This window comes from Lactuca serriola, chromosome 2 (genome assembly GCF_051521515.1).
Source record: "Lactuca serriola cultivar US96UC23 chromosome 2, Lser_US96UC23_V15, whole genome shotgun sequence".
Classification (NCBI taxonomy): Eukaryota; Viridiplantae; Streptophyta; class Magnoliopsida; order Asterales; family Asteraceae; genus Lactuca; species Lactuca serriola.
The window spans coordinates 41,697,989-41,770,077 of record NC_136409.1 but is presented as its reverse complement, the minus strand read 5'-3'; the positions used below and the strand labels follow the sequence as shown (position 1 = coordinate 41,770,077).

Below are 72,089 nucleotides of genomic sequence, written 5' to 3'. Positions count from 1 at the left end.
TCATGGAGGTTTCCTTGCAAGAACGCATTGTTTATGTCTAGTTGCCTTAAGGACCAGTTGTGTGAGAGTGCAAGAGAGAGAACGAGGCGTAGGCTGGCTGGTTTTAGAACGGCACTGAAAGTTTATTTGTAGTTGACACCGAGGCGTTGGTGAAAACCCTTTGCAACTAGGCGTGTTTTTAGGCGCTCAATGGATCCATCGGGTTTATATTTGGTTCGGTATACCCACTTGCATCCGACAAGGTTTTGTGCCTGAGAAAAAGGTACAAGAAACCAAGTTTTGTTGCGTTCCAGGGCATCAAATTCTTCTTGCATGGCTTGGCACCATGTTGGATGTTTAAGGGCTTGAGTGATGGTGGTAGGTTCTGATGGATAGGAGGGAGAAGCGGTGTATAATTTGAAATCAAAGTTGAAATAACGTGTGTTTCGTTTAGGTTTTTGTCTAGTGTTCATTGGTGTAGCTGGAGGAGATGAGTTTGGAGAATGGATATCATGGATGCGAGAAGAATTGGGGTCTGTATTTTTGGTAGGTGAAGGAGAGGATGGGGGATGGAGGTGGGAGTAAAGGATGGCATGTGGTCTATATGTGATGGTGGGGAATGAGTAGATAAGGTGAGAATTGGAAGAGAAAGTGGAACCCAGTCATCAAGATTGACTGGTGAGGGAGAGGGTGGGGTGTTTGTGAGTTTCGTGAAAGGAAATTCATTTTCTATGAAGATCACGTGTCGAGATATGTAGATTTTAGATGAGCTAGAATCATATGTATAGTATGTGCTTCGGGTGGGTGAATAACCAACGAAGATACATGGGGTATATTTAGAATGGAGTTTGTGAGGGGAATAGTGTTCGAGCCATCGGTAGCATAAACATTTGAAGCTTTTTAGTTTTAGGTAGTTTGGTTCTTTTTGAAAGAGACAGCGGAATGGGGAGACGTTATGTAGAGTGGAGGTAGGTAGACGATTTATGAGGTAAGCAGTTGTGGTGAATGCAAAGGGCCAGAAAGTTACTGGTATTTGGGAGTGAGAGAGTAAGGCTAGGCCTGTTTCGACAATGTGTCGATGACGTCGCTTAGCGTAGCCATTATATTGAGGTGTATGGGGTGGAGGGGTGAGATGAAAGATGCCTGATGACGCAAGGTGGGTGGCAAGTTTTATGTATTCACCGCCATTATCAGAGAAGAGTTGTTTTATCTTTGTGTTGAAATAATTTTCAACTAGGAGCTGAAAACGAGTGAATATGGAAAGGCATTCATACTTCTTTTTCATAGGATAAAGCCATATATATTTAGTAAAATGATCAACAAATATGATGTAGTATTTGAAATGATCGAATGATTCAACAGGAGAACACCAAACATCTGAAAATAAAAGTTCTAATGGTGCATTAGATGTAAGAGAGGATTCGTGAAATGGCAAACAATGACTTTTATTAATCCGACATGAGTTACAATTGTCAACAGAACTAGAATCAAAAGAAAGAGAGTAAGACAATTGCTTGAATACTTTATTTTGTGGGTGGCCTAATCGATGGTGCCACATGGAGGGATTGGAACAATGCATTGTGAAGATGGTGGGTGAAGGAGTTGATCGAAGTTCATACATCCCTTTAGTTGTTGTTCCCTGGAGGAGAGGGAGTTTGGATGCCAGATCCTTAATGACAAAAACAAAAGAATAAAATTATATTAGAAAATGGTTATCGAGACATAAGCAAGAGATAAAGATGATGGTTTGAGATAAATAGGGAGCATAAAGGACATTTTTTAAAATCAGTGGTGTGTTGGGTGTGTGAATGACAACATAGCCGATATGGGAGATTTGTAGAAACGAACCGTCACCAATAACTAGTTCTTCAGTTCCATGTACATGGATGGAAAGATTGTTGAGGTCGTTCGTTGCATAAAAACTAGCCCCACTGTCAAACAACAAATTTGTTGTTTTTGTTGTTGATTTGTTGTTGTTGTTGTTGTTGTTGTAGCTACAACAACATTTGACAGGGTAAAAGTACATGTGGGTAAATAAGGTGTAGCTACTATTTATGGCTTAATATGCCCCCGCAAGATGGACGATCCGGAGATTAGACCAATCTTCGATAGTAAGTAGTGAAATCTTGGTCTTGGCAGAGATTTGGTTAGAGCATCAGCGAGTTGATCGTCTCCAGCGATGTGTTGAACTCTGAGGAAACCTTGTTGGACCTTTTCGCATACAAAATGGAAGTCTAAGGAAAGATGCTTCATTCGTGAATGGAAGATTAGGTTTGCTGGGTAGGAGGTGGGGCTTAGATTATCACAATAAATGACTGGTGTAGTTGTAGATTTAATTCTAAGTTCACTGAGTAATGATGTAAGCCACTGAACTTCTGTTATTGTAGACGCAACTGCTCTAAATTCAACTTCGGTGCAACTTCTAGCAAGAGTACTTCGTCGTTTTGAACTGCATGAGATAGGGTTTGAACCGAGGTACAAAATGTACCCGGTTGTACTTCTATAGTTGTCTTTGTCACCCACCCCCCTCCCCAGTCAGCGTGAGTGAACGCATGGAGAGTGAGTTGTGAATTGCATATTAGAAGTATACCATGGTGTAAAGTGTCATGCAGATATCTTAGTAATCAATTGAGAGTTATCCAATGTAGGGAAGTAGGTGCATGCATGAATTAAGACAGGCGATTAACTGTGAAAGATATATCCGGTCTTGTTAAGGATAAGTACTCCAAGGCGCCGACTAAGGCACAATATTCAGTTGGTGATGAATGTGGTGCACCACCTGTCAAGGTTAGAGGTTCAGAACTAGTCATTGGTGTTGAAACGGGCTTACAATCACTCATTTTGGCTCTAGTAATGATGTCAATGATGTATTTCCTTTGAGAGATAAGAATACCAGTGGAGTTAGGAATCACTTCGATCCCTAAAAAATAAGATAAGGGACCCAAATCTTTGAGAGAGAATTTATTAGCAAGATAAGTAATAAACTATGAGAGATGTGTGGGAGAGGGTCCTATGACAATGATGTCATCTACATAAACAAGAACTAGGATGGGTGATGAATAATGGTGAAGAATAAAGAGAGATGGGTCAGAGATTGCAGTTTTAAAGCCATGCGATATGAGGTAAGATTTGAGTTCATCATACCAAGCTCTAGATGCGTGACGGAGGAAATATAGGGCTTTGTTCAGCTTGCAAACATGGTTTGGAAAAGAGGAATGGACGAATCCTGGGGGTTGAGAAATGTAAACATCTTCATGGAGGTTTCCTTGCAAGAACGCATTGTTTATGTCTAGTTGCCTTAAGGACCAGTTGTGTGAGAGTGCAAGAGAGAGAACGAGGCGTAGGCTGGCTGGTTTTAGAACGGCACTGAAAGTTTATTTGTAGTTGACACCGAGGCGTTGGTGAAAACCCTTTGCAACTAGGCGTGTTTTTAGGCGCTCAATGGATCCATCGGGTTTATATTTGGTTCGGTATACCCACTTGCATCCGACAAGGTTTTGTGCCTGAGAAAAAGGTACAAGAAACCAAGTTTTGTTGCGTTCCAGGGCATCAAATTCTTCTTGCATGGCTTGGCACCATGTTGGATGTTTAAGGGCTTGAGTGATGGTGGTAGGTTCTGATGGATAGGAGGGAGAAGCGGTGTATAATTTGAAATCAAAGTTGAAATAACGTGTGTTTCGTTTAGGTTTTTGTCTAGTGTTCATTGGTGTAGCTGGAGGAGATGAGTTTGGAGAATGGATATCATGGATGCGAGAAGAATTGGGGTCTGTATTTTTGGTAGGTGAAGGAGAGGATGGGGGATGGAGGTGGGAGTAAAGGATGGCATGTGGTCTATATGTGATGGTGGGGAATGAGTAGATAAGGTGAGAATTGGAAGAGAAAGTGGAACCCAGTCATCAAGATTGACTGGTGAGGGAGAGGGTGGGGTGTTTGTGAGTTTCGTGAAAGGAAATTCATTTTCTATGAAGATCACGTGTCGAGATATGTAGATTTTAGATGAGCTAGAATCATATGTATAGTATGTGCTTCGGGTGGGTGAATAACCAACGAAGATACATGGGGTATATTTAGAATGGAGTTTGTGAGGGGAATAGTGTTCGAGCCATCGGTAGCATAAACATTTGAAGCTTTTTAGTTTTAGGTAGTTTGGTTCTTTTTGAAAGAGACAGCGGAATGGGGAGACGTTATGTAGAGTGGAGGTAGGTAGACGATTTATGAGGTAAGCAGTTGTGGTGAATGCAAAGGGCCAGAAAGTTACTGGTATTTGGGAGTGAGAGAGTAAGGCTAGGCCTGTTTCGACAATGTGTCGATGACGTCGCTTAGCGTAGCCATTATATTGAGGTGTATGGGGTGGAGGGGTGAGATGAAAGATGCCTGATGACGCAAGGTGGGTGGCAAGTTTTATGTATTCACCGCCATTATCAGAGAAGAGTTGTTTTATCTTTGTGTTGAAATAATTTTCAACTAGGAGCTGAAAACGAGTGAATATGGAAAGGCATTCATACTTCTTTTTCATAGGATAAAGCCATATATATTTAGTAAAATGATCAACAAATATGATGTAGTATTTGAAATGATCGAATGATTCAACAGGAGAACACCAAACATCTGAAAATAAAAGTTCTAATGGTGCATTAGATGTAAGAGAGGATTCGTGAAATGGCAAACAATGACTTTTATTAATCCGACATGAGTTACAATTGTCAACAGAACTAGAATCAAAAGAAAGAGAGTAAGACAATTGCTTGAATACTTTATTTTGTGGGTGGCCTAATCGATGGTGCCACATGGAGGGATTGGAACAATGCATTGTGAAGATGGTGGGTGAAGGAGTTGATCGAAGTTCATACATCCCTTTAGTTGTTGTTCCCTGGAGGAGAGGGAGTTTGGATGCCAGATCCTTAATGACAAAAACAAAAGAATAAAATTATATTAGAAAATGGTTATCGAGACATAAGCAAGAGATAAAGATGATGGTTTGAGATAAATAGGGAGCATAAAGGACATTTTTTAAAATCAGTGGTGTGTTGGGTGTGTGAATGACAACATAGCCGATATGGGAGATTTGTAGAAACGAACCGTCACCAATAACTAGTTCTTCAGTTCCATGTACATGGATGGAAAGATTGTTGAGGTCGTTCGTTGCATAAAAACTAGCCCCACTGTCAAACAACAAATTTGTTGTTTTTGTTGTTGATTTGTTGTTGTTGTTGTTGTTGTTGTAGCTACAACAACATTTGACAGGGTAAAAGTACATGTGGGTAAATAAGGTGTAGCTACTATTTATGGCTTAATATGCCCCCGCAAGATGGACGATCCGGAGATTAGACCAATCTTCGATAGTAAGTAGTGAAATCTTGGTCTTGGCAGAGATTTGGTTAGAGCATCAGCGAGTTGATCGTCTCCAGCGATGTGTTGAACTCTGAGGAAACCTTGTTGGACCTTTTCGCATACAAAATGGAAGTCTAAGGAAAGATGCTTCATTCGTGAATGGAAGATTAGGTTTGCTGGGTAGGAGGTGGGGCTTAGATTATCACAATAAATGACTGGTGTAGTTGTAGATTTAATTCTAAGTTCACTGAGTAATGATGTAAGCCACTGAACTTCTGTTATTGTAGACGCAACTGCTCTAAATTCAACTTCGGTGCAACTTCTAGCAAGAGTACTTCGTCGTTTTGAACTGCATGAGATAGGGTTTGAACCGAGGTACAAAATGTACCCGGTTGTACTTCTATAGTTGTCTTTGTCACCCACCCCCCTCCCCAGTCAGCGTGAGTGAACGCATGGAGAGTGAGTTGTGAATTGCATATTAGAAGTATACCATGGTGTAAAGTGTCATGCAGATATCTTAGTAATCAATTGAGAGTTATCCAATGTAGGGAAGTAGGTGCATGCATGAATTAAGACAGGCGATTAACTGTGAAAGATATATCCGGTCTTGTTAAGGATAAGTACTCCAAGGCGCCGACTAAGGCACAATATTCAGTTGGTGATGAATGTGGTGCACCACCTGTCAAGGTTAGAGGTTCAGAACTAGTCATTGGTGTTGAAACGGGCTTACAATCACTCATTTTGGCTCTAGTAATGATGTCAATGATGTATTTCCTTTGAGAGATAAGAATACCAGTGGAGTTAGGAATCACTTCGATCCCTAAAAAATAAGATAAGGGACCCAAATCTTTGAGAGAGAATTTATTAGCAAGATAAGTAATAAACTATGAGAGATGTGTGGGAGAGGGTCCTATGACAATGATGTCATCTACATAAACAAGAACTAGGATGGGTGATGAATAATGGTGAAGAATAAAGAGAGATGGGTCAGAGATTGCAGTTTTAAAGCCATGCGATATGAGGTAAGATTTGAGTTCATCATACCAAGCTCTAGATGCGTGACGGAGGAAATATAGGGCTTTGTTCAGCTTGCAAACATGGTTTGGAAAAGAGGAATGGACGAATCCTGGGGGTTGAGAAATGTAAACATCTTCATGGAGGTTTCCTTGCAAGAACGCATTGTTTATGTCTAGTTGCCTTAAGGACCAGTTGTGTGAGAGTGCAAGAGAGAGAACGAGGCGTAGGCTGGCTGGTTTTAGAACGGCACTGAAAGTTTATTTGTAGTTGACACCGAGGCGTTGGTGAAAACCCTTTGCAACTAGGCGTGTTTTTAGGCGCTCAATGGATCCATCGGGTTTATATTTGGTTCGGTATACCCACTTGCATCCGACAAGGTTTTGTGCCTGAGAAAAAGGTACAAGAAACCAAGTTTTGTTGCGTTCCAGGGCATCAAATTCTTCTTGCATGGCTTGGCACCATGTTGGATGTTTAAGGGCTTGAGTGATGGTGGTAGGTTCTGATGGATAGGAGGGAGAAGCGGTGTATAATTTGAAATCAAAGTTGAAATAACGTGTGTTTCGTTTAGGTTTTTGTCTAGTGTTCATTGGTGTAGCTGGAGGAGATGAGTTTGGAGAATGGATATCATGGATGCGAGAAGAATTGGGGTCTGTATTTTTGGTAGGTGAAGGAGAGGATGGGGGATGGAGGTGGGAGTAAAGGATGGCATGTGGTCTATATGTGATGGTGGGGAATGAGTAGATAAGGTGAGAATTGGAAGAGAAAGTGGAACCCAGTCATCAAGATTGACTGGTGAGGGAGAGGGTGGGGTGTTTGTGAGTTTCGTGAAAGGAAATTCATTTTCTATGAAGATCACGTGTCGAGATATGTAGATTTTAGATGAGCTAGAATCATATGTATAGTATGTGCTTCGGGTGGGTGAATAACCAACGAAGATACATGGGGTATATTTAGAATGGAGTTTGTGAGGGGAATAGTGTTCGAGCCATCGGTAGCATAAACATTTGAAGCTTTTTAGTTTTAGGTAGTTTGGTTCTTTTTGAAAGAGACAGCGGAATGGGGAGACGTTATGTAGAGTGGAGGTAGGTAGACGATTTATGAGGTAAGCAGTTGTGGTGAATGCAAAGGGCCAGAAAGTTACTGGTATTTGGGAGTGAGAGAGTAAGGCTAGGCCTGTTTCGACAATGTGTCGATGACGTCGCTTAGCGTAGCCATTATATTGAGGTGTATGGGGTGGAGGGGTGAGATGAAAGATGCCTGATGACGCAAGGTGGGTGGCAAGTTTTATGTATTCACCGCCATTATCAGAGAAGAGTTGTTTTATCTTTGTGTTGAAATAATTTTCAACTAGGAGCTGAAAACGAGTGAATATGGAAAGGCATTCATACTTCTTTTTCATAGGATAAAGCCATATATATTTAGTAAAATGATCAACAAATATGATGTAGTATTTGAAATGATCGAATGATTCAACAGGAGAACACCAAACATCTGAAAATAAAAGTTCTAATGGTGCATTAGATGTAAGAGAGGATTCGTGAAATGGCAAACAATGACTTTTATTAATCCGACATGAGTTACAATTGTCAACAGAACTAGAATCAAAAGAAAGAGAGTAAGACAATTGCTTGAATACTTTATTTTGTGGGTGGCCTAATCGATGGTGCCACATGGAGGGATTGGAACAATGCATTGTGAAGATGGTGGGTGAAGGAGTTGATCGAAGTTCATACATCCCTTTAGTTGTTGTTCCCTGGAGGAGAGGGAGTTTGGATGCCAGATCCTTAATGACAAAAACAAAAGAATAAAATTATATTAGAAAATGGTTATCGAGACATAAGCAAGAGATAAAGATGATGGTTTGAGATAAATAGGGAGCATAAAGGACATTTTTTAAAATCAGTGGTGTGTTGGGTGTGTGAATGACAACATAGCCGATATGGGAGATTTGTAGAAACGAACCGTCACCAATAACTAGTTCTTCAGTTCCATGTACATGGATGGAAAGATTGTTGAGGTCGTTCGTTGCATAAAAACTAGCCCCACTGTCAAACAACAAATTTGTTGTTTTTGTTGTTGATTTGTTGTTGTTGTTGTTGTTGTTGTAGCTACAACAACATTTGACAGGGTAAAAGTACATGTGGGTAAATAAGGTGTAGCTACTATTTATGGCTTAATATGCCCCCGCAAGATGGACGATCCGGAGATTAGACCAATCTTCGATAGTAAGTAGTGAAATCTTGGTCTTGGCAGAGATTTGGTTAGAGCATCAGCGAGTTGATCGTCTCCAGCGATGTGTTGAACTCTGAGGAAACCTTGTTGGACCTTTTCGCATACAAAATGGAAGTCTAAGGAAAGATGCTTCATTCGTGAATGGAAGATTAGGTTTGCTGGGTAGGAGGTGGGGCTTAGATTATCACAATAAATGACTGGTGTAGTTGTAGATTTAATTCTAAGTTCACTGAGTAATGATGTAAGCCACTGAACTTCTGTTATTGTAGACGCAACTGCTCTAAATTCAACTTCGGTGCAACTTCTAGCAAGAGTACTTCGTCGTTTTGAACTGCATGAGATAGGGTTTGAACCGAGGTACAAAATGTACCCGGTTGTACTTCTATAGTTGTCTTTGTCACCCACCCCCCTCCCCAGTCAGCGTGAGTGAACGCATGGAGAGTGAGTTGTGAATTGCATATTAGAAGTATACCATGGTGTAAAGTGTCATGCAGATATCTTAGTAATCAATTGAGAGTTATCCAATGTAGGGAAGTAGGTGCATGCATGAATTAAGACAGGCGATTAACTGTGAAAGATATATCCGGTCTTGTTAAGGATAAGTACTCCAAGGCGCCGACTAAGGCACAATATTCAGTTGGTGATGAATGTGGTGCACCACCTGTCAAGGTTAGAGGTTCAGAACTAGTCATTGGTGTTGAAACGGGCTTACAATCACTCATTTTGGCTCTAGTAATGATGTCAATGATGTATTTCCTTTGAGAGATAAGAATACCAGTGGAGTTAGGAATCACTTCGATCCCTAAAAAATAAGATAAGGGACCCAAATCTTTGAGAGAGAATTTATTAGCAAGATAAGTAATAAACTATGAGAGATGTGTGGGAGAGGGTCCTATGACAATGATGTCATCTACATAAACAAGAACTAGGATGGGTGATGAATAATGGTGAAGAATAAAGAGAGATGGGTCAGAGATTGCAGTTTTAAAGCCATGCGATATGAGGTAAGATTTGAGTTCATCATACCAAGCTCTAGATGCGTGACGGAGGAAATATAGGGCTTTGTTCAGCTTGCAAACATGGTTTGGAAAAGAGGAATGGACGAATCCTGGGGGTTGAGAAATGTAAACATCTTCATGGAGGTTTCCTTGCAAGAACGCATTGTTTATGTCTAGTTGCCTTAAGGACCAGTTGTGTGAGAGTGCAAGAGAGAGAACGAGGCGTAGGCTGGCTGGTTTTAGAACGGCACTGAAAGTTTATTTGTAGTTGACACCGAGGCGTTGGTGAAAACCCTTTGCAACTAGGCGTGTTTTTAGGCGCTCAATGGATCCATCGGGTTTATATTTGGTTCGGTATACCCACTTGCATCCGACAAGGTTTTGTGCCTGAGAAAAAGGTACAAGAAACCAAGTTTTGTTGCGTTCCAGGGCATCAAATTCTTCTTGCATGGCTTGGCACCATGTTGGATGTTTAAGGGCTTGAGTGATGGTGGTAGGTTCTGATGGATAGGAGGGAGAAGCGGTGTATAATTTGAAATCAAAGTTGAAATAACGTGTGTTTCGTTTAGGTTTTTGTCTAGTGTTCATTGGTGTAGCTGGAGGAGATGAGTTTGGAGAATGGATATCATGGATGCGAGAAGAATTGGGGTCTGTATTTTTGGTAGGTGAAGGAGAGGATGGGGGATGGAGGTGGGAGTAACGGATGGCATGTGGTCTATATGTGATGGTGGGGAATGAGTAGATAAGGTGAGAATTGGAAGAGAAAGTGGAACCCAGTCATCAAGATTGACTGGTGAGGGAGAGGGTGGGGTGTTTGTGAGTTTCGTGAAAGGAAATTCATTTTCTATGAAGATCACGTGTCGAGATATGTAGATTTTAGATGAGCTAGAATCATATGTATAGTATGTGCTTCGGGTGGGTGAATAACCAACGAAGATACATGGGGTATATTTAGAATGGAGTTTGTGAGGGGAATAGTGTTCGAGCCATCGGTAGCATAAACATTTGAAGCTTTTTAGTTTTAGGTAGTTTGGTTCTTTTTGAAAGAGACAGCGGAATGGGGAGACGTTATGTAGAGTGGAGGTAGGTAGACGATTTATGAGGTAAGCAGTTGTGGTGAATGCAAAGGGCCAGAAAGTTACTGGTATTTGGGAGTGAGAGAGTAAGGCTAGGCCTGTTTCGACAATGTGTCGATGACGTCGCTTAGCGTAGCCATTATATTGAGGTGTATGGGGTGGAGGGGTGAGATGAAAGATGCCTGATGACGCAAGGTGGGTGGCAAGTTTTATGTATTCACCGCCATTATCAGAGAAGAGTTGTTTTATCTTTGTGTTGAAATAATTTTCAACTAGGAGCTGAAAACGAGTGAATATGGAAAGGCATTCATACTTCTTTTTCATAGGATAAAGCCATATATATTTAGTAAAATGATCAACAAATATGATGTAGTATTTGAAATGATCGAATGATTCAACAGGAGAACACCAAACATCTGAAAATAAAAGTTCTAATGGTGCATTAGATGTAAGAGAGGATTCGTGAAATGGCAAACAATGACTTTTATTAATCCGACATGAGTTACAATTGTCAACAGAACTAGAATCAAAAGAAAGAGAGTAAGACAATTGCTTGAATACTTTATTTTGTGGGTGGCCTAATCGATGGTGCCACATGGAGGGATTGGAACAATGCATTGTGAAGATGGTGGGTGAAGGAGTTGATCGAAGTTCATACATCCCTTTAGTTGTTGTTCCCTGGAGGAGAGGGAGTTTGGATGCCAGATCCTTAATGACAAAAACAAAAGAATAAAATTATATTAGAAAATGGTTATCGAGACATAAGCAAGAGATAAAGATGATGGTTTGAGATAAATAGGGAACATAAAGGACATTTTTTAAAATCAGTGGTGTGTTGGGTGTGTGAATGACAACATAGCCGATATGGGAGATTTGTAGAAACGAACCGTCACCAATAACTAGTTCTTCAGTTCCATGTACATGGATGGAAAGATTGCTGAGGTCGTTCGTTGCATAAAAACTAGCCCCACTGTCAAACAACAAATATGTTGTTTTTGTTGTTGATTTGTTGTTGTTGTTGTTGTTGTAGCTACAACAACATTTGACAGGGTAAAAGTACATGTGGGTAAATAAGGTGTAGCTACTATTTATGGCTTAATATGCCCCCGCAAGATGGACGATCCGGAGATTAGACCAATCTTCGATAGTAAGTAGTGAAATCTTGGTCTTGGCAGAGATTTGGTTAGAGCATCAGCGAGTTGATCGTCTCCAGCGATGTGTTGAACTCTGAGGAAACCTTGTTGGACCTTTTCGCATACAAAATGGAAGTCTAAGGAAAGATGCTTCATTCGTGAATGGAAGATTAGGTTTGCTGGGTAGGAGGTGGGGCTTAGATTATCACAATAAATGACTGGTGTAGTTGTAGATTTAATTCTAAGTTCACTGAGTAATGATGTAAGCCACTGAACTTCTGTTATTGTAGACGCAACTGCTCTAAATTCAACTTCGGTGCAACTTCTAGCAAGAGTACTTCGTCGTTTTGAACTGCATGAGATAGGGTTTGAACCGAGGTACAAAATGTACCCGGTTGTACTTCTATAGTTGTCTTTGTCACCCACCCCCCTCCCCAGTCAGCGTGAGTGAACGCATGGAGAGTGAGTTGTGAATAGCATCTTAGAAGTATACCATGGTGTAAAGTGTCATGCAGATATCTTAGTAATCAATTGAGAGTTATCCAATGTAGGGAAGTAGGTGCATGCATGAATTAAGACAGGCGATTAACTGTGAAAGATATATCCGGTCTTGTTAAGGATAAGTACTCCAAGGCGCCGACTAAGGCACAATATTCAGTTGGTGATGAATGCGGTGCACCACCTGTCAAGGTTAGAGGTTCAGAACTAGTCATTGGTGTTGAAACGGGCTTACAATCACTCATTTTGGCTCTAGTAATGATGTCAATGATGTATTTCCTTTGAGAGATAAGAATACCAGTGGAGTTAGGAATCACTTCGATCCCTAAAAAATAAGATAAGGGACCCAAATCTTTGAGAGAGAATTTATTAGCAAGATAAGTAATAAACTATGAGAGATGTGTGGGAGAGGGTCCTGTGACAATGATGTCATCTACATAGACAAGAAATAGGATGAGTGATGAATTATGGTGAAGAATAAAGAGAGATGGGTCAGAGATTGCAATTTTAAAGCCATGCGATATGAGGTAAGATTTGAGTTCATCATACCAAGCTCTAGATACTTGACGGAGGCCATATAAGGCTTTGTTTAGCTTGCAAACATGGTTTGGGAAAGAGGAATGGACGAATCCTGGGGGTAAGGCATTGTTTATGTCTAGTTGCCTTAAGGACCAGTTGTGTGAGAGTGCAAGAGAGAGAACGAGGCGTAGGCTGGCTGGTTTTAGAACGGCACTGAAAGTTTCTTTGTAGTTGACACCGAGGCGTTGGTGAAAACCCTTTGCAACTAGGCGTGTTTTTAGGCGCTCAATGGATCCATCGGGTTTATATTTGGTTCGGTATACCCACTTGCATCCGAAAAGGTTTTGTGCCTGAGAAAAAGGTACAAGAAACCAAGTTTTGTTGCGTTCCAGGGCATCAAATTCTTCTTGCATGGCTTGGCACCATGTTGGATGTTTAAGGGCTTGAGTGATGGTGGTAGGTTCTGATGGATAGGAGGGAGAAGCGGTGTATAATTTGAAATCAAAGTTGAAATAACATGTGTTTGGTTTAGGTTTTTGTCTAGTGTTCATTGGTGTAGCTGGAGGAGATGAGTTTGGAGAATGGATATCATGGATGGGAGAAGAATTTGGGTCTGTGTTTTTGGTAGGTGAAGGAGAGGATGGGGGATGGAGGTGGGAGTAAAGGATGGCATGTGGTCTATATGTGATGGTGGGGAATGAGTAGAGAAGGTGGGAATTGGAAGAGAAAGAGGAACCCAGTCATTAAGATTGATTGGTGAGGGAGAGGGTGAGGTGTTTGTGAGTTTGGTGAAAGAAAATTCATTTTCTATGAAGATAACGTATCGAGATGTGTAGATTTTAGATGAGCTAGAATCATATGTATAGTATGCGCTTCGAGTGGGTGAATAACCAACGAAGATACATGGTGTAGATTTAGGATGGAGTTTGTGAGGGGAATAGGGTCTGAGCCATGGGTAGCATAAACATCCGAAGCTTTTTAGTTTTAGGTAGTTTGGTTCTTTTTAAAAGAGACAGCGGAATGGGGAGAGATTATGTAGAGTGGATGTAGGTAGACGATTTATGAGATAAGCAGTTATGGTGAATGCAAAGGGTCAGAAAGTTACTGGTATTTAGGAGTGAGAGAGTAAGGCTAGGCCTGTTTTGACAATGTGTCGATGACGTCGCTTAGCGTAGCCATTTGGTTGAGGTGTGTGGGGTGGAGGGGTGAGATGAGAGATGTCTGATGATGCAAGGTGGGTGGCAAGTTTTATTTATTCACCGCCATTATCAGAGAAGAGTTGTTTTATCTTTGTGTTGAAATAATTTTCAACTAGGAGCTGAAAACGAGTGAATATGGAAAGGCATTCATACTTCTTTTTCATAGGATAAAGCCATATATATTTAGTAAAATGATCAACAAATATGATGTAGTATTTGAAATGATCGAAGGATTCAACAGGAGAACACCAAACATCTGAAAATAAAAGTTCTAATGGTTCATTAGATGTAAGAGAGGATTTTTGAAATGGCAAACAATGACTTTTATTAATCCGACATGAGTTACAATTGTCAACAGAACTAGAATCAAAAGAAATTGAGGAAGATAGTTGCTTGAATACTTTATTTTGTGAGTGGCCTAATCGATGGTGCCACATGGAGGTATTGGAATGATGCATTGTGAAGATGCTGGGTGAAGGAGCTGATCGGAGTTCATACATCCATTTAGTTGCTATTCCCTGGAGGAGAGGGAGTTTGGATGCCAGGTCCTTAATGACAAAAACAAAAGAATAAAATTCTATTAGAAAAAGGTTATCGAGACATAAGCGAGAGATAGAGATGATGTTTTGAGATAAAGAGGGAACATAAAGGACATTTTTTAAAATTAGTGGTGTGTTGGGTGTGTGAATGACAACAGAGTCGATATGGGAGATTTGTAGACACAAACCGTCATCAATAACTAGTTCTTAAGTTTCATATGCATGGATGGAAAGATTGTTGAGATTGTTCGTTGCATGAAAACTAGCCTCGCTGTCGAACAACCAATTTGTTGTGTTTGTTGTTGGAAGTGGACTCATGACATGGGCTTGTGCATTTTTGATCTGTGTGTGTCGGTATGGTGGTACAGAAGCAGTAGGAAAAGATCTTTTAAAAATGACAAAACTGCAGAAATGGTCCCTGTGCCCTGTGGTTAGCTGAAAATTGCCACTTTAGTCCAAAAAGGTTTGGACTAGCACCAGAGGTCCAAACTTTTCTATTTGTTGCGAGTTTGGTCTAATTTTCTATAAAATTTTTCATAATGACTATTTTACCCTTGGTACTTTCTGATTAAAACAAAAATAAAAAAGAATATTTCTCTCTCTTTCTGTCTTTCTCTCTCATACACACACACTTAATACTCAACAATCCAAACACCCCATCATCGATCAAAGCTGATGCTTCCTCCCTCCACCATCCGCATCTCCCTTCACCTCCTTTCTCGTCGACCAGCATCAGAACGACACACAACATGCAGTTGGAAACGCTACCTGCCACCACCATCATAACCCACCTCCTTCGAATACCATAACCCCTCCATCACCGGTGTCACCTCTCACTCTCTTCATTCGTTATTCACAACCGAATAAGAGGAAGAAAGAGGCAAAGTTGCCACCGATCGATGTTGTCACTGTCAGTTCAATCACCATCGGCTGTCATTGCCGCCTCCCTCTCCCTCTCGTTTTCTTCTTCTGGTTTTTATTGAAACATCATTCCTAATTTGGGGATCTTTCTAAGTCTTGATCTAGATCACTCTATGCTTTTCTAATTGAAGTGTGTATTGGGTGGATTATGTTCATTGTTTAAGTTGCAGATTAAATGAAAAGAGACAAGGAAGAAAAGACTGTGGGTGTTTTGTGTTTGGTCTATAAGTCAAACGAAAAGGAATGGGTCTTCGATTCCCATCTGATCGGAGGCGAAAAGGGACCGAAAGCAACAACAGTCTTCTTTCTTTCTTTTTTTTCCTAATTCGCTATGAAGCACGAAGGAGGAGTCGATTTTTACGACGGTTCAAGCCTTAAATCGGGGTTGTGGGGGTTGAGAAGGGTAGTAACAGCCGGAGAGGGTGCTTGTGGTGGTGTTTCTTGGCAGAAGGAGGAAGGGAAGGGGATAAGGAGGTGGCGGCAATGGGGAACCGGGAAAACATCACTTGTGATTCTAGTTCTTTGACAGGGGAAGGAGACGAATGTGATGACAGTTGCTGAGAGGGTTGTGAAGGGGTATCGGGACAGTACAACAGCAATTCTGGGGGTTTTTGACAGCGGGTGCTCGTTGGAACTGCTTCTGATTCGAGTTTGTTGTTGTTTGGTTCGGTTTCTGAATCTGCATCTAGATCGATTTCATGGATTTTTTTCTTATTGCTTTATGGGTGTTTATCCATCTAGATCGATTCAAGAATCCAAATACAATTTCTGTATTATTATCTTTTGATAATTCAGATTTTTAGGGTATTTTCCATTGTAATGTTCTTGGGTAATGTTCTAGGTGATGACGAGAGAGAGAGAGAGAGAGATTTAATTTTATTTTTTATTTTTTATTTTTTTTAAATCAGGAAAAGAAATTAAGAAAAAAGAGAAAATCATATTAATAAGGGCAAATCCGTCATTTTGAAAAAAAAAACATAACAAATTGGACCAAACAAGCAACAAAATGAAAAGTTTTGACCTCTGGTGCTAGTCCAAACTTTTTTTGGACCAAAGTGGCAATTTTCAACAAACCACAGGGACCATTTGTGCAGTTTGGTCTTTAAAAAGTGAGTGTCCTTTCTGATGACACCATTGGCATTTACCTAAAAATTGGCGCTGACTAGTTGTTTGGGGCACCTGTTTTGTTGGAGTGGGAAGCAAGCCTGTGGTGGTGGATTGTTGGCAATGAGACCATGATTTTTTGTTGGAGTTGTGGTTGGCATAAAAGACAGTCACTGGTTGATGAATTCCAACAATAGCATGGACTTGTTGAGCAATTGCTAACTCATGATTTATGAGTTTTTCGTGCAATTTGTTGAAGGTAATAGGCGAGTCCCTTGCGTGTATAGCATCAATAATATATTTATATGTGGATTGATCGAGTCCATTGACAACAATATCTATGATATCTTCCTGGTCTAGTTTCTTGTCGAGTATAGCAAGTTCATCAACCACAGTTTTGATGTTCTGCATATAGGCGGTGATAGTTTGGTTTGAGGTTTTTGTGATCTGTTTGAGACGATACTGCAGTTGCTTGATGTGCCCGCATGATGGCGACGCATAAGTGCCAGCTAGGGTTTTCCATGCTTCGAGTGAAGAAGAAGCATTTGTGACCAATGGGATGATTTGTGGAGATAGACTCCCAACAAGAGCTCCAAAAAGCAATCGGTCTTGCCTGAACCACTTCTGATAGTCGACATGTGGAGTGATTGAACCATCAGCCGCGATTGTTGGGGTTGGTGTTGGGTGAGAACCATCGATGAATCATTAAAGATCAAGGCCATGTAGTAGTGCCTCGATTTGTGTTTTCCACCCAAGATAATTTGTGGAGGTTAATTTTAGGGTTGCTGGAAAACTGACAATAGTTATGTCTTTGAGAATGGTGTTGACGGTGAGAGAGGAGGAGTCGTTGTCCATGACCGGTCATTTTGGAGAAGATGGAGGAGAGTTTTTGGGTGTGGTATGTGGAGAACCAAACGTTAATACCATAATAAGAATGGCAGAGAAGAAGAAAGATGAGAAAGAAATTTTTGTATTTGATATTACTATTGTGTTTACAGAGCAATATAAAGTAGGTATATATAATATGTTAAACCTAACTAATTGAGATTTACATGGAAAGTACAACAACATTTGACAGGGTAAAAGTACATGTGGGTAAATAAGATGTAGCCACTGTTTATGGCTTAATAAAAACGAGTAAAGTACATTGTCATTTCTATCTCTACATACTTTACTAATTATGTTTGTTTTAACATTTTGGTGGGTATACAACTTGAAAACAAAGTTCATGAGGAGAGGATGAAACGGAAAGAGTTTGGAGCCTAGTATTCGAAGATAATATGATGTTTCTAAAGTCTATCTTAAACAGCGAATGAATAGATCATAAAGAATGTGAAGAGTCTGAAGCCCATCGAAAAAAACTAATAAAGAACTTTGACTGAAATTCATGCAAGGCAGAACTGAAGCAACGCATTCGAGCTCCAACTAATATCGACTTGTTATAATAGTTGCATGTTTGTAGATATTTGTATTGATACCGAGATTGGGTAGTGTGATACGGAATATGTAGGATTTGTTTGTTTGTTATGAGATTTCATTGAAAAAAAAAAGGAAACTAATTTTTTGTAATTTTATAGTAGTAATTTATAAAAATTGTAAAGATTATTTATGCTTAATATGCCCCAAAGTAATTGTTTACTTAATGTGATATGCTCAAGCAACCGTCCTTCCATTTAAAATTTCATCATCGATCCTTATATTTAATTATAATTTTCCCATCACAATTTTTAAGGTTTTGAACTACATCATCCAACGACTACGACTGTTTTATAAGATTCACATAGTAATCATGGTTGAACAATCTTGATCATGTATATATGTATCCTGTTATCTTTATAGTAGATGAAAATGACTGAAAAAATATAGAGAAAATTAATGAGCTGACCAAGCTTAAATTGGACTTTTTTTAGTAAATATATTATTTTCTAAGGCTATAAACTTTTGGACACACGCAAACTATTGTCAACGAATATGCATTCATTCCGAGTTTCCGACATATCCGTCCATGTATTGCTGTTTGCCGTTCGTGGACCATTTCAAATTCCGACATCACGGTGCGTAGTGACTATTTTCTAATCTTAATTAGTATTCCCCAACAGGATAACGTTCCGAATTTAATAAGGAAATACAGATGTTTTTTCCTGATTTGATGGTGCAGGACTGCAGTATAGAATAGGTCAAAGAAAGAGCACGAAATATTTTGTGTCGGTTTTGCTACATTTCATTTGCAATTTTATTACTCCAGAAAAGCTAGAAAACAAACAGAAAACTACAACTTTCACACGTTTATACAGCCTGCTTGCTTCGCCTTTGTGCCATTTGTATCCTTCACTCGACTCTAATGAATAATTAATTAAAGAATGAACATGATAAAGACTAGAAAGATGCAGAAAAGTAAAAAACTGATCTTGAAGAATCTATCTTGGACGTTATTAATTAAAGGCATTCTGCTCAGTGAGATGCTGATATATATTGACAAAAGTTTGTAGTGTAATAAGTACACCGTGTAAAATGGTAGGTCAAGTGATATTAGTGAGCATTGAAGCGGGTAAAGAGATCACAGATTATGCACTTGAATGGGCTGTTCGAAATGTAATCAAGCCTATGGATTCTCTGATTCTACTTGTGATCATCTCTTCTCAGGAATACAATCCAAATCCAATCAAGAATACTCAACCCCGACATTCTTCTAAAGGATTATTTTCTCGTAATATTATTATTATCTAATAAACTAAGTTTTCAAAGCGGATGCGTGTATGTTTCTTTGTTTTGTAACTTCATTTATGTTATAATTAATAGGCATGTTGAAGAAACGGAGTGATGGGAAATATGACATGCCGGATAAGGATGGATTTGTAGACGATGGACGTGATATACCACAACGAATTTATAATGTTTGTGCACAAATGATACACCACGTTTTCTCCCTTCACAAAGTAGTCAAGGTAAATATGTACTATGTTAGTCAAATGACGCTTATAGTTACTCATTCCGCTAACAATATACTATAATGCTTTTATATGATAAATCCAGGTTCATACTGAAGTAAAAGTGGTAGCGTATGCCCCGGTGGGATCAGTGGCTATGGTAGCAACAGAACAATGTGCAAAATGGGTGATTCTTGATGAGTATGTATGCTTATATATAAATCAATAATAACTTGGATTAGAGTCATTTTGAAGAAGTATATGATCAAAATCAGAAAAGGTAATGATTTGGAATATGTTTTATATTCATGTGGCAGACGCTTGAAGAACGAAGCAGATTGTTGCTTAAATCAGTATTTGAATTGCAATGTCGTGCTTATAGAAGGTCCCTTTCACAAGATCCTTAGATCAGTGAACTTCCCACTCAATATGAACATTGATCAGGAGCAGATCCCGACTATGGCTGATATGCTTGGTACTTCTCCAGCCTACAAGCAAGTTAACAACACCAATCTTGTAACTGGATCAGATCTAATTCCAAGCTCATTCAACACACAAAACAGTTCATTTTTTTCAAGTTCATCATCTACTACCATTGAATATTTTTCAGAAAAGACTCTATCTCCAGTTGCAAAGTCCAAACCTCCTCGACAAAAGCAGTATCTAAAATCACAGCAATTGAATAAGATTCCTGAGTTTGAGGTTAAGGTCCGTCGAAGATCGGTATCTGGTCCTCTAGAAGTAAGAACGGATGGAAATGGAAATCATTCCAGAGTACTTAAAAATGGTGAGGTACCTAACCTTTTAATTCATTCTTATTTTTTAACTAAGGATGAATTGATTTATGTGTTTATGTGTGTACATATTCTACATTTGTATGTATATAGGATGGGTGATCTCTCATTCATATATATGGTGATGGATCCATACACATTTCTCATCAATAGAAGTCTATTTAGCGACACCCGGGTTTACAGCACTATTCGTGATAGCATCCATTTTACATCTTTTAAAGCTATTTTGTTTTGACATATAGTTTTCCACTAAGTTTATTTAACAAATTAAAGAACTATCACCATTTTACCATACTCTTTCTTCAAGGAAAAATGACTTACGAGCCTAAAGAATTTTCAAACCGTTCAAAAATCCCAATCATGTTTTGTGTGTTCAGAAAAACCCAACAAACTTAACATTTGTCTAAAATGTTATATTTGTATTCAATTCTATAGAAATCACCATATTGGAAAAATAACTTGTACGATCAACGAAGTTTTAAAACCGTTGAAAACACCTCAATCATGTTTTGTCTGTTCAAAAAAACTCAATGAATTTAACATTTTAAACACAAAAAATGATTGCGACTTTTTGAACGATTAAAAACTTCATTGGGTTTTTAGATAAAAGTTAAATTCGTTAGATTTTCTTGAATAGATAAAACATTATTGAGATTTTTTTGAACGGTTTGAAAACTTAATTGGTGTTGTAAGTCATTTTCCCTTTCTTCAATCATTACTGTTTTCAAAAATAAATTATTAAATTAACTATTATATCTTTGTCTTTGTGAAATAAATTATTAAATTAACTACTTTATCTTTGTCTTTGTGAAATATTTTGTAATAATCTATCATCATTTTTTTTAATTATCCATCATATTTAATTTTTTAAGCTTACATCACATTTCTAAAATTAAATATCAGTAGAAATTAATAATATTAAGATAAGTATATTATAACAGGAAACAAGAAAAAGCTATGTCACGTTTTTTATTTTTAAAATTAAATTTTACTTCGTTCTCTTATCCTTTTTCTTCTATTTATAGATATGGCAAGAAATTTAGACATAAAAGTAGAAACCGGAATAGCATATGCAACAAACCGAAGCCAAAGCCAATCAGAAAGGCATCAAAACAACTCGGGGCAACTTACTACAAGAAGGGTATCATTCAGCCATGCAAATACTCCATCAATTGACAGAATCTCAAGCGTACGAAGGGATATGTCACTCTCTCTTAAAAAGCCACCTACACCACCTCCTCTTTGCTCTGTGTGCAAGCATAGTGTTCCTGTTTTAGGGAGATCACCACGGAGGTTTAGCCATGAAGAGATTGATAGAGCAACCGACGGATTCTCAAGAAGAAATTTCTTGGCAGAGGGTGGATATGGTGAGGTATACAGAGGCGTTTTGAGTGATGGACAAGTTGTAGCAGTGAAGCAACGAAAGATTGCTAGTGCACAAGGTGCAGCTGAGTTTTGTTCTGAGGTTGAAGTGTTAAGTTGTGCGCAACATAAGAATCTGGTCATGTTGATTGGTTACTGTATTGAGAAGGAATGGTTGCTTGTGTATGAGTTTGCTTGTAATGGATCTTTAGACAAACACCTATATGGTCAGCATCTCTCCCTCTTTCCCAATTCATTATTATTTCCATGTGAAGTTTATCATTTTCCATTGAAAATATTGTATTTTTTAATTTAGTTAAAGCTTTATTTTTAATTTGTATAGGATCAGAGGAAGGTAAGGTCATGACTTGGGAGAAGAGAATGAAGGTTGCATGTGGTGCTGCAAGAGCATTGAGATATCTTCATGAAGATTGTCGTGTTGGGTGCATAATTCATCGAGACTTTAGGCCTAATAATATTCTCTTAACCCATGATTTTAAGCCAATAGTGAGTCTTTAAAATTCTTGTAACTCTAACAATAATTGTTTTTTCTGTATTTTTTATAGATTCAATAATGCATGAGTCAAATATAGGTTGGAGACTTTGGACTGGCTCGATGGCAAGTAGATGGAGAGTTAGAGGAAGAAACACGCATTGTTGGTGCATTCGGGTAATGAATTTTAGAACCCTTTTCATTAAAGGCATGCACAATTAATATACTAGAACCGAAATGAAACTTTTGTTTTAGCGACCAAATTGTTATAATCATACAGTATTGAAATTTTTCACTTTCAGCAATGGCATGTTTTCGGGTATAGAAACATCCCATTCTCTCCTATGACACAGAGATTGTTATAAGAAAACAATTTTCTAATAAGGTCCGCAAAATTCACCTTTTAAAATAGTTTTTCAAAAGTATGATGGTATCACAATAACATGAAGCGACAATAGTTAAAGTGTCTAATTATTCTTACATCAAAATAAATGTCTTCTAAATTTCTGAAAGCTTGTGACATCTCCAGTCTTCATCTAAAACTCATAATTTGAATATATGTCCAAAATTAGTAGGTTAGGTTTGTGAAACCTAATAAGTATTATCGAGGTTAGTCATTATCAAGTGTCTAGAAACTTATATAATTCATCCATGATGCAAACCTTTAAAAATAATTTCAAAAACTGAAAAAAAATTATTAAAAACATAATATTTAATATGTGGAGATGGAAACATCCCATGATAAAACATAGTTTTAAAAACGATAATAAGTCTTAGCAATATCAAATAAACAATATCAACAAATAGAAATACATAATATGCTTCTAAACCTAATTTCCCAGTTAAGTCATCTCAAAGTCAAAACACCTAAAAATGATGGTTCGACAGCATGTATACAGCTAAAGCACACTAGACACTATAATGCTTTGTCTCACTAGATAACATGTTAATCCTCACACATGTTACCACACGGAAAGGTTGCAAATCCAACATATATTTGAGACCTTCTAGAATGTTATCCAAATTATGTCTTAAAAAACTCAGTTTGGGTACCCCCCCCCCCCCCCAATCTCAAGTTAGTGGTAATGCCCCATGTTTTATACATTTAGTTATATTTTTTAAACATCATTTGCTATAAAGTGATACTTAAAAAAACTTGTAAAACATTTTGAAAAATATTAATCCATCATTTTGGTTAAAACTTCATACCATCAGAAACTATAGTGAAGTCAATCATAAGTAAGAAACTAATTTCAAAAATAAGTAATTTAACTACAAGACTTCACTTTATCTATGCACCAAAAGTCCATCTCCTTTCTATGACCAAATTTCCTTCCTAAAGACCCTTCTAGTTCTTGATACCCGGACCTAGAAAAGATTACATTTAAAAAAAAATTACATAAGAAAATAATATTTCGTGTGCTACATAGTTTTTAGAAACAACAATATTTTAGAAGCATTTGACAAAAATCTTTTACTTCAACATAATTCACGCAAAATGTTGTATATCGAATGCAAGATCACATTCCAATGCAAGCTTTGGCGAGTTTAAGCGATTATTTGAGGTCTTATTAACTCATTATTTCATGTGCTCTTTGTCTTTATCATTTATGTACCGACTTTTCTTTTTATACATAAGTCGCAGTTACAAATGATAACGCCCAAAGTTTGGATCATGATAGGATATATATATATATATATATATATATATATATATATATATATATATATATATAAATCAACATATAATACCTTCATAATAAAATGAAATCAACTCACGAACGGAGCTACTAGCATGGTAGAGTCTTTCGGATCCTAAATGTTGGGACATCATGAGTCTAGACAAACATTATATAGCTACAATGCAAGTTACACTCAATGTATTCATGCTCATCACTTTTTTATGCAATTCAATCACACTTAATGTTAGGAAATGCATATGCTATAAAATACAAACTTTATATAACATAAGTCTTTCATACATTCATAACAATATAGCTTTTTTAAACAAAAGGAAATGCATATATTTTAACCTTTTACTATTATGCAAAAAGTACTTAATTAGCTCTTACTTTTAACATAAAATATTGTAAACGATGTCATCATAACATTATACATACAAAAATGCATGTCATTTACTCTATTTTATAACATCACTATCTTTACATTGCCGATTTGAAGTTTCTAATAGTAACACAAGTTTCATTTGCTTTAGTCAACTGTCAATATCATAGGTTCATTGTAAAATTTGATAGTGTATTTCCATATGTTTGCATAATTGTATTTTTAATATTCATTTCACATATCAATTTCCATAAACTTTGATATTTATCTATTTGAAGAATAACATAGGATACATGGTTAAAATTTTATATAGAGATCAACAATATAAGATTTAATGATGTTGTTATAGCTTAATAACATATAAAACTACATAATCTATCATTTTCTAAGTTAGAGTGACAAATGCAAGTATAATGTCAAGATTCAACTTTATATGCATGTTTAATTTCATCAACTTTGACCGACCAAATTGAAAGGATGAATATGTTAACCATTCGATCCAATTCTTTGGGATGTTTGATTTTGTTATCTTCTTTTTCTCACCTCTGAATTTCACATTATATATAGAAAATTCACATATACATACACACACTAATTGCACCTTATAAAATACAAACTTACTTGGGAGTTTATAGTGTGAAAATGAGTTTAAATGGAACTTATTAATTAAGTTAATTATTTCTCATGCATGTTCAATGAGAACCATATCAGTCTAAGGCATATAGGTGTATATAACATTCATAAGGAGTTCCAACCTTCTTCCTATGACCTAATCTGAGTGCCAAAGTGGTCTATGCTTGTACGAACTAAGTGTTATGACATCCCAACTTGTTTCCTTCATATCTTTTTCATGTGACACTTTTTTCTTGATTTATTTTTCATAATGTCTAGACTACTGAAATCATTCACTATGTTTAACCTTTACAATTAAACTCAAGTACTATACTTTGACAACCGAAGACAACCACTAGAACTTTCCTTTTGATCTCTCCATGCTTTTCTATACTTCGTATCATGTTTCGACATTTTTTCATGATAGGCTTTCGTAATAGAACTCTTCTGCATGTCCTTATTTATATTCTAGGTTGTCTAATCATTTTAGATAGTAACATATTCACTTATAGTAAGCTGGTTTTTAATTCTTCTTTCTTCATATTCATCTTTTTGTGCATATCTTTTTATACCATTTTGCTTATAATCAATATTATAACATTTAACATGTTTAACATTATGTCTAATCATGTAGCCTATTGCATACCATTCATTGAAATTCACTTTAGGATTTCTTCAAACTTAAATTTCAGTTAAACTTCATGATTAAGACATAAATGACATAATAAATTTCTCACCTTTTAAGGACTTTGAACCATCTAAGTATCCACATATGTTCAAAACATGATATTAGTTATCTGAACTTCCTAAAAATGAAATTTTACATAAGTTAAACTCAAAATTCTCAATTTCATTCTAAAATATATGCACGCTTCATGATTAAAAATAAAACTCAATTAGAAACAAAAATGTTTATCTATATTTCTAAAAGTATTTGAAAAATCATTTCATTAATGCAACACATATTACATATGGAATTCTAAATAGTTAATTCACATAGGGAATTAAATCAAGAAAGATTCAAAGTAAAACAATATATTAAGGGACATATGTTCTTGTGTAGTGAAGCCACTTCAAGCTAGTATGTAACATTCTAATATTCTATTCTAAGTCTTGAAGTAATATAGAACACCTAGAGACAAATATTGGAACCAATAACAATCATCACACAACTTAACTTAAACAAACAAATTAAATATAAAAAGTTGGGTCTACAAGATCTTGCAACTAAATCTATAATGCCTTAAATTCATGCCTCGGTTGACAAACCCTTTTTCCCTTCTACAAGGTCTTATAAACCTTTTTTCCCTTCTACATGGTCTTATAAACCCTTCATTAAGGCCTTTAGTTTCTCATAATTAAGCACTTTTGGTGGTTTTGGTCAAATATTTCAACTTCACTAACTCAATTCAACTATGGGATAAACTTCAATGATTTAAGATGGATCCAAAATCCAAATGAATTTTGTATTATCATTCCTATAACTCATAAACCTAAACAATTCATGAATCAAAGGTATCATTTCAATATTTTTAATTCAAGCTTAAGAATAATACGTGATCACTAGATTGACTTTTTACTCATGTTGTGTAGTAAGATTGATCCAACTTAACTCCTTATTAACATCATGGTAACCTCATTAGTTTTAAAATCAAATGATTTGTTGTGTCTTTTATCAAAATTAAAGGGTCAAAGACCATAAACTCACTTTAAAGCCAATTAAAGGGTTCAATACTATGACTTTAATTTAAATCATAAATTGTGCATCCAAATTATATAACTTTTGTATAACTTATTATTAAATAAGATTGTATGAATAAAAATGGTTGATTCATGAGGTTGTGGTTTTGAAGCCAACATTAAGTTTCCAAAATCCAATTTTATATATATATATATATATATATATATATATATATATATATATATATATATATATATATATATATTTCAATTTTAATAAGTTCAAAAAATCCAGGAAGCTTAATCTACTAAGATGGACGAAATTGTTGCCTTGTAAGCTTCTTCTTCAACGATTAAGTGTTAAAGTTTTAGTATGTTCTCATTGCATTTGTGAGTTCTCTCCCAAAATCATATTTGTCTATCAATTTCATTCTTCAAGTGCTCCAAATATGGGAGAAGAAAGAGTTGGTGATCAAAGATGCAAAATTTGACCAAGTGATGATGTTTTATCATATAATATTTTTTATCAATAAACAACAAGTCGGTTATTGTCATTGTAGAATATTAAATCAAATTACCAAAAAACTATAAATTCATGTTCTTTTACAACAAAATTCGCAAAAAATATCTTGTAATGATAAAATACTCGTGATATTGATTTATTTTATGTAAAACATAAAAATGAAATATTTAACTATTTAACATAAAAGAATAGTATTTAACTCATGTCTAACTTATCACCTAATTTGAAGCATACATTAAGCCATATTTTATTTTCAGTTACTTGGCTCCAGAGTATACACAGACCGGTTTGATTACCGAGAAAGCTGATGTATATGCCTTTGGAGTCGTCCTTTTAGAGATCCTAACCGGCATTAAGGCTATAGAATTCTCAAGATCCTCTAGGCAGCAATATTTTCCTGAATGGGTAAGAATCTTTAGTATCATGTATTGCCAATGCATACACAAAAAAAATAATAAATAATGAAAAAATTACCTTCTTCTTGTCAATATCATATAAATGATTTAGTGACTTTTACTTTTCAGGGTCGACGTTTATTTACAGAGGGAAAGTTATGCATGGAAATGATCGATCCAAAGTTAGGGAACATGTATGATGTAAAAGAAGCAGAATACGTGATACATGCAGCATGTTTATGTATATCATCTCAACCCGAACAAAGGCCAAGGATGTCTAAGGTTAATAATTCATCCATAAAATATTTATTTAAAATTATTAATAACTTAAAGCACTTTGAATTTTGAAAGTTAGACCTAGTATTTGTAACACAAAATTGGATTAGATTTTATCATAAAATCAAAAGTGTAGGAGTCAAATTACTTTTTGTAATTAGTGTCACATGTCCATTTATTTTAATTAGAATCTCATATAAGATAGGCATTGTGGAGTATGTATTTGTATAAGAGGAGTTGAATCTGAAACACAACCAATTGTAGGGTCAAAGGGGTTGTCCCTAATTACAAGGTCAAGGGGCATCAAAAAACAAAATCAGACTAAAGGAATATGGAGAAGAGAAAATTAAATATCTTCCTACTTTTTTTTTACTACAAATCCTCCTATCTGTGACATTTATAATATTTAATGCTCATTTAGTGAAATGTAATTCGCGTACCAATCAAGAACAACAAGTATATGCACCAATGAACAAGAAGAAGAAAATCTTCTAGAAAAAACTTGTTTCAGAAAATCATGTAGTGTTTTAGGAAGGATACGATATGTGAGGAAATTATATATTATTTTTTTTCATGAAAATCCTTAGATAATAAAACGATGTAGTTTCATAATGTTTAGTATCGAAGCTTAGAATTCACCAAGTCTTGGAACTCTCCTAAGAATCTTCAACAGTCCTTACATTCTCTACCAGTTGCTTTTATTTTTGCGACTAAATCTGAAAGTGCCATTGAAGATTATCAGATATTGGAATTCATAATAACAGATTCCAAATATTAATACAAAAAGTGGACTTACATGGTCATAAAACTATCCAAAATTTAACTGATTAAGTTGAAAAAATTGCAGTTTTGACCTTCAAATACAAAGAGTATTATCTTTTTGATATTTGTGTTTCATGTTTTTGGTTATTACAGGTATTGAGAATCCTGGAAGGTAATTTTCTTGTTGAAAAGCTTGATAATGGTCAAGAACAATCTACCACCACCTTCCTAAAACCAAGTTTAGAAAGCTATAACTCAAGCACGGATAGACTATCAATGAAGCTAGAAAAACGTCAATATCAGAAGCCAACGCGCGCTTTAACAAAACTAAGTTCAATTGCACTCAGATTGGAAAATCACCAAGATACGATATCTAAACCGACAACATCTCCACCAAAGCACGTGACCAATGATGAATATCAAGAATACTTGCAAGGGTCATTCCAGAAACATATCCAAAGGTTGAACATCAAGTTGTAAACTTAAGTGGAAAATATTATTTGACCATGATTTGTTATTATTTTATCAATAAATGATTTCATTGATTCTTATTATATAGCATTTTCTAAATTTTCATTAGTCTAAATTTCCTTTTTCTCCACTTTTAGTTCCAGCTTCAAAATATGAGTACAAATTAATATAAAAGCTTTTACATATAAACTTGTACAAACAGTGAGTATATAAGTGCATATACATAGGGAACAAATTAAGTGAACAATATTCTTTTTGGAAAATACATAGGGAGTACTTTACAAGCATGTAGCCTTGGCGTGGAAATAAATGTTTCTCAAACATTATTCATCATGCAAGATTTCCATTATTACAGGTGTATATATATGTGTACGAATTAATATATCTATATATAGCTTAATTTACATACAACTCAACGATTTCCCTTATAGTGGGTATATATCCAGCCAAGATTCAACCCTTCCATGGTAGTTAACAAGCAAACCAGATCATGAGGATTATATATAGTGTAGTTTATGTGTCGAAAATAAACACACAATCGCTTACAACTCAGAAAAATCGGTATCCCAGTTCTCATAATCATCATCATCTTCATGATTTGGCAACGTGAATCTCACCCTTGGACCTTGCTGAGCTTTTGCTTTATTCTTTTGGTTCCTTTTTAAGCATGGCTTCAAACCGATGGCAGTAGTAGCCTTTCTACTAGAAATATCGTTGCTAGATTCCACTACTCCGCCACCTTTTTTGCGTGAAGGGAAACAACCCGATGCAGCAATGGAAGCTTCATCAGAATCACACTCCACTTCTTTGGAAACGAAGTTGTCCCCCTTTTCCTCGAGAGAAATATTAGCAACCTGTCTTCTGGGTATGACTTTTACCTCACGATTACCATGTTTCTTGTTTTGAAAATTTTCAACAGGAACAATCTGGTGGAAAAAAGAAGTATCAATCTCCTCCATCTGACGAAGGGTTTTGTCTGAAGATTGTCGAGTGAGCCTCCTATGAATGTTTGGCTCGACCATAGACTGATCACCTTCAAATGCTTGTTTGTCGACACCTTCATGATAATCAGGTGGGTAGTGGGGGCGAAAACGGTAGCCTTTAGACTGAAGCAAACGATGGATGGTATGGTAGGGAACAATGAAAAAGACTCTGCCAGGTTTCAGAATTGACTCAGGCTTAACCACGATATATGGAAACTTGAAGACATCAGGTCTGGTGACACAGTGTCTTGGGTGTTTTGCCATGACTTGAGCTGCTTTTATGGGGTGTTTGTATAGTTCAACTATACCACCTGGGCGTACAAGTTTTAGGACGCCATTTTCCTTGCCAACTATCCCCATTCTTTTACTTTTTGCTACCCCAGAACTCTAGAAGAGAAAAAGAGAAGAATAAGAGCTAGATTTCATTCCTTTTTATGTCATGGTTCTCTTATAAAGACATATTTGGGTGGCTGATTTTACTATGCTGATCATCATTGAACCAACCGAAGGAATTTTTGTATTCTAAACATTGGTTTTAATGTTTATCTTGTTAACATTGATAATAGTGTTTTGTCTTGTAATTGTGCACCCTGGCCGCGTCAACACCCGGGCAGTGGTGTTTATCCGGTCATTAAAAAAATCATGAAATCATACCGGAGTCCCATGGTCCTTGTTCAATTTTTGTATACATAGATGGTCCTTTAATTTTTTGCTAACTAATGGATTTAGTTCTAAGAAATTTCATTGAATGATATATATTATCCGTGTGATGGTTTTTGGTAACCAGAACTTTGAAGTGTTAATATTGTTGGATTAGGTCTCTAAGCCGTAACTAGGGGTGAACATGTTAACCGAAAAACCAAGTCATAACCAAATTAACCGATATAACCAAATCATTACTAAAAGATATGGTGTGGTTTCTAATCTTGATTAACCGAATACATATGTGTAACACTTGGTAAGTTTCTCTTTTGCTCTTGTATTATTTAATTAATCTATTTTAGTCCTTGTGTTGTACGATGGGCGTAACACATGGTACGCTTTACGTACAAGCTGCAAAGTGAGTACGCGGGCCGGCGTACCACATGGTGCGCTTAGCGTACTCATGCGAGGCGGGATCGGGACTCCGGACACGTACATGGGCGTACGTGCATGTACGCGAGGCGTACGTGGGTCATTTTGAAACCCTAATTCTCAGGGTTGGACAATATATAAACATCATTACAGACCCTGAAACCCTCATTTCTCAGCTTCCTCTGTCCTCCTAGCCCTACACTCGAAACCCTATGTAACAACCCAAAATTTACAGAAAATTTTAACTTTTATACTTATCAAAACCAACCACAATTGTTTCCAAAATAATCTCATTACATAACCACAGTGTTTCAAATGATCAGAGTATCAAAAAACTAGATGCGAAAATATTGGAGAATGCATGTCGCGCCATTAAGTCAGACACTTGCCCTTACAACCAGTAGTACCTGAAACATTCAACAAACTTTAAGCACACGCTTAGTGAGTTTCCCAAAGCACGCAAACATAAAATCACATAATACCAAGCACGCATACATATAAGTTTGACATGGACTCCCTCAATGGTCTTCACTAGAATGTTATAGGCTACCCCCATGGTCTTATATCCCCGGGCCATGGACTCATCCCATGGTCTTGCCAAATGCCATGGGCTCCTCCCATGGTCTACACATAAGTCCACATATAGATCAAATAGCAAAGAATTACATACTTTAATACAAATCATCTCATAACCGTTAATGGGCGGGCCTTGCTGCCTTCTACCCATGAGTGTAGTGAGAAGACTCACCTTGAATATTAAAAGATAGATGACTAGGTCCCAGTTCCGAATATCAGCTCTACTCAACCCCTAAACAGAAACAATTCCTCAAATGCAACTCAAAATGCCCCCAAACCCCTTATAAGTCAGACTTGGTCAAAAACAAAAGTCAAAGGTCAAAGTTAACGGCCCGTGTTAACCCAACACGCAGAGTTGTCCTTCAACTCGTCGTGTTTCTCAATTAACTGCACAGATCGGGAGAACTCTCATCAACTCGCCGAGTTCACTAATGAGCTCGCCGAGTCAGCCAGAAATCCAACAGCTTAATGCATTAAGTTGTTTCCCTCGAATCTAGGAACTCCAAATCTTAGATCTCCTCTGAAATGATGTCTAAAAGGGTAAAGTTTCCAACTTTACCCTTAGGAACCATCAAAATGAGTCAAACCCAAACCCTAGACTCATTAGAGTGAGGTTTGACCCATTAAGCCCTTAAACTCTCAAAACTTAGTCCCAAAATATAGATCTGGCATCCAAAGGCTGGAAAATCACATAAAGTTTCCAACTTTACGTCCACGCATACTAAAAAAGAAACCCTAGGGCTCAAGATGGGCTAAAAAGGGACTTATTGAATGAATGGGACCTAGAATTTAGTAAAGCTTGCAACTTTAAGCCAAAAGGGGACATAAAATGGTCAGATCTAACATAACAACCCCTGGAACACTCAACTTCTTGGAAAATCTACCCATGAGCCCAAAACCAAGATAAAACCTTAAAACAAAGAGATCTAAACGATATCAAAGCAAGGTATAAACTCGATAACTCCAAGAGACTGCAACAAGTAGGGAGATTCTGGATCTAAGTCTTCCCTCCAAGCTTTACACCTCCAACTTCAAAGCTTCTTAAAAAGAGCACAAAAGATCAACACTCAAGACCCTCCAGAAGCCACACACTCACAGAAGATGATGATGCACACTATTAGGGTTTATAGGCTAAGGAGGCTAGTAAGGAGGCCAGCCAAGGGACTTAAGGCCTTTAAATAGGGTGCAACACCCTAAAAATTAGGGTTTCCTTCCTAGCTGTCAACTTGCCGAGTTGAAGTACCTCGGCTCGCCGAGTTGGTTCATTAATTTCTGCGTCCAAAGCCCTCTCTATAACATCCCAAAAATACGGACCAAAAATTTCATTTTTAACTTAAACAAATATAAAACCATTTGTCTGAAAACCTCATAGTAATAATATATATCAAACCACTGTATCCATAGTCAAAACATGTCATAACAAAATCATATCATAGTATAAATCTCATAGATCTCTGGTGCGGAAAATGTGGTATGATGCGTTGCGATCATGCCGGCTCCTTTCGTTTCGAAGAAAACGGACCTGAAACAAAAACTGAAAATCGTAAGCAAAAAGCTTAGTGAGTTCCCCCATCATACCATGTAGCATACAATAAACATACTGCCAGGCATATATTTCCATGTTAGTGTGCTCTACTAACAACTTTGAGAATGCAAACATTGCTATCTACTTAAAATCTACTTGGTGGAAGTGTTTTCTCACCATCATCTCCATGAATCTGAGAGAAACCTTATGACCCTTAGATTTTATGGTGTATGTGTTCTTATCCACGTGAATTTGTCAAAACCATAATCACAAGACTAGCTTAGTGACAAATCCTCAATCCTATGGATTGAACTTGTGCAATCTTAACCTCTTGCCACCTGGCGGCACAAGGGCCTGCCATTGCTTCCAAGTAGTTATGCAAACAATTGAGAACTTGTAGAACTCAAATGTATAGCCAACTTAACTGGAATGGGCACAGAAATGTCAACACGATAGGTTATAAACCTCACGTCGTGTGCTAGTGTTAAACTACAGGTTTTTATTCTTGATTAGATATTGAAATTCTTTTCAGGATCTTTAAGACTCCCACTGTCCTCTTGACATATAAGACTACCTTGCCAAATATTCAAGAGACAGTTTAGATTCTTTACTGATGTGTGTAAACTCAAATAGTTTTAAACCTACTTTTAATTATAAAATAAACACACAAAGGCAGTGGACCTATCAATTATGGTAAAGCTAAATAAGTAGGGTATCGAACACAGGGAACGGTAAGCTAAAATTAAAAACTAATTTTATCTAAATTTAAATAATAAAAAGGGGTTTTCTCTAGTTTTACAAGACTAGAAACTTACTAACTATCACTTAAACTAAAAACTAGAAAAAGCAAAGATTCAATTAAATTCAATGACAAAGGGAACTTTTGTTTAGTTCAACTCAATTGATCCTATGGTTGATATTATGGTAATAGTGCAATGGATTAATTCATCTATTGGCTACCGATTCAAGTGATTAGATTCACGTTCGCTGCACTAATCCTTAGAGAACAAACTGACTCAAACAGTGGCCAGTTGTCTAATTTAATTTAATTCACTAGGTTATTTATTCGGGTTAATTTAGACTTGTAATAGCTAAATAATTTGGTCCTTTAGTTAACCTCTTGTTGATGGTCATCACACAAGCTCACACATGATTTTACCTATTTTTCTATTAATTTTAGTTTCACAGTCGCTAATCCTAGTCATATAACAAAGTGGTCACATAAATTATATGAGGTAGCAATTAAGAGATGTTCATACAGCTTAATTAACTTCCTAATAACAGAAAAATAGTTTTCATTCACACATAAGGTTCTTTAACAAGCCAGAATCAACAAATTCACCAATATTGAATTAATCCTACCAATAATCAAACCATAGTCTCAATTTTGTCTCCCCAAACAGAAGTTTAAAAGTTTTAGCTCATGATTGAGGTAACTAACGGCATAAAAACGAAATCTACAAGTCTAAACATGATGAAGAGCAATAGATTAAAGTAAGAATGATGTAATTTTGCCTCAAATCTTCTTCGAAATTGGCTTTGTTGTTGTATCTTCGTCCTCCAGACCTCTCTTGGCTCTGTTTCGCGGCTTGCTCCTCCCCAAGGGTTCTAGAATACCTTGTGTCGATCTGGACAGCTGTTTTTATAGATTCGTACTGACTCGCCGAGTCCATGACCGACTCGCCGAGTACATCCCTTAATTCCCGTACACGGTAAGTCACGGAGTCTTTATCCTCTCGAATCTTCGATGAGACTCGCCGAGTAGTCGACCCTACTCGTAGAGTACCTTGTATTTTTTAGCATTTTTCTTCTTTGTTCAACTCCCAAGCTCCCAACCGCTTCTCTTGCTTCCTTTTGCTTCCGAGTTTCGCTTTTGGACTGAAAACACAATTCAAACACTTTTAAATCTTTTGTCCATGATATGCAATAAATTAGCTAATAAATGATAAAAATCTATACTTAATATAAGGCTAAATATGCAAATATCATTTACCAAGACAAACACTTCACACAATTGGTCTTAGTTGGTCTTTGTTTTATCCAAAACATCACAACTCACCAATTTCAAATGTACAAGAGTAGGACAGACTTTACTCTTACATTTAACTAGTGTTAATAAACCTTCCTTTAAGATATGTCACTTAAGTTACAATCTTGGAGTATGACTCTAAGAATTGTTTTTGGAACGAGGTATGAATCATCTTCTTGATTTGACCACTTCAACAATTCATAGCTCCTCTTCTTAGCTATCAAAATGTACTTAGAGGATGAATTGTGATAAGGTCTCTTAATCATTAAGATGATCATATAACATGATACTAAAGTACTCTCCCATCTTTTCAGATTTGAAAACTTTTATCCTTCTGCCTAATTTGATTCTTCTTATTCGCTCTGCCATACATTTGGAACTTTTCCAATGTCTCAGAATTATACTTAAGCTTGTAAGTATAACCATATTTACTAAACTTTAGTAAATCATGACGAATAGTCTTATTGATCTTTTGTGGTGGACTTGACTAGTGCACAAGAATGTGTACTCGATCCCTTAGTCCTTTACTTGACTCACGCATCCATGTAAACAAGTAGTTAGTCTTAATTTTCCAAATGCTTGAAAGTTCTCATTCATCATGCTATACAACTTGCATGATTCCAAGTTTCTATCCAACTGAAACTTGGGTGATGAGAATCTTTTCTCATTTGGTAAATTTAGACACTACCACAAATGAAAGAATCAAATTCATATTTCCACTCTTGCTATTAATGGAATCATATAAGTAACAAAATTTTCACAAATGCCGATGTAAGGATATTTTAAAATAAAATAAAAATTTTCCCTTTTATTTTAAAAACTTTGCGCAAAAACTATCCTTACAGTGCAAAAGCACATGAAAACTTTGTTGTTATCTATTCCTAAGCAATATATCATAACTCCTAAGAAGTAGCTCAAGAATCGATCTTCAAACTATGCGATAGAAATCCATCTACACAATCAGATTCAGCATATTCTTTTTTTAAGTTTCTTCACTTTTCTTTGATTCTTAAAACATCAACATGTGACCCAGTCACATCATGTATTAAGAATCTCATAATAGAAACTTAGCAGAGTTAGATAGTGGACTTTACCTGAAGTAGAGTCAAACTTATTGACTTTAACATCCTTAGGTAAAATTGGTTGCTTCGCAATCAATGCCCCTTACTTTGGCAATATAACCATATGGACCCTTTGGTAATGGTACATGGGACTACCTCAGACATAGTCTTTCTCTTTACCATTTGGTCAATTGATTTGACTATGGCCGATCCCTTTCAATTGGGAAGAGAAAGCTTTTACTGGGTATCCAATGCAACCATTGTCATTGTCCATTGAAGGTTTGGAAAGTTGATCTACTAATCAAATTTGCTTTACCAAAGCTCCAAATCATTGCTGATTCAGCAGTACCAAGCAAATAGATAAGATCATTAAGGGTCATGTCATAGTCTATTTCATAGTAGTCCCAAAGGTAACTCTCTATGTGACTTAGAAAGTGATTGAACATCCAACTTTCTTAAGACTTTGATACCCAACTATCCCGGCTTGTCAATATGTGACTTCATCTCCAAGATGCGATCACACATAGACCTTGCTTGCCAATAGGGCTTGAGTGACCTTGAACATGTGGGTTAGGGAGAATAATTGGAGGAGGTGGACGAAGTGAAGTTCCAAGATATTTGGGAAGATCGTAAATGTCTGAACTAGACATCTTTTGGGAGATATTCAAGGTAGTTGATCTAAAGTCCTTAATATAACACCCAATATGAAATATTAAGACTAGGACCCACACAATATTTAATAACTTGGAAGAGGGATGTCGTAATCCAAGATATAGAATATTTGAAGGTAGGTGAATGACGATTCACCAATTTCTACCATGAAAAAACGAAATAATTTATTAGGTTTTTTTAATTGGACTTGAAACTCCTAGATCTTTTGAGATTCATTGAACTGTTCAATGGCATATTCCAATCTCGAGTGTGCCCTTCAGGTTTTGTGACTGGGATGCCGAGGATCACAAAACAAGGTGTGAATAACCATGCAAATATATTTGGTACCCTTAACCACACACGCTCCACCGATACTATGATAAATATTAAGTTACCCTTTTCCTACCTTGTTAAATAAAGCTAGTGTACCGGTTAACCACACACGCTCCACTAACCGACTTAAGCAAAGTGCAAAGTGTAATTTCATGGGTTAGCACCATATTCACATTTTCCTAAAGTAACTAAGATTGGGAATTATAAAAAACATTTAGTTACTTATATTTATCATTAATACTTTTAATGAAGGGAGAATTATAGTCCGTGTTCTACTCGTTCGGCTAACGACCCTCCACCAATCAAGGAAGCGGTGGGTGAGTGTGGACACTCATTAAACTGTCATATTTATAGGCAGTAACCTTATACCCCCCCCCCCCCCTTATAGACCGGCTTCGTGAATGAGGTCTACTAATGGTAAGACGACTTGCTCTTATGCATATATATATATATATATATATATATATATATATATATATATATTATTAACTTGTAATATTATAAAGTATAAGGGTTGAATTTTAACTTTTAAAATTCTAAGGGCTTAACTTGAAATTAAAGTATTCATGGGAAAACTTTACAAATTCCAAAACTTGAGAGCAAGTTTTGAAACTATTCAAAACTTTTCATTTCATAACTTATGAGTTTAATGGTTCATTAAAATGAAGGCTCTTCATTTTTTATGTACCCTCTTATTCTTTAATAACACTTTTAAAGAAGTGACTCTTAAACATCCATAACTTGAGGACAAGTTATGGAGTCATAATACTATTTAATGAAAAAAACTCTTCATTTTTATGTAATCTATGGCACTTTTATGAGTTTTAAGATTCATAAATGTGACCTTTTATGTAACTTGAGGACAAGTTACAAAAACACATTTTATGAACTACCTCTAGATTAATTAGGATTGAAAACAACTAAAACACAATTTTTTTTCATTAATCTAAACTAACTCATAAATCAATGAAACATAAAACTTTTGGTAATCCATAACTTATGGAGTTAAATGCTTGTTTTATGATGAAACTTTTCATGTTCCATAACTTAAGAATAAGTTATGGAATTCTTTAAAACATTAACACCAAATTTTGTAACTCCATAAAAAAAAAACTTTGAATCAATTCTTTTTAAAACCTTTTCATATCCATAACTTATGGAGGTTAAAAAAACCACTCTTTAGATCAAACTTTTAAAACTAATAAAATAATCATATCATTTTATCTTTTACTAAATTTGACCTAATTCAACTCATATAGCAAATGATTCAAATTTTACAAATAATTAGTTTTTCACAAAAACAAGTAATTATCTTAAAATTTGACAAACGTCATGTTTTTTTCCCTTTTTTTCAACTTTAAAAATAAAACATTTGCATCAATATAACAAAAAACAACTCATGGCTCTGATACTACTAATGGGTTTTTAGCATACTAACACTCCTAAGTGTACATGCAACCCTAAATACCTTGGATCTATGTTTTCTCTATTATACATGCAAATATGAATATTCCAAGGTATTACCCTATCTAGCATACAATCTTATGTACTAGGATAACAAAAACTAGATAGAATACATACCTTGTTGTTGTAACTTGTCTTCATGAAGCTTGAGTGCCTAGTGCCCCAAGTGTGACACCTCAAATGGTTCACACAACACCATGAACACTTGGAATAACCATGAGAAGACACTCCAAGCTCAAATTGACTAGCCCTCACATATGTATCACTTGTGCCAATTTCCTGAGCTAAAGGGGTCCTTATATAGTGTGCACATTAGGGTTACACCATGTAACCCATGACTTTACTCATTCCTTATGCTCCATGGGTTTTAAACTCCATGGAGTATCCATGGGCCACCACATGGGTTAAACCTAATATAAGGAATCTTGGATCATAAGCCCACATATATAAGAATGAATGATTTACACAATCAATCCCCATATATTTAATTAGTCTCTTTTGATCACTAAATTAAATCCAAATTAATTCTTGATCAATACTAATTAAATAACATAATTTCATATTAATATATTAGAACTTATAATATATTAATATGTCACAAATGTCTTCTTCTCACAAAACGGTCTATCCAAATGTCCCGATGTCATGCAACCCAAATGGACCATGCCAAGTCGGGTCAAGTCTTACCAATTATAGTTATGGACTTAGACATTAATCCAACAATCATAACTTCCAGCATCTTGCAGCTGGATTGGCTCACAAACTAACGGATATCGCTCCGCAACATCTCATGATATTGGGCCTTCTTCATCTCCTCGTCTGCCACGTACTGCAGAACAAGAAGGGCCCTCTCCCTGAACATAGCGATGATCTCTGGCACCGTCTTAGTCGTCTGTTGGAGGTCCTGGAACTCCCTAGCAAGCTGGTGCACCTCTATCACAGGTGCAAACTTGCCTCTGACAATAATTGATATAAAAATTATGATTTTTTAACTTTGAAAATTTATTTAATTCTATAACTGTTGTTCCTACGGGTTATAACCTAGTACTTTAATATTTAATAAAGATTTTTTTGTCACTTGTCATACTCATTTAATTTATCAAATGTCATTTTGTGGTATTTAAATACAATAATAAATGCATATTAATTTCCTTCCTGAACTTTCCTTTTAATTTCAAAAATCGAAGCTGACGTTTTGATTTTTGGATGGGTTGTAGGGAAACACGCATGTGTGGACCTTACAGGGGTATCCCCTCTCATAAGCTTAAGGGTCGTGGGTTTCACGGCGGGACAGACTGCATTAAAAGCTGCTACATGCAAGGTCACCAAACATGAGAAACCGTTCATGGAAAATCAACACGCGTTCGTACCATTTGCATTTGATACGTTTTGTTTCCTTACGGTGGAGCTTCTTAATAGACTACAACGGGTCATGCATAGCAATGTTATATCCTCTAGATCTATGGATGTAGTCTTCAAAAGAATTGGTTTTACCATACGAAAAGGTTTAGTGGCGCAACTTGTTACCCGTTTGCCTTCTCATTCGTTGTATGATGATAACTAAAAAATTGTATTATTTTATTCATTAATTTCTTTTATTTATTTATCTAAATTATTTGTTTAAATTTAAAGGGAAAAAAACACACTTTAACTTTTATAATTCAATATTTTTCTTATAAATTCAAACTTGTCAAATGTTTACAATTTTTATTTAGTTTTTTCTTTTAAATAAACTCATATAATCCGAATCTTATACCTACTAAGACAATAATGACACTAACAATATTTGCTACTGGTTTCCAATTCCTTTTCGGTAACAAATGGAAAATTTAGGAGGAAAAAAGAAACAAATTTTGAAGGTTGTAGATTATTTACCCGATTTCCAAAACCACAAGATTGAATGAGAACATTTTGGATGAGAAAACGAAGAAATAAATTCAAGCCTTTAAAATCCTAGTCAATGTCGCAGATGTTACACAGCAAAAAAATGATTATGATCCAGAAATTTTGACTAACATATTTGCAAATTGAAAGTTACATAGCAAAAAAATGATTATGATCCAGAAATTTTGATTATTATATTTAATATGATATACTTTCACAAACCTACAATCACAAAAGTAAACATCTTGTTTTTACTTATCATTGCTTGAAAACCAAAACTACAACAAAATAAGATGTTTTACAAAACCATAAATACTCAAAGATTATATCAAATTCCATGTTCTTAAAGAGCTTGTTTTCCATATCATTCATTGTTAAAAAATGTCCTTTCTATTATATCAAGTACGCAAATTTTCAGTTGAACATATTTGGAAGAGGTCTTACAGCCATAAATGCATCAACCATCTGCATAAAAACAAATATTGTAATATGTGAAATTATTTATAATCTTTATTTAATAAATACAAGTGAAATTGATTATATATCATTATAAGAAATATTAATTCTTAAAGATTCAAAATTTCTTAACACTAATCAATATAATCATTTTTAAACTTGAAAATTCATTTTTTTTTATTAGAGTAAATTACTGAAATCGTCCCTGTGGTTTGGTCAAAATTGCACGTTTGGTCCCTAACTTTTTTTTTGCACTCGGATCGTCCCTGTGGTTTGCTTTTGTTGCGTTTTTCGTCCCTATGGTTTGGTAAAAGTTGCATGTTTGGTCCCTAACTTTATGTATGTAAGGGACGAAAAACGCAACAAAATCAAACCACAGGGACGATCCGAGTGCCAAAAAAAAAGTTAGGGATCAAACGTACAATTTTGACCAAACCACAGGGATGATTTCAGTAATTTACTCTTTTTATTAATAATGGTTAAATACAAGAAATAGCAACTTACTTCAATTTACGGGTTAATCTCATAAAATACCTTATATTTTTTGTTTTTTCCGGATTAAAGCTAACTTTATTTTTTTTTTTTACGAAAAAACTTGTGAAATTTGAGGGTTTTTTCAGTAAAAAAAAACTAAAAAAGTTAGGGATTTTTCAGATATGGTTAGAAGGTTGAGGGGTTTTTTTGGAAAAGAGAGAAAGTTTAGGGTTTGTTAATGTAAAAATTACCTCATCAGTGACCTTTGCCCTAGCTTCACGGTGCTTTTCCACAATGTCTGTTAAAACATCAATCAGTCTCTTCTTAATCTCACCTGTAAGCATGCGTCCTGAACCATACTCCTAAAAAAAAAAACAATATTATATTATTTTTTTAAAAGTTAAAAAAATATTTAAGCAATTTCGTATATGATGGAATTGGAATCAGAAAGGAACGGAATCGTTGATTCCGCTGGAATAAGAAAAAATAAAATAAAACTGTTTGTCTTCATTTCATTTCTTTTCAGTTTGTTAATTTCATTCCAACATGAAACAAAATGAAAACTACAATATAACCAAATTTTAAGTACGAAAATTATCATGACAAAAAAAAAATAAAAAAATAATAATAATAATAATAATAATAATAATAATAATAATATTTGAAACTCATGATTTTTGTAAAATTACAATTGTATCATCTAAAAATAACAAGAATATATATTATGATCTTATTTGGGTTTTAATGAGCTTTATTTTTATAGACAATTTAAAAAAAAAAAAAAAACAAAAAAACAAAAAAACAATTATATTTTGGGTAGTTTTGCAGTTTAATCATTAATATTTTATTTTTTTCAATCAAATCACAAAAGTTTAAAAAAATTAATCCAAATTGACGATTTTGTAATTTTGTTATATCCAGTTAAAATTGTTGATTTGAAAAAATGTCTGAAACTTTTACAGTTTGATTTTACAAAACAAAAAAATATAATTGGTTCAACTACAAAATTGCCCAAGATAAAATGGTTTCTCTATAAATTTGCCCTCTAATTTTATTATGTTCTATTTCCTATTTTTCTAAATAAAAATTTCATTAACTATGATTAAATAATGTATAAAATAGAGTTAAAACTAAGCATCATACTTACATACAGTATAAAAAACATGATGACGGAATAAACAAAAAATTAAAAAAACCAAGGGTATAAAAGTAATTTTATTCTACCCAAACCAAAAATTAATAGTTTTCTTACCTTCCTAATATGTTCAAGTTCATCATCATCCTCCAAGAAGAAACTTAGGTATTTGAAAGGTATATCCACCTATACAAAACATCCAACTTTTTTCAAATCTGATTATTTAAAAAAGCAAGGGTATAAAAGTAATTTTATTCTACCCTTTTATAGAAATCTTTCAAATTCAAATACCTCAAGATTTGCTCCCAACTGTCTATGCTTCTCAATAGAATCCTGCCCTCCTGAAAATGCATATCTGTTTACCTGTAGAATATAAAAAAAATAAAAAATAAAAAATTATCTTACAATATATTGCAATAGGTATAGAAGATATAAAAAAATAATACAGAGAATTCAAAAACCTTGTTTTTAATTTCATTTTTAGAATCAGTCACATATATTGCAGAATTCGCATCACTTGCAGACATTTTCCCTGTCTCACCCTGCAATATTTTTTTTTTAAAAAAAAAATGAAAAACAACTTAATACAGAAAGTGAAGGAAATGATTTTTTTTCCAAATTTACCCTTGGTTATTTACCTGAAGAGCTGGAAAGAATAAAGATTCGATTAATGCAGGTTTGTTATAACCTAACCTAGGGGCAACATCACGTGTCATCCTGAAATAAGGATCCTGAAAAAAAAAATCATAAAAGAAATTATATAAAAATTACACAGAGAATAATAATAAATAAGGGCATAAATACAAATTACAAAACTAGGGTTTTGTTTTATTTTATTTTTGACTTAATGCAGAAAGAACCTGATCAATTGCACATGGAATCAAGCATCTAAGTTTATCTTGTCCAGGAAACAAATGTGGAAATGAACTAGGGAATGATGGAACAGCCTGCAAAAAAAAAAAAGCATGTTATAAAATTACTTAAATACCCTTTTCTATAACTGAATGATGTATTAATATTATACTGAAATTGTAAAGCTATTGAGCCTCTAGAAAATAGAAATATGTGTTGCATTCATGACTTGTTTGTTAACTTTGTTAAAAAGGTTTGAAGTTTCCATGATCAATATTTTTGTTCAAACCATAAAAAGAATGAGAAACACAATAATTATTAATTAAAAAAATAAAAATAGAAATTAAACAAAAACCTGGACAGGTGGAAAGCTAATCTTTCCAATGTGATCTTCACCAGTGAAACCAAATATACCAACAACCTTCATAACAACAATAAAGAACATTAGAATAACAGAGTTTAATAGATGGAAAAATTTTAGAAACAGTAAGTTGAAAGAATGACAAATGATTGTAATTTGTAAATTACTAAATTGTAATGATATATTCACACCTTATTGTATGTGACACATTTAGCAACCTTTACCATGTTCTCATAAAAGGCACTGCAAATGAGATTCTTCTCACATTAGAGGCATAAGGGAATACAAGAAGCCAATAGAAAAAAAAAACAAAAGAATTCAAAGAAAGGAACGATTGTATGTGTGTGTGTGTGTTTTTCTTTGAAAAAATTAAAATACACACACCACTTACCCACCAACATAGTCAAAATCAGAGAATATGAAGGTCCTTGAAATGTCAAATCCACAAGCAATAATATCTTTTGCATTCTCACGAGCAAGTCTCTTGCTTTCTTCCACTGTAAGATTCTTCCACATGCATTTTTCATCATCTGTTAATTGTATGACAAGAGGAACCTTGAAAGCCTCCTGCAAATATCTGCAAAAATGAGGGCAAATTTGTAAAAAGTTAGCCTGACTTTCTCTATTAATTCACAAAGACACACTCATAGATAGTTTACCTAATTAAGTCCTATAAAAGACTTGAAAAAGAAAAAAGGGTTATGGATCTTTGTAGTTGAAGTGTGTGATTGAGGATAAAGGGTATATAAGTAACAGAGCTTACTTGGTGAACATGAAAGGAACAAGATGCCCTAAATGCAAAGCTTCAGAAGAAGGGCCTCTGCCAGTGTAGAGATAGAATTTCTCCCCACGTTCATAAGCATCCAGAATCTCATTGAAGTCTCTGTTGCATAATATATATACAGATACTTAGGTTAACAATCCATCAATTATCAATTCAAGAAGTTAATATACACATACATGATAACTACTCTTAATTGATAAGTCAACCTTAACATACTTGACTTTGAAAGCCAAAAAATCTGTTCAATGATATATCGGTAAACCTACATTGTCAGTTTCGTACTTCTATATGCAAAATTACGAAGTCCCTCAATTGATATATTCAATAGGAATTCATAAATACGACTACATTTGAGATGTATATCTCTAAAATCACTAGATTGGAACTCAATGGATGTATGATGGATACCTGTGAGCGAAGAAAACGTTACGGCGGAGGAAGATATGAGGAGTACGACCAGTGAGGCGAAAAACTCGATCAACAAAGAATTGGTCGAGCCTTTGACAACCAAATTTGTCGATGAGTTTATCATAATCAATCTTGCCTTTAGCCGATACTTCCCATGGATTCACAACTTGCTCTTGTTCTTGTGTTTGCTCTGCTTTCGTTTCGTTCTCCGGCTCCATTGATGTAATCCCCGCTTTTTACCTTTTGCGGCTGGTTTGAAGGCTGAAAATGAAAAACCCTTCGTGGTTTTGGACTTCTTTTCCTGTTGTTCCTCAATTTCTATTTTGTTCCTTTTATCTACTAGTTTTCTCCTTTGGTATTTATCTTTTCACCTTTTTATGTTTAATCCTATGATATAATATCTTTTCTTTTTCTAAATAAACAAGTTTGAATTTTACTCTCATGTTAACTGATTTATTATTTGATGTAATTTATAGTTAAAACATTAAAAAGAAATCCTTGATCATTGCTATGGATGGATTACATATTGCTTTGAAAAGTATGTTGGACAAATCCCTGATCAGTGGGGTTAAACTTCCATCAAATGGCCCTCGTATTTATCATCCGTTTTATGCAGATGATGAGATCTTTGTAGGAGAATGGGACATGTTTACATCAGAAATCTCTCAGTAATTTTCAAATGCTTTCACATCTCGTTTGGATTAAAAGTCAACTTTTATAAGTCTTGATTATTTGGCATAGGGATTTCTGTCACAACTGGAAATTTTGTGTCATGTAATCTATACACTCAAGTTAATGTGAATCAAAAACTTAAGAACATGTGTAACACCCACTATTATGACATCAAAAACTTCAATCAAATACATCATGCAAGTACTACAAATAGTCATCAAACAATTGGAGACCCTAGAAGTCCTTGTTTAAGTCCATTTTGGACTAGGACTTTCTTATTGGATCCAAATGGACCAATAAGCTTCCAATTAGACTATCATGGGCTTAGAACCCTAATTGGGCTCTAATTGGACCCACACTAATTTATTTCAACATTTTGGGTCATATTGGGCCTAGAATGAAATAAATTAAAAGCTTTGATCCATGATTAACCTAATCTAGCTTATTAAAGCATAAAAATCACAATTTTATTTTATAAGGCCAATAAACACCCAAACTAACTCTAATATTGGGCTTAGGGGCAAAAAGCCCAAAAATCCTTTCTTCCCTCTCCATTCTCGGCCCAAGCCCAAGGAAAAAGGGAGAGTTGACTTTGGGTTGTCACCTCACTTTTATTTGTTGGGTTTCCATGCACACAACTCATGTTTCCAAGCAAGTATCACTTCAAAGATCACTTCTTCCTTCTCCCTCTCTCACTCTCGGCCATACTCACACACACACACTCACAAAAATCTCTCAAACTCTCTCAAGAACACTCCTCCCTCTCCACTCAAAAATCTCGAAAATTAGGAGGCTTTCAAGAGGATATTTCCACCAACTCTTCATCCAAGGTAAGGTTATGCTTGGATCTATGAATTAAATTCTTTGTTTTATCAAAATCCTTTCCTAATCCATGCAAAAATCGTGATCTTGCATCCTAGAACCATCTCAAACTCGAGATCTTCAAGAAAAGGGTGCTAAGGCCAAAAATCACCAAGTTTTCTTCCATCTTTTCTTCAAGAACTGAAATCACACCCTAAGGTGAGCTTCATACCCCCTATTTTCTGTTTTTATGAGTTTTGTGGGGGGGGGGGGGGAATACAAGTGAAAGTGTAGATCTATATGTGCTTTGTATGCCTTGTATGATTTCCATGCTTATATGTATGCTTTTGTGTGTTGTAATGTTGGATCTAGCCATAAAACCCCTCTAAACCGAGATATACCTTATGTTAATTGATTTTAGCATCAAATATATTTCTACATACAAAGTATTTCTAGAAAAATAGTTAAGTGGTTTAGTAACAATTTCCTTGGGCTAAAAACACAAATTTTTGGACCTAAAATGTGAAAAATACAAAATTAAGGGCCCAAATTGACATATTACGAATTCTGATGGATGAGGTGTGTCAAAACAGTTTCAATAAGACAATTTCTGGAAATATACTCATTTAGAGGATTAAAAACATAAACTTTAAGCTTAATGGGCTAAAAATGACATTTTCGGCCCAATGAGGCCCATTATGCGAGATTTTCTGTTTTGGAGGGCCAAAACTGTGTTTTTCTGTAAAACAGTGGACTATAAGTGTTCCAAGTCCTTTTCAAAGGTTTAAAATGCTTTTTGAATTTAAAAAGGACCAAAGTTGCAAAAAATTTACAATTTGGGCCAAAATTGTCAAAATTGCGAAAAAGAAGGGTTATAACCGAGAAAACTGAAATTTTAGGGACTTAAACTGTTTTCCATGAAAAATATGCTGAAAAATATTAATTTCAATAATTTTTGGTGTTAAAATGTCAAGAAAATTGATTTAAGGACCAAACCGGAAAGTATTTAAATAAAGGGTTGAAAAAGTAAATTTTACAAACAATGAGGGGCTGAAAACAGAAAACTTTCAAGGCTAATTCAATACATACAATTTGATCAAATGATGGCACCGCGACTATCGACGAAATACAATACATTACAATACCAAAAATCGTTGTGAAACGAATTGGTTCAGTCTCGAACCAATGAAAATCCGAAACTACTAACACGACGACGCTGTGATTCATACAAATAACGTTTGGGAATTCAATATACATGCGAGTGTGCACAGACGTCTACGCACCATCTTTGGGCCCCAAAAGTGTAAAATCTTGTTTGTTGGGCCTAGCTAGCCCAATGACCTGATCTTAAGGCCCGAAGACATCTATCTTACGAAGTGTTGGGTTTTACCGATCTAACACAACGTAAAAGGACTTTCAATGGCTTGTATACTACTGGTCCCCAAGGGTCCTTTGGTATTGCTAGTAGAGTCTACCTTTTTATGCGAGGCGGGTCTGGGACCCCTCGTACATTTTTATCCCCAACCGGGCAATGGAGTCATTGAGGTCTTCGTGTCCTCTTTCTCTTCGGATGTGGGACTACACCTAATCCGGGCGATTGGATAACGTGATTAGTACGGACGACGCCTACGGGATCGTTAGTATAGCTATAAACTGGTCGTTTGTGTAACGCGTGTTTGTAGTAAATAATCATGCTAAAAAATAATCCAACGTCGCCTGGGACTGACACTACACGCTATGCAATGGTTTCAATGTAACTTCATGGAATTCAAGGAATTAGGAAAACATCGGGTTTTCCTAGGGTTTTCAATACATACGGGTTCGAAATACATACAACTTTAATGAACAATTTTTACAAGCATAGAAACAAACAAGCATACCTATGGATCTTCACAAACGTTTTCAAAAGCTTTTCTTTTCAGAAAATATCGGATTTTCTGGTGGTTTTCAAACGACACGAAACATTGTTTTTCAAATACCGCTTATGAACTCACCAACATTTCATATGTTGACGTTTTTCAAAATACTTGTATTCTCAGGGAACCAGTGAATCAAAGGAAATCATATTCAGTGATGGTTTGCAGTTTATTTATGTACGAATCGAACAATTTATCTTTGGGAATGTAATGTTTAAACAATGTACTTCATGTAAACTCTACTGGTTGTACTATATTAATGCATGGTGACGAATGTTGTTATGTTTCATATATATTCAATGTTATGGTATTCAATTGAGTCACGACAGCCCCCGGACGTTTCCGCCGTCTGGTTCGGGGGTGTGACAATTTCAGATCATGAATCTAAGGAATTATCCAAAGTGTTGGGGTGTGTTGAAGAATCTTTCACATTTAGTTACTTAGGAGTATCGGTAGGAGCAAACATGGGTCTGAAGAAACACTAGAAACCCATCATTGACAAGTTCAAATCTTAAACTATCTGATTGGAAAGTCAAGACACTCTCATTTGATGATCGCATCACTTTAATCAGATCAGTTCTAAACATCTTGCCTACCTACTTTATGTCCCTTTACAAAGCACCACAAGGCATTATTGACGCTCTAGAAAAGATCAGAAGGAAGTTCCTATGGGGGGAGTGAATTAAAAAACAAAATTCATTGGATTGAATGGCAAAAAGTAACAGCTCCCATCTTAAATGGTGGTCTTGGGGATCAACACTAAAAGCACATATTTTGGAACTACTGGTCAAATGGCGGTGCAGTCTAATAAATGAAAATAGAAGCCAATGGAAAACAGGTGTTATCAGGCTACACAATTTGTAGAAGAAACCTGTGCAATATATTTCTAGGAAGACTTCCACCGGGGTTTGGTGTAATATACATAAAGCAGTCAAGGCTATGGGAGGAATTGGTATTGATACTTATCAGATATTTAGACTAATTCCTGAATATGATATTCAAATTATGTTTTAGAAAGACATTTGGTGTGGATAAAGTTTCCAACTTTGTCCATTAGGACCTCACCACAAGACAAGATTTTAAACCCTAAGTTCATAAGGTCTTAAATATGACCTCAACTTGTGTATGGAGCAAAGGGGACCACAACTTAACACTTTTTCCATCCCCTAAGGCCAAAAGATGATCACCAAACTAGCCTAAGGTTCTATAGATGTCCAAAACTCCAAAATCACTTCTTCAAGGGACTTCATGGCATGAAAGTAAAGAAGAGGATAATAAAGATAAAAGTTATATACATTCCCAAGCTCCACAAGATGCAAGAGATGTAAGATCTGAAGTAGATACACTCTTTTAACTAGCAAGCACACATTCTTCTTCTTCTTCCCAAAGTGCAAACCAAGGCTTCAGACCTCAAGAACACCAAGAATACAACAAGAAACATCAAAGGGAGCTAGGGTTTCGTTTAGGAGGGTTAGAGGCTGAAGAAGATGCCCTAATCTTAAAGTTAGAGGCTTTAAATACAAAAGAAACCCTAAAAGATCATAGGCTTGGGTGCTACAACCACCACGTCGTAGCACACTTCCAACCACATCGTGGTGCTCACCAGAAAAGCGTAATCACAAAGCCATGCCACGTCGTGGCAAATGTTTTTCCTCAAAAACCATTCATTTGATTCTTTCAAGGTCACTAACTGATCCATTATGAAAACGGGTGTTACATAATTCATGTAAATATCACTTCAATTTCCCACATTTGATATTTATATTTTCACATTTTTATGTTTAATCCTTTGGTATTTATTCTTTCTTTTTCAAAATAAACAAGTTTAAATTTGACTCTCATTCAATTTTTTATTTGATCCGGTCTTGGATGAAATAATAAAAAAAAAAACAAAAACAAAAACAAAAACCATATTGGTGTTCTCAAATTCAATATCAATTAAAATACATAAAAGAAACATAAATTATTGACAAAGATACATGATGAGTCCATATGGTTTGCCAAAACATGTTGCTTCCAACTATTAGTCCAACACGTTTGATCCATATGATTTGATTTTTTTGCCCACGTTGGTCCTTTTGCCACCAAAAAGAAAAACAAATCACAAAATCAAAACCAAAAAGACGAATCACAAAATCAAAATGAAAAAAACGAATCATAAAGGATTTGAAGATTATGAGGATGAGGAAGGAAGAGTCTTCTCCACTAAACAAAGTGGAGTGAGTGAAGGGAAGGGGATGAGCGGGGTGCATATTTTGATGCTCTTGAAATAAGCAACTATAAAACAAATCTAAAGAAATATGTAGAAAATCTACTTGAATTCCTCCCACAAAATATGAATAAAGAAATGTGTTAGAAAATCTCACTATTTCCCTAATTTTCCCTAATTAAAACCATGCATAGCACATGCATATATATCGTATAAACATACAATTTTACTTTTGACAACATTATCAATATGTATGCAATGAATACTTTACATATACATACACGGATGAATAGTTAAAAATGTCGTATTACATATATAAACTAAAAAAATATAAATCTCCACTCACCATTTACAAGAAAACCGTTCTACTAAAATATGCACTTCAAATTTATGTCACCTTAAATCCCGGGAGTGGTCAACGAACGCCAACATGGCATATTATATCTTTTCTTTTTTCAATTTTTTTTTATTTTTTTTTTATTTTGTTTAAAACTTTAACTAACTACCGGATCAGCTTTTGGAATGTTTGTGGAAGATTCCATTTTTTCTAATTTTTGATTGTCGAGCATAGGAACAATTGGCGGCTGCATTCTTCGTGTTACTGTCATGTTTAGACCTTCTGTTGTGTGAATTGTTGCTCCTGTCGTCATTTTCACCTAAAAAAAAACAAAAATATTATTACGATCAAATGAAATAAAAAAAATAAATGAAGGAAAATTTGTAAATTAATAAAAATTAAAAAAAAAATTATAAAAATTAACTTACGGGTGGTGCTCCTAGTGCCATTTGAAAGTTAAATCTCCGGACAAGCATCGCAACTGCAACTATTGCCTACAAGTATACGTTTTATTTAATTAAGAAAATAGAATTCGTTTTTTTTTATTTTTTTATTTTTTTTATATTTGAGCCTTTTTATAAAAAGATTAAATTACATGAATGGTCCCTATTGTTTAGGGTAATTTGCACGTTTGGTTCCTAACTTATTTTTTATCTCGGAAGGTCCCTATAGTTTGTTTTTGTTGCGCATTTGGTCCCTATCTTACCTAAAAAGACTATTTTGCCCTTGATTTTTAAATAAATTAAAAAATAAAAGACAAAATAGTATTTTTAGATAAAACAAAGACCAAGCGCGAAACAAAAACAAACTATAAGGACCTTCCGAGTTAAAAAAATAAGTTAGGGACCAAACGTGCAAATTACCCCAAACCATAGGGATCACTCATGTAATTTACTCTTTTTATAAAAATTATGGATTTTGATTTCCAATTTTTACTTTCATTTTTGAGACATCTATATTTAAATAATTACCTCAAATGAAGCAAACATGTCACCAACACATTTCCTTGGTCCACCACCAAATGGCAAGTAACTAAAAAAAATATCACCGCTTAATAATTACCCAATCATATCATTTCACTTCACGTGAACACTTTATATCATAACAAATTAAAAAAAAATTAACAAATTTATGACACTTTTAAAATACCTAAAGTTTTGATTTGTCTCATTGGGATTCGGCCCATCTAAAGGCCATCTTTCAGGGTTAAATTTATCTGCATCTTCCCAATGTGTAGGAGATCGATGGAGATTCCAAACTGAAATAAAGAAGTCTTCACCCCTATCAATAAACAAATAATTTTTTTTAACGATTTCAAAACCCATTTTTAGTCAATAAACAAATTAAGTAATATAATTTAATACCCAAAAAGTTATATGATTCAACCTTTTAATCGGATACTTATCAAGAACATCATCTTCAAGGGAACGACGTATCAAAACAGGTGGTTGAGGGTAGAGCCTCAACGACTACAAAACATACAAATTGAATGTGTAAGGGTATAAACGTAAATATAAAGATGTTTTTTTTATTATTTTATTTTCTTACCTCGTTGATCACTCGAGTTGTATATTTAAGTTTCTTCATGTCTTCAATGGTTGGAAATCTATCGCCTAAAACCGCATCAACCTAACAACGATATCATTTTGAAAAAACAAAATTAATTTTGCAAATCATTAAATTAAATCCATAAGTCTAATTGTATTGTGTGTGTATGTGTGTGTGTGTGTGTGTGGAACTAACCTCGTTTTGAAGCTTCGACATGACACTAGGTTCCTACAACATAATTGAAGCACTAATAAATATAACTTTATCATAAAGTTTTAATTTTTTTTTTAATTTTAGTATTAAATTTAAGGTACCTTTGAAAGAAGATAAAAAGTCCATGTCAATACTGCAGCAGTTGTCTCATGTCCTGCAATAAGCATTGTCATCAAATCATCCCTAAGTTGCTTGCTTGACACCTAAAGATAAAAAAATTTATATATAAGTTGAAATAATATTATCAAAGTTGTAACAAATTAAATAATTTATAGAAATAAAAAGTAAAAAAACTCATACATCGTCTCCTCCTGCCAATAGAAAATGGAGAATACTTGGATCACTTTCGTTCATGTATTCCTCATTGAAGTCTACATCTTCTTCATCAACCATTCTCTGTTTGTGTGTGTATGTGGTGTGAGGTTAAGATGGAAGGGTAGAAATGTAATTGTGAATATGAAATAGAATCAAGATGAATGGTTTTCTTTCTTCACCTTGCATATTGCAATTAGATCATCGAGGGTTGTGTTGATTAACTTAAGGGCTTCATTGACTTTCTTTTGCCTTGGTGAGATATCTTTCCATATTGGAATTTCCCATGTTGGAATTGGTGAGATGCTTCGATCCTCTGCTTCTCGCAAAACCGTGTATACTGCCTGACAATCATGTCACATTAGCAAAAAAAAAAAGAAAAAATCATAACTTAGGTTGCATTTGTTACACTAATAGGACTCGATAAAGCTTTCTAGGGCTATTTTCAATTATGAAGACGAGAAGGGCGTTCATGTCTTTTCACACGTGAAAGATCAACAGCGAGTCTCTGTACCACCTTTTTTGGTACGCCAAGAATTAATTATTTGTCTCATTGATATCAGTTTATGTCTCAGATCAATACATGTCAAATACAGTATTATCATGTCATGTCATATCATGTCAAACATGCCATGCCATGTCATATCATGTCAAACATTCCACGAAGTAATTATTTGTCTCATTGATATGGGTCTAAGCCAGTTCAATACTGTCATATTATATCATGTCATGTCAAGTGTGCAAAGAATCAATTATTTGTCTCATTGACATCAATCCAATACATGTCAAACACAGTATTGTCATGTCATATCATGTCAAACATGCCAAGAAGTAATTATTTATCTCAATGACATGGGTCTACGCCAGTTTAATACATGCAAAACACAGTATTGTCATGTCACATTATATCATGTCATGATATACAAAACACAATATTGTCATGTCATGTCATGTAATGGAAACAAAAGGGACATTGAGGGAGTTTTATAACACACATCTATCAAAGTGAAAATTTAACTTACCTCTACGATTCCATTATCTTTTGTCAACGAATCAAAATCATAATTAAATACTGCTTTCCCAATAATGTCTAAAGTCAAACGTGAAAAAAGTGATTCCATCTCCACATCCTCTCCATTGTATGCAGCATCATCAAGTTTTTTGCAAAGGCGATTAGTAGCTTCTCCAAACAAGCCAATCATTGCTGCTACATACTACACTTGAAAGTCATTTAAAGTTGAAGTCAATATAATTGATTACTTTAAAAAACAAAATTGTAGATATCAATATTATAGGTCCAATTTCGACTATTCATACAAAAAGGGGTCAACTTGGGTTACATTTCATTGTTGAGGGATCAAACTTGTAAAATTTTACAACATTGTACTTTCAAAGTACAATGATGTAATAGGAAGAATTGAAAGTACAATGCTATAATAAACAAACCAATGAAAATAGTCAAATACACTACTATTTTTTTTGTATTTAATCCTAAATAATAATAATGAAATATGTGACAATGATACCTTTAGATGTAATGCTGGAACTATAACTCTTCTTCTAACTCGCCAAATTTCTCCATCAGCTGGAATTAATCCTGTTCCCATTACAAATTCTAGGATTTCGGCTAATATACCCTAAACATCAATTATCAATAATCAAGTTTAAATAAGTTAATATTATATAAAATTCATTTTTTCTTTGTTTATTAAGAAGATATAGTGGCTTAAACATAGACACTTACTTTTGAATATGCCTTTGAATTGTCTTTCAATATGCGTTTTGCAATGTTTGGATCGGATACTATCACAAAAGACTGCAAAATAAAGGGCAATTTAATCAACATTCACATATCTTTTAGACATCATAGGACAGTATAGAACAATACTGTGTTTGGTGTGCACTGAACTGGAAAAAAAATTGTACTTTTTGGCCCACCTAAAAAAGGGGAACAAAACTTGTACTTTTTTGTCACATCCAAAAATGTGGGGCCCAGACCACACTGTGAATGGGACAAAACTGTACTTTTTTGTCCTACCCAAAAAGTTGAAACAAGCCACAAGGTGTGCCATTGGTTCACTCTCGATTTTCCATAATGCAAAATGACTTAAATGCCCTTCTTATCCTCATCATAGAAAATAGTCCTAGAAAGTTTGTCCAGTGTCTCGAGTAACAAACCAACGTGGTCTTTTTGTAAGATAAAAGAAGTATGATAATGGAAAGGGTCAAACCTTGGGACCAAATGTCAACCTAAAGATTCCACCATATGTAAGAAAAAGCTCATATAAAGGGATGAAAAAAGCTTCACTTCGAATGGCACTAATTGCTCCTTTTGCCTCTGGAATCTTTGGATAGTTTCCACCCAAATCTATGAATTGAGATAAAGATTCAATCAACTCTGAAGGCAACCCCAATTTTGTCAAACTGTTCACCAATAATGATCCAAAACTGCTCTCCCATGAAACAACAAGAATCAATATTAACATACATTCATCTGTAGCGATAGTTTGACTTCCAGGGTCAAACTGATTACAACACAAATTCAAAACATATACATTTGTGATAAATGTAACACCAAGATTGTTTTGTTTTATGTAATGTTCTTAATCTTCAATGCAATGTACTCTTTAATTTACTAAAAGCTTCAACAATTCATGCCAATTTTGACTTTCGGTAAGTAAATGATTTGACTCAAAAGTCCAACTCTCAATCTTCCAAATGCTTTTTCTTTTTCTATTTCTTCTTAATCTAATTCAGATGATATTCGGAATCACATAATCACATTCAAGCTTCAAAATCGCACATCCAAACACCCCTAATTTGTTCTTTAACAGACGAAACAACATTGAACTAATCAAGAAACATTTTCCGATATCATCGAGGTGAAATTGTTTGATTTTGAACATTAACATACCTGGGCTTTTCAACTGTGAATTCGCCCGAAGCAATCCGAGCCGATAACTCAGCTCGCCGTTTCTCTTCTCGTAGGGCCTCCAAGCTCTTGCCACTCTTTTCTTCCTTACTCGAATCGGGTTTTCTCCCATTTGAATACGAGCATTTAATCCCACAGCTTCGTGAGCTTCCTGCGGAAAAATTCATACAAAATCCCATGTCAAAAAGCAATCTTCGGATCCTAATCAAACGAAGCCAACTTCGATAGAACAAAATAAAACCCATGTTCCACAATCAAATCCCCCTTTGCGACAAATAACAATAACAATCAAACTGAGAGAAAACCCACCATATGATTTGGGAATCGCTGGAGATTTGAGCTTGAATTTGTTGGTATGAGAGTGGTGATTTTTGAGATATGGGGAGGGAAATTGAAGGGTTGTTAAACTGGCAGCCATGGTGAGAAAGAGAGAGAGACACGATACAAGAAATGTGTATAGTACTATTTTGTTTTATAACATTGTGTGTATCAGAGTTTGTAAACCGCAAGTAACAAACAGACAGCAGTGGAATCTTTAACTTTGGGAGATATGTGATACCCTCCAACGAACGTGGTTGGGCATGGCGGCCATTGTAATTTCTGATGGAAGTTCATAATTTAAAGTTTTAAAATTCTAAAATTTTAAAATGGGTAAAAGACCGAATTGGATTTACTTGTAAAGGCATTGTTTTGTAATTTTAATATGGAAAAAACTTGTATTTCGGTCTTTTTTTTGTCAAGTACATCGAATTATACGATAGCTCACTTTTTAGATCTTTTAAATAATTGAAAATAGAGTATTTACAATAATATCTTTAAGTTTTTCGAAAAAAATTCCAACACAAAAAATTTCGTACATTAAATCCACAAATAGGATAAGAATCGATATCAACAACCATAGCTAAGCATGATGCAATTACATATGCCAATATTCAAAATAATTAATTGTCTATATAAGTTTCACCCTTTCAAGCCTTTAAAAAACTTCAACTAAGGCCATGTTTGATTTCTTGATGGCTAGATTCTATCAGACTTTTGGGTTGACTCGGCCCAAGCAAGGTGTTTGATAACAACCCTTCAAAAACTCTTGCGAGGAAAAGTCATGGGATTATCTCACAACTTACTCCATCCAGAACACCACAACTTATATGTGTGTCCAAGAAGAAAAATCGGACCTTACTTGATATGGTTTTATCTATGATAAGCAGAAGTACTCTCTCTTTATCATTTTGGAGTTATATCTTACACGTCGCCTCTCGTATTTTAAATATGGCACCAACTAAAAAGGTAGACATGACACCATTTGAGATTTGATGTGGAAAAGCTCCATATTTATCTTACTTGAAGGTTTGGGGTTGTGAAGTTTACGTTAGACAGGAAACTTCAAGTAAACTCGAACCTAAGTCTACCAAAATGCCTATTTGTAGATACCCTAAAGGTTGTTTAGGTTATTACTTCTACATCCCTACTGAGAATAAGATCTTTATTTCACGAAAAGCTGAATTCTTAGAAAACAAATTTCTAATAGATGAAGCAAGTGTGAAGTGCACGAAACTTGAAGAAGATTAAGAACCTCAAGCCGATGCAACTCAAGTTGGCACTAGTACTAAACAAGAGATTGTTGAAGATGAAGAAATAATTGTTCTTCAAACCTGATTAAACACAAGGTGTTCGCAAATCCAGTAGGACTCATCAGGAACCTGAGAGATATGGATTTCTCATTGATGAGTGCTTCATGATGATGAATGTTGATGAGCCTATCAACTATTGAAATGCAATGACAGATCTTGAATCTAGAAAATGGCTTGAAGTCATGAACACAGAGATGCAATCCATAGGAGAAAACCAAGTTTAGGATTTGGTTTAGCTTCCTACCCATTGTAAGACTGTTGAGAGTAAGTGAGTCTTCAAGAAGAAGACTGGCATGGATGGGAATTTATACATATTTAAAGCAAGATTTGTTGCAAAAGGATTCACTCGGACTCAAGGACTTGATTATGATGAAACTTTTTGTCACACCCCAAAACCGGAACGGCGGAAACGTTCGGGGGTGGAGGACGTCATGTACAGTATCACAACACAACATAATAGTAAACAAGCAAACAACATCATCCATTGCATTAATAATATAATTTAATACAAGTGTGTTCGGTATAGTTTATATGACACCAAAAATATAAATAAAAATATAAGATGGGTCTTGAATGCGCTCCATCTTCTCAAAAGTTGGCATCGGTACATGTCTAATGATGACCTGAGAATACAAGTTATTTTGAAAGAGTTTATCAACTTTAAAGCTGGTGAGTTCATAAGTATTTTAGTGTCATTGTTTGCATCAAAATGTTTTTAACTATGTTTGAAGTACGAGTTTGTAAACGTTTGTAGTAAAAGTATGTGAATGCTTATAAATGTTTGTAAAGGTTTGTAAATGTTTGTAACTCCTAGAAAATCCTATATTTTCTACTAAAAGTAGCCTTCTACCCAGGAACGTCTGTTTTGTATGTTTGTTTCTTATAAAAGTGTATAATTTTTCCCAAGTGTAACTATCATTATCAGAATATAGTTTATACATTATTGTTTATGTGAAATGATCACAAAGCGAATGCAAAAAGGGGAAATTAATATAGTACTGTAGTGTTGTATTATAGTAACTACTGTTGTACTAACTACCTTAAACCGGATTTATATCAAGGTATTATGTGATTAATTGTACCATATTATCGACTATGAACACGACGATGAAAGACGTCGGAAGTAATGACATTTGGCACCCCGAAGACCTGCAGGTCCTACTGTAGCTAGCAACAAGGTGTAGGATAGTCAATCCAGTATAGATCTATACGCAAACTCACGCTCCCCCTCTAGGAGATTCTGGCTACAAATCGGGCCATGGCAGTGAAGACATGCCCCGAAATAGTGGTTCACATTTATGTTATAGTATACTTGTATATGTAATGTATGTACTAGTGTAGTGAATGTATTTGTAACAGCCCGAAATCCAGGTTAGCTTTATGACCCTTCTATTTTGGAGAGTTGGCAAATTAGTCCCTTAAAGTTGAAAGGTGGATTGGTGAGTACGCTGGTCGTACTAGGGTGTACGCCGCGCGTACTCGCGCGCTTAATTTGTACGCGGGTTCATCCGGGTACGCTAGGCGTACCCAAGGTTACGTCGGGCATAACCAGCCCAGATGCAAAACCCTAATTCCTGGCTTTTGCACTATAAAAGGATCATGTAGTCCTTTGCCCTAGCCACCATCTCCCCTTGAGTGAGTCCTTGGAGAGTTGAGATTCGTGCTTTAGCTTGTGTGTGTGTTTTTAAGCTTGAAGTTATCTTTTCAAGGTGAAGAAGGAGAAGAAGGAGTCATTGTTGGAGCTAGAAGTTGAAGAACAAGTGTAGATCTGAGTTCTATAGTGGTTGGAGATCCTTTCTGAGGTAAAAAGCTCAAAGCTTTCCTTGTTCTTCATAAGTTTTGCTTTTTGGACCATTTTTAGGGTTTTTGGTTCAAATTTGGAGACTTTATGTGCAAAGAGTCTCCATAAGCTTAGATCTGACCTTTTCTAGTGTATAATGTGTTGAGGAGTCATAAAAATCTAGTCTTGGACGTGGATCTTGTGTCATGCATGAGTTATAGTCTCATTATGGAAAGAGGAAAGGTGTTTTGAGCACAAAGTGACCTTTACAGCCATGCAAAGGCTTAAAGGTTTCAACTTTATGATGGGTTTTGAGCATTCTAACACTTCCTAAGTGTACATGCAACCCTAATAACCTTAAATCTATGTTTTCTCTATATACATACAAATTTCTTTTTCAAGGTTATTTCCTAACTAGCATGGCATGGGGAATAAATAAAATATAAAGACTAGTAGAAATACATACCTTGTTGTTGCTTGGATTCCTTCAAGACTTTGTGAGCTTAGCACCCCAAATGTTGTGCCTCAAATGCTTCACACAACACCACAAAACTTGGAATAACTTGAGAGAATACTTCTTACACTCAAAAATCGGTTATGCCCTCTCTAGTAACTCTAGGTCCCGATTTTGCTAGCCAAAGGGTTCCTTTTATAGTGGTGTCACAATTAGGGTTTCATTAAGAAGACCCATAATTGTCATGAATCTTCATTTCTCATGACCCATGGGTTTGTAACTCCCATGGACTATCCATGGAACTCCAAATGGTTACATCCATAACCCAAAAACCATGGATCATTAATCTACCATAAAAGAATTGATGATTGTCATAATCAACCCTATATATTTAATTAGTCTCACTTTGATCACCAAATTAATAATAGATTAATACTTGATCAATACTAATTAAATAATACTATTATTAATATATTAGAACTTATAATATATTAATAATCATAAGTGCCTTATTCTCTCATTTATGTTTCGATTTATCAACTTAATACTTGAATTAAAACAATAGTCATGCCATGCTCCAAGCATGCACACTATGTTTTTCCAAACAACAGTTATGCCATACTCCAAGTATGCATACTATGTTTACATATGGTCCTCTCTTTGTGAAATAGATCAATTGACAATATTCCAATGATGCTCATTTCACAATTCCAATCCTTGTTGTAAATGCAAGAATACCAAACTCTTGCCATTTACTGTAATCTGTTAGATTCTAGACTTATATGCAATGATCCCCTTGTAATGACTATGCACAGAAGTCACAAATACTTGGCAATAGACATTAAAAGGTATTCCAATGGAAAACAATTCCATGGAAATGAGGTCTCAAATTCAAAGTACATTCCTTTGAACATCCTTCTTAGCATTAAGGGGGTGTTTGGTACAGGGAAATAAAAGTAGAGAAAAGGAATTAATTCCTTTTCCCATGTTTGGTTAATAAAAAAATAAGGAATTAAGAAATAAATCAATTCCTTTTCCATCCAAATAATTCTCTATTTTTAAAAGAGAAAAGGGGAGAAATAGGATCGTTACTCATATCGTGCGTGGGTAGAGAATCAAAAAAAAAAAAGCAGAGAATTCATCGTGTCCCCCATTCGATCCCCGGTCCATGCAATTTCTGAATTTTTTCAACGATCGCTACTGGATATCATGGAATCGGCCCACGTAAGTGATCATAAGAATTCCCGTTTGCCCTACATATTCCTTGCTCCTCTCTGTTTTTGAAACTTCCAAGTCACGACTTCACTTTTCTTGGTCGATTTTGGCATCATCGATCCTCTTCTAGTTGAAGGTATGAGTTCATGTTTCTTTCTTATTCTACTTGTTGGTTGATTCTGTGTTAATTTGCTATGAATTTTGATTTTGAACTCCAATTCAAGAATATGTTAATCTTGCTAGGAGTTGTTTCTTTTTACATGTTTGAATCTTCTTATGTTGAAATCGATCTTGGTGGTTAAATCATGTAGATAAGTGTTCAATGTTGATCAATTGCTATTTGTTCATTGTTTATGATTGAGTTGAATGATTAAAAGCAATTTTTTTTTACAATTTCAATTTTTTTTTGATTTTTTTCTCCAATTTGAACCATCATAAAAGCTTCATACCAGATCGGATTGATGCGATTTTTTTTTCCAGATTGCACTCCTCTGTCTTGTCTACGTTTTAGTATCAAACAACAGTTTAATTGGTTATGTTTTGGTTGAGTTATACAGCCCCAAACAGGGGCTGTTATGATTGTTGCATAATAATTCTGCACTTTTTATAAATTTTGACAAACTTTGAACCCTCATAAAAGATTCATTCCTAATCGGAATGATGCGATTTTTTTCCAGATTGCATTCCTCTGTCTTGTCTACGTTTTAGTATCAAAAAACAGCTTAATTGGTTATGTTTTAGTTGAGTTATACAGCCCCAAACATGGGCTGTTATGATTGTTACCTAATAATTCTGCACTTTTATAAATTTTGACAAACTTTGAACCCTCATAAAAGCTTCATACCTGATCAGAATGATGCGATTTTTTTTCCAAATTGCACTCCTCTGTCTTGTCTACGTTTTAGTATCAAACAACATCTTAATTGGTAATGTTTTGGTTGAGTTATACAGCCCCAAACAGGGGCTGTTATGATTGTTGCATAATAATTCTGCAGTTTTTATAAATTTTGTCAAACTTTGAACCATCATAAAAGCTTCATACCTGATCGGAATGATGCGATTTTTTTTCCAAATTGCATTCCTCTGTCTTGTCTATGTTGTAGCATCAAACAACATCTTAATTGGTTATGTTTTTGTTGAGTTATACAGCCCCAAACAGGGGATGTTATGATTGTTTTATTATATTTTGTATTCATTGTGGTATGATAATATTATGTTTAATGTTAGGGTTGTAAAAAGTTTTGTATGCATGGCTGGACGAAACAAACACACATGGACTACTGAAGAAGATGCAAAGTTAATTGAAGCGTTGTTGGAGTTACATGTATCCGGAAAGTATGGTGGTGCCGATAACGGATTCAAACCCAGTTATTTAAAGGCAGTGCAACAACTACTAGATGTAAGTCTTCCTAACTCGGGTTTGAAAGCAGAGCCTCATATTAAATCGAGTATGAAGACATGGAAAAACCATTTCAACATCGTGCACGACATGGTATACGAAACAAACACGAGTGGATTCGGCTGGGATACGGATAAATGTTGTGTTACCGCCGATGCTGAAGTTTGGGATGAGTACATAAAGGTACTATAATGATTATGTTTGTAGTATTTTTTGTGTTATTAAAACATATTGTAAATGAGTAGTAACCAATTAATTTTGTGCCATTCTAGTAGAGTCATAAAGGTGTTGCATGTTTTCGCGATAAACCACTTCCCCAATTCGATAATCTATGTAAAATCTTCGGTAAGGACAGAGCTACTGGTCTTGGAGCTATTGATCTTGGAGAAGATGTGACTGAAGAGACACAAAGAAGCTCACATGTTGATGTGGAAGGGTTGGAAGATATTGTTAAAGAGACGCAACAAATTGCTCGTGGCAATAATAAACGCAAAAGGCCTCCAACAGATGACACCGAAAGCTCTTATAAGGAAGCTGCAAAAGAAATGAAAGAGACTTTCAAGGAGGTTGGTGAAAAACTCAATGAAACAATATACAATATAGGAATGCACGAAAATAAAGAAGCATGTGATATGATAGATAAAGTTATCGAAGATATACAACACATGCCAAATATCAATGTCAAACAACGAATTAAGGCGATTGACATGTTTAGCAAAGATCAATTTCATGCCCGGGCATTTTTTAAGATGGCAGAAGAAGAAAAGATTTGTTATATGGAAATGATTGGGGATGGCTCAATATCATGATTAGGTTATTTTAAGTTATGTTTTTTTTACGAATATTGAAGTTGACTCTTTGCACATTCTGTATTAGACATAGTTATGTTTTTTTAGTTGTTCGGAATATTGAATTATATTTTTTGCATATGCTACATTGGATATAGTTTTTGAATAGTATGATTGTCATATTTCTTTAAAATCTATTTGTATGTTATTCTTTCATATTAGAAATATGTTTTCCAATACAAGATATATAAAAAATAATATTAAATAATTAGAAAATGAATTACTTAGTAACAATTAATATTAAAATAAAAAAAATAAAATACATAAAAGATGTATATTTTGATTAATTAAGATATACATCATAATGCATTTTTATAAAAGAATGTTGTTTGAAAATGAATAAACAAGGTAAAAAAAACTCATTTTCATTTTACTGATTAATACAACCAAACAAGAGAAATGATTCTCAAAAATATTTCTCTAGTGAATTCTCAGTTCTACCAAACAGGGGAGTCAATTCTCTTTCTCCAGCTTAATTCTCTTTCTCTGCATTTCCATTCTCTGCAACAATTCCATTTCTCTGTACCAAACGCACCCTAAGTTCTTTAATCTTACATAGATTCAAAGAATAACTTCCACCTATGGAGACAATTCCATATTACCATTTTGACCATCACTTCTGAACAAGAGTTGCCTCTTTTCAAAATATGTCAATATGGTCCTTACTATATACTTCTAATTGTCCATGAGCAACCAATCTTTGGTAAACCTCAGATTGTCCTCGACAATTTTGGTTAATCATTTTAGTCATTTCCAATTCTATTCCTTTTTCCATCTTAATGCCCTAGGCATTTGGAAAATTTAGAATGGATGAATATTATAGCACATGTAATCAGACTTATACCCAAAGCATATGGGACATGATTTATGCTATAAATTTTTTTATTTGCCATGTTTTCATAATTCGAACTATGAAGAGGGATGTCGTAATCATAATCGAATTTTGAGAACGCAACATATATAGAAATTCCTTATGTTGAACAATTCCAGCATAACATTCATATATATCCAAGTTGATAAAACTCAATCTAAGCTAACATATATATAATTTCCTTATGTTGAACCATTCCAGCATAACATTCATATATATTCTTGACTAAAGTAGATTAAAATATCAATCTAAGCTTGTATAATTGGAGTGAAGTATAAAATCCTCTCCCTTAATTATAGCAAAACAACTTTTTCAAGGCAAATTGAAACTTTTGTTTTCTATCATTAACACTGCTAACTTGCAATACTTAACATAATCACCATGCTCCCACTAGCATAATGATTACCAACATAACACTTTATGCTCTCACTAGCTTTGACATGTACTCAGAAATCAACTGGACTTCTAGAAATCAATACTTTATTGACTTTCTTACCAAAGTTCATATTTCTGATACTAGATTGCTTTGATAAGACTTTATCAAAAAACATACACCTTTCCTTAGATAGGTCATATATTTGTCTAGACCTTTTGCAATTCTCACTAGTTAGTGTGTCGGTTAACCACACACGCTCCACTGACTAAATGAGAATGCAAATATCACAATCGCTATCTACTTAAAATCTTATTAGTGGAAGTGTTTCCTCACCATCATTTTCATGAATCGAAGAGAAACCTTATGACACTTAGATTTTATGGTGTGTGTGTGTTCTTTTCCATGTGAATTTTGTCAAAAACATAATCACAAGACTAGGTTAGTGACACTTCCAAATTCATATGGACTGAACTTGTGCAATATTAATTTCTTGCTACTCGGCAACACAAGGGGCTACCATTACTTCCAGGTTGTTATGCAAACAGTCGAGAACTCTCATAACTCCAATGCAAAGCCAACCTTAACTGGGATGCGCACAGAATATGTCAACACGATAGGTTACAAACCTCAATTCGTGGGCTAGTGATTAACAAATCTCTTGATTAGTTCTTGAACCTATCTTAAGATCTTTTTAAGACTCCCACTGACCTCTTGACATATATGATTCTCTTTGTCAAGAACCATTCCTTGACAGAGAAAATATTCAATAGTTTAGTGCGGATTCATATCAAGTTAAACACTTCCCATAATTGGACTTAGTTGGTCTTTGTTTTATCCAAAACATCACAACTAACCAATCTCAAATGTACAAGAGTAGGACACATCTTACTCTACATTTGATAAGTGTTATAAACTTTCTAAAGATTATGTCACTCAATGGCTCAATCTTGGAGTATGACTCTAAGATTTGATTTTGATGTATGATCTATCTTTTGATTTAACCATTTCAACAACTCATGATTCCTCTCCTTAGCCAAACAAATGAACTAACGTGTCCTTAGAGGATCAATTGTGATATGGTTTCATAATCACTAAGATAATCATAAAACAAAATACTCAAGTACTCTCCCATCTCTTCAGATTGGAGAAACTTTTATCTTTCTGCCTTATTTGATTCTTCTTACTCATTCTGTCTATCATTGAAACTCTTCAATGATCCAAAATTATACTTAAACTTGTAAGTATAACCATATTTACTAAACTTTAGTAAATCATAATGAATAATCTTATCAACCTTTGTGGTGGACCTGACTAGTGCACAACCTAATGTACCTGATCCTTTTAGTCCTTCGCTTGACTCACATGCGAATGTGAACAAGGAATTAGTCTTAATTTACCAAAGATACAAATCTCATTCATCACACAATACAACTTGCATGATTCCAAGTTTCTATCCAACTGAAACTTGGTTGATGAGAATCTTTCCTTATTTGGTAAATTATGACACTACCACTAATGAAAGAATCAAATCCATTTACCCATATTGCTTATCAATGGAAACATATAAGCAACAACCTTTTTCACAAATGCCATTGTAAGGATACTTAAAATAAATAAAATCAAAACCATTTTTCTTTTATTTTAAAACTTTGCGGAAAACTTATCCTTACAATCCAAATGGAAAACTTCTTGTTATCTATTCCTAAGCAATATATCTAACTCTTAAGTAACAACTCAAAATTCTGATCACCGAACCATGCGATTGAAATCCATCTTCACGATCAGAATCATCATATACTTCCTTTAAGTTTCTTCACTCTTCTTTGATTCTTAAACATCAATATGTGACCCAGTCACATCATGCAATAAGAATCTCAGAATAGAAACTTAATAAAGTTAGATAATGGACTTTACCTAAAGCAGAGTCAAACATTTGACTTTACTATCCTTATGGACTTTTAGGTAAATTTGGCAGCTTCGCAACCAATGCCCTTCCTTTGGCAACAGAAACATATGGACTCTTTGGAAACGGTACATGGGACTATCACAGACTTAGCCTTTCTCTTTACCATTTGGTCAACCGAGTTGACTATGGCCAATCCCTTTGAATTGGGAAGAGAAAGGTTTTCTGGACTTCCAATGTTACCATTTTCAATGTCCATGGAAGTTTGGGAAGTTGATCTTCCAATCAAATTTTGCTTTACCAATGCTCAAAATCATTGCTGATTCAGCATCATCAAGTAAATAGGTAAAATCATTAAGGGTCATGTCGTGATCTGTCATCAGGGAGTGACCAAGTCAACAACCAGCTACCTTGAGACTTCGACACCCGACTCTCCCGACTTGTCAATATGTGACTTAATCTCCAAGACCTAAGCACATACAGACTTCAATAGGGATTGAGTGACTTAGAACTTATCAGGTCTTGAAACTTGTGGGATAGGGAGATTTATTGGAGTAGGTGAAGGAAGTGAAGTATGATTTTCAGTTCCACTAATGCACAACAAAAAGATTGATCTTTCACCTTGATTGCCATTCGGGATATCATCTTAATTAGGAAGCTTCTTCCTAAAGATTTGGGAAGACCATAGTTGTCTAAACTAGACATTTATAATGGGAGAAATTCAAGTTAGATGATTTAAAGTCCTTAATATAACACCCAATATGAAATATTAAGGCTAGGACCCAATAACCTATTTATAACTGGAAGAGGGATGTCGTAATCCAAATTATAAAATAGTTAAAGGTAGGTAAATGACGATTTACCAATTTCCACCATGAAAAACGAAATATAATTAAGTTTTAATTGGATTTGAAACTCCTAGATCTTTTGAGATACATTGAACTTTCAATGGCATGTTTGAATCTCGATTGTGCCCTCTCAAGTTTGTGACTGGGATGCCGAGGATCACAAACAAGGTGTGAATAACCATACAAATTAACTTGGTACCCTCAACAATATTACCTAATCGATGTGCTGGTTAACCACACATGCTCCACTGATCTATAATAAAGTCAAGTTACCCTTTGCCACTCTTACTAGTGCATGTTAGTGTGTCGGTTAACCACACACGCTCCACTAACGACTTGGTAAGGTACAAAGTGTAATTTTATGGGCTAGCACCAATTTCACATTTTCCTAAAGTAACTAAGATTAGGAATTTATAATGTATAGTTACTTTATAATTCATTATACTTTTAATGAGAATTTAAAGTCATATCCTACCCGTTCGGCTAACGACCCTCCACCGATCAAGGAAGCGGTGGGTGACAGTGGACACCTATTAAGTCACCATTTTATAGGCAACAACCTTATACCCCCTTATAGACCGGCTTCGTGAATGAGGCATACTAACGGTAAGAATGACATATTCTTATACATATCTATATAATAAAATTATAATGATAGTATAAGTGTTGATTTTTAAACTTTTTAAAAAATCTAAGGTTTAATTTGGAATTAAAGTATTAAAGAGTAAGACTTTTCAAATTCCAAAACTTGAGGGCAAGAATTGAAACTATTCCAAGTCTCTTCAATTTGTAACTTATGAGTTTTAATGGTTTATAAAAATGAAGACTCTTCATTTTATGAAACTTCTTTAGTTCTTTAATCATAATTTAAAGAAGTGACGTTTGGTTATCCATAACTTGAGGACAAGTCATGGACACCATCATTGCCATTAAGATCATGAATTAAACACATATGGAGGTTACACATAATTCCTATGATCTTCTAAAAACTCATAGGAACACAAATTCATATCAAGTCATTTCAAGAAATCATATAAACATATACAATACTTGAAAATTGATAAAAGTCATGTAAAATGGGTTAACATAATCATTATCACTTTAAAAAACATATTTTACAAGTCCAAAACAGATTGGGATAATGATTTTAATCCATTTCCAGCAACAAAACTCGAAAAACTGCCCAGCACGCTCCTACTCGTCGAGTGCAAGATCCTACTCGACGAGTAGGATGAATTTGTTCATGGACTCGGCGAGTCCTCCCCATGAACTCGGCGAGTCCAGTCGTCAGTGAGCAAATTTTTCGATTTTCAAGCAGTTTTGCATCAAGTATACAGAAAACAATCCTAGTCTCTGATACCACTGATGGGTTTTGAGCATTCTAACACTTCCTAAGTGTACATGCAACCCTAATAACCTTGAATCTATGTTTTCTCTATATACATGCAAATTTCTTTTTCAAGGTTATTTCCTAACTAGCATGGCATGGGGAATAAAATACCTCTGATACCTTGTTGTTGCTTGGATTCCTTCAAGACTTTGTGAGCCTAGCACCCCAAATGTTGTGCCTCAAATGCTTCACACAACACCACAAAACTTGGAATAACTTGAGAGAATACTTCTTACACTCAAAAATTGGTTATGCCCTCTCTAGTAACTCTAGGTCCCGATTTTGCTAGCCAAAGGGTTCCTTTTATAGTGGTGTCATAATTAGGGTTTCATTAAGACCCATAATTGTCATGACTCTTCATTTCTCATGACCCATGGGTTTGTAACTCCCATGGACTATCCGTGCAGCTCCAAATGGTTACATCCATAACCCATAAACCATGGATCATTAATCCACCATAAAAGAATTGATGATTGTCATAATCAACCCTATATATTTAATTAGTCTCACTTTGATCACCAAATTAATACTAGATTAATACTTGATTAATACTAATTAAATAATACTATTATTAATATATTAGAACTTATAATATATTAATAATCATAAGTTCCTTATTCTCTCATTTAGTCTATCCAAGTATTGCAATGCCATGCAACCCAAATGGACCATGTCGGGTCGGGTCAAGTACATACCAAATAAATTTATGGAGTTAGACACTATATCCAACACTTTATGGATTAAGTCATATTAGAGGAGTCAGATCTAAAGTTTGGATGCAAGTATTAACCAATTAACACCTGAATGTGTTGGATAATAAAACTGGGCATTACGCTGGGCGTAATCCCAGTACGCGCCGCATAGGGGGTTGCGTTTCCCGTTTCTGGAGTGCAAGGGTACGCCCCGCGTACTGCTTGCTGTTGACTTTTGTTGACTTTTAGGGTTTCATCAACATGTGGACTTTTGAGTCAGGGAAGGGTAAAATGGTCTTTTACCCTTCTGTGGAATTTTAGAAAGGAATATAGTATAGCCTTGAGAGCTGTTAATGATTTGGAATAATTACTTGATGTGATTAGGCGAGGCTAGGTCGTTGTTGCGAGATTCAGAGATATCGAGCACGTGAGACACTAGACATCATACAAGGTGAGTCTTCTCACTATACTGTGCCTGGGAGGGTACCTATGTGTGACCGGAAGGCCTGGTATGCTATAAGATATAGGCATTGTATGTTATTAGTTGCCTGATTTGTATGCGTTATGTATGCTATGCTTGATATGGGCCAGAAGGCATTATGTTATGGGCCGGAAGGCATTATGATGTAGACCGGAAGGTCAGGGAGTTATGGACCGGAAGGTCGACACAGGTAGAACCGGAAGGTTTATCGGGTTGGGACGGAAGTCCCTTGAGACACATGGACCGGAAGGTCATGGCCTGGAAGGGCGTATGTATGTAAGTGGTATATTGGGGAACTCACTAAGCATTTATGCTTACAGTTATGGTGTTATGTGTTTCAGGTACTAGCGAGGACCGTGGGAAGGCGCCGACATGATTCGTACACACCCCCGCAGGCAGATTTGGATATAGTTGATCTTGGGATTTGACATGTTTTGTATTATGACTACGTTACATTGGATTTTTATAGTTTGTTTCGAATGAAATTATGTTTTAAAGGAATGAAAAATTTGTTTTGAAAAATTACGTTGTTACAGTATTGTTTCTCATCATAGTATCGTTGTATAGTTTCTCATAATAGTATCGTTGTATAGTTTCTCATCATAGTATAGTTGTATAGTTTCTCATAATAGTATCGGTGTATAGTTTCTCATCATAGTATAGTTGTATAGTTTCTCATCATAGTATAGTTGTATAGTTTCTCATAATAGTAAGTATTGACTCATGAATGAACTGACTCTTTGTATGCTTCATTGAACTAGTAGTAATGAGTAGTATATCCCTAACTATACCTATTATAGTTACCAGCAGAATCGTTTGTATGACTGAATGTATTGAATTGGGATAAAAGTCTTTATATCTATACATATATACATAATATATAACTAAGGATCCAACGACACTCGGACAAACAACATGGCACTCTAAGTCTACAACCAAACAAGGAACAGGAAATAAAGTGAGTTGGCAGTCCTAAGTCCTTCAATCCTTACTTATATAACTATATATGTAATACACATGGTTTTAACAATATATAAGTTTGAATTCTGTAATAGAAAAGTTTTGATACATAAAAGTGAGTTTAGTAAAGAGTTTAACATGTAAAAGAGTTTGATAAGCAGTTTGAAGTCATTTGTTTAGTAAAACAGTTTGAAAATATGGTAAATCCATATGTTTGATAGTTATTAATCACATGTGATTGATATAATAACTATGATATTCAACTTGTATTCCCCCCCCCCCCCATAAAAGCATTTAAAATCATTTAAAAGGTTGGTTAAGGGGTATGAACCCACCTGTAGTGAGTGGTTTGGATGAAAGTGTTGGATAAGGTGCTAGGGGTCAAGTGAAGACTTGAACTCACACACTAATCCTATTTAACATATAAATACACTTATATGTATCTAATTAGTGATTATAACACTAATTAATCAATTAAAAACACCCTAGAACATGGAAAACACTTTTATTCAAGTGTTATAAGATCATAGGGTTGCATCAAAGGGTTGTAGGGCTTTGCTTTGAAGTTTAAAGTCCAAGAGTAAACTCATTTGGAGTTTATGGCCCTAGTGGGTTTATGGTCGTAAACCCATGGTAACTCCTACCATTTCGTTGTTTAATGTCCTTAGTTCATGTAGGAATGGTTCTAGTCCAATAACTAAGCATTAGGAAGTAGTAATGGCACATATGCACCACCTTATGGTGTTTACGGCCCAAGGAGATTGCCTTGGCCGTAAACCCATGTGTTCTTGGGCATTCTTGGTGTTTTTCAATGGTTTAACAAGTAATCTATGTATATAACTAGTTAAGAGGAGTGTACTTACTTATAGGAAGCTTGTAAGAGTGTTTAAGGTCCAAGAACACTAGTGTGAGTTCTTGGTGCTCTTGGTGAAATGAAGAAAACTTAAAGATCTATCAAAATGAAAGGATTTCATGGATGAAATCATGTATAACTACTAGATGAAGAGTTGTAACAACAAATCAAGAGAAGAAATACTTACATTTTTGGATGATTTGAATGAAGATCTTATGATACTTGAGAGAGAAATGAAGGATTCTTGAACTTGGAAAGTAAGAAATGAAGGAGGAAAGGAGTAAACTCATGCTTTAAGCATGAGTTCACGGCCATAAGGGAGTTTACGGCCCAAACTCTTAAAGTTTGGCCGTGAACACCCTATTAAGGTGTTATATGCTTGATTGTTACTCAAAAACCCTAGAAGGTACTTCCTTTCATTTGTTCTTTTGATGAATTAAGATTAAAACAACCAAACGGACTCAAAGCCGAGCTAAAAATTAGCAGAAATGAG

The 72,089-nt window shown here is 35.1% G+C and overlaps 4 protein-coding genes across 4 annotated transcripts; 2 read left to right on the top strand and 2 right to left on the bottom strand.

The window, feature by feature from the left end:
- Positions 1–19,057: 19,057 nt before the first annotated feature.
- On the top strand, positions 19,058–28,914 carry LOC145089188 (inactive protein kinase SELMODRAFT_444075-like). Its single transcript, XM_079027662.1, has 10 exons — positions 19,058–19,253; positions 19,346–19,491; positions 19,580–19,674; positions 19,791–20,260; positions 21,293–21,856; positions 21,973–22,136; positions 22,223–22,299; positions 27,259–27,406; positions 27,526–27,678; positions 28,588–28,914. Exons 1-10 carry the CDS (start codon positions 19,058–19,060, stop codon positions 28,912–28,914), a joined length of 2,340 nt encoding a protein of 779 aa, XP_078883788.1.
- Positions 28,915–40,718: 11,804 nt separating this feature from the next.
- LOC145086189 (Nucleotidylyl transferase superfamily protein) lies at positions 40,719–45,282 on the bottom strand. The gene is made up of 12 exons (XM_079023935.1): positions 44,956–45,282; positions 44,527–44,646; positions 44,155–44,340; positions 43,955–44,006; positions 43,758–43,823; positions 43,411–43,497; positions 43,189–43,281; positions 43,012–43,092; positions 42,842–42,913; positions 42,668–42,736; positions 41,667–41,777; positions 40,719–40,950 (listed from the first exon to the last, which is right to left on the bottom strand). Exons 1-12 carry the CDS (start codon positions 45,171–45,173, stop codon positions 40,900–40,902), a joined length of 1,206 nt encoding a protein of 401 aa, XP_078880061.1. The 5' UTR covers positions 45,174–45,282; the 3' UTR covers positions 40,719–40,899.
- Positions 45,283–50,998: 5,716 nt separating this feature from the next.
- Positions 50,999–56,409, bottom strand: CYP97A3 (cytochrome P450, family 97, subfamily A, polypeptide 3). Its single transcript, XM_079023934.1, has 16 exons — positions 56,205–56,409; positions 55,878–56,046; positions 55,195–55,411; positions 54,708–54,779; positions 54,490–54,600; positions 53,986–54,177; positions 53,146–53,307; positions 52,952–53,047; positions 52,753–52,854; positions 52,634–52,666; positions 52,439–52,519; positions 52,277–52,359; positions 52,040–52,171; positions 51,862–51,922; positions 51,319–51,384; positions 50,999–51,209 (listed from the first exon to the last, which is right to left on the bottom strand). The coding sequence occupies exons 1-16, from the start codon at positions 56,311–56,313 to the stop codon at positions 51,048–51,050; spliced, it is 1,848 nt and encodes a 615-aa protein (XP_078880060.1). The 5' UTR covers positions 56,314–56,409; the 3' UTR covers positions 50,999–51,047.
- Positions 56,410–62,224: 5,815 nt separating this feature from the next.
- LOC145089187 (uncharacterized) lies at positions 62,225–63,183 on the top strand. The gene is made up of 2 exons (XM_079027661.1): positions 62,225–62,557; positions 62,650–63,183. Exons 1-2 carry the CDS (start codon positions 62,225–62,227, stop codon positions 63,181–63,183), a joined length of 867 nt encoding a protein of 288 aa, XP_078883787.1.
- Positions 63,184–72,089: the final 8,906 nt, after the last annotated feature.

Excerpts from the sequence above, each read along its gene's own strand:
- LOC145089188 (XM_079027662.1), top strand. The coding sequence starts at position 19,058 with ATGGTAGGTCAAGTGATATTAGTGAGCATTGAAGCGGGTAAAGAGATC. Across the intron at positions 20,261-21,292 it reads TTCCAGAGTACTTAAAAATG|ATATGGCAAGAAATTTAGAC; the intron begins GTGAGGTACCTA and ends TTCTATTTATAG. Across the intron at positions 27,679-28,587 it reads AAAGGCCAAGGATGTCTAAG|GTATTGAGAATCCTGGAAGG; the intron begins GTTAATAATTCA and ends TGGTTATTACAG.
- LOC145086189 (XM_079023935.1), bottom strand. The coding sequence starts at position 45,173 with ATGGAGCCGGAGAACGAAACGAAAGCAGAGCAAACACAAGAACAAGAG. Across the intron at positions 41,778-42,667 it reads AACTTGAACATATTAGGAAG|GAGTATGGTTCAGGACGCAT; the intron begins GTAAGAAAACTA and ends TTTTTTTTTTAG. Across the intron at positions 40,951-41,666 it reads GGGCAAAGGTCACTGATGAG|ATGGTTGATGCATTTATGGC; the intron begins GTAATTTTTACA and ends GTTTTTATGCAG.
- CYP97A3 (XM_079023934.1), bottom strand. The coding sequence starts at position 56,313 with ATGGCTGCCAGTTTAACAACCCTTCAATTTCCCTCCCCATATCTCAAA. Across the intron at positions 52,520-52,633 it reads TGTCGAAGCTTCAAAACGAG|GTTGATGCGGTTTTAGGCGA; the intron begins GTTAGTTCCACA and ends TATCGTTGTTAG. Across the intron at positions 51,385-51,861 it reads ACATGTTTGCTTCATTTGAG|GCAATAGTTGCAGTTGCGAT; the intron begins GTAATTATTTAA and ends GTATACTTGTAG.
- LOC145089187 (XM_079027661.1), top strand. The coding sequence starts at position 62,225 with ATGGCTGGACGAAACAAACACACATGGACTACTGAAGAAGATGCAAAG. Across the intron at positions 62,558-62,649 it reads TTTGGGATGAGTACATAAAG|AGTCATAAAGGTGTTGCATG; the intron begins GTACTATAATGA and ends CCATTCTAGTAG.